The sequence below is a fragment of the Elaeis guineensis genome, chromosome 9 (assembly GCF_000442705.2).
Source record: "Elaeis guineensis isolate ETL-2024a chromosome 9, EG11, whole genome shotgun sequence".
NCBI lineage: Eukaryota > Viridiplantae > Streptophyta > Magnoliopsida > Arecales > Arecaceae > Elaeis > Elaeis guineensis.
The window spans coordinates 34,382,065-34,454,153 of record NC_026001.2 but is presented as its reverse complement, the minus strand read 5'-3'; positions in this window follow the sequence as shown (position 1 = coordinate 34,454,153).

Genomic DNA, 72,089 nt, shown 5'->3' with positions numbered 1-72,089 from the left:
GGATGCCTACCTTTGACATTGTAGATTAGGTCATATCAACAAGAACAGGATGAACAGGTTAGCTTAAGAAGAAATTTTTGATCAAGACGATTATGAATTGTTACCTACCTGTGAGTCTTGTTTGCTTGGAAAGATGATCAAGTCATCTTTTACTGAAAAAAGTGAACGAGCCAGTGATGTGCTGGGTCTAATACATACTGATGTATATGGATCCATGAGCACATATGCTAGAGTAGGGTATGCTACTTCATTATATTTGCAGATGATCTATCTAGGTATGGATAGGTCTACTTGATAAAATACAAGTCTGAATTATTTGAAATATTCAAACAGTTCCATAATGAAGTAGAGAAACAAATTGGAACAAGTATTAAAACTCTTCGATCTGATCGAGGAGGTGAATATCTTTCTTATGAATTTCTGACATATCTAGGAGAGAATGAGATTCTCTTCCAATGGATTCCTTCAGGGACACCATAGCATAATGGCATCTCAGAAAGAAGGAATCAAACCTTGTTAGATATGGTTTGATCCATGATGGGGTTTGCAACTCTGTCAATATCTTTTTGAAGATATGCACTTGAAACAGCCTATCTTGTGCTCAATAATATTTTAAGCAAGTCAGTTAGGAAGACACCATATGAGATATGGTTAGGACGTAGGCCAAATCTCTCTTACTTTAGGGTTTGGGGGTGTCCAGCTTATGTTAAATGATTACAAACTGACAAGCCTAGTCCTAGGTCCGATAAGTGTAATTTCATAGGATACCTCAAGAAAATGAGAGATATTACTTTTACCTGTCTGCTGAACAAAAGGTGTTTGTCAGCAGTAAGGCATATTTTTTGAAACAAAAATTTTTTAGTGAAGGAATAAGTGCCTCTAAAATCGAGCTTGATGAATTTTGATAGGTAGAAAAATTGACACCAATGATTGAATCTAAACTGGATTTGATGAGATCAAACCTGAAGCTCAATGAACAAACATCCTTAAGGCGATCTGGTAGAGTACTGTGTCAGTTGGATAGACACTTAGATTTTTGGGTCCGAGATGAGATCCTGTCGAACTCGATGAGAATGATGAGGATCCGATCACCTATATAGATACGATGCAGAGGTCTGACTCTGATAAATGGCTTGAAGCCATGAGATCCGAAATAGAGTCCATGAAGGTCAATGATGTATAGACATTAGTTGACCCACCTGAAGGGCTTAAACCCATAGGGTGTAAGTGGGTCTTCAAGAGGAAGAAGGTGCAGAGGAGAAGGTGGAGGCCTATAAAGTCTGTTTGGTTATCAAGGGTTATCGTCAGCATTATGGTATTGACTATGATGAGATATTTTCTCCTGTGGCAATGATCAAATCCATTCAGATCATGCTTGCGATAGCAGCATATTTGGACTATGAAGTCTGACAAATGGATGTGAAGATATCTTTCCTAAATAGAGAGCTGAACGAAGAAGTGTATATGATACAACCTGAAGAGTTCATATCCACAGATGAGTCCAAAATGTGCAAGCTTCAGAGATCCATTTATGGATTGAAGCAAGCATTTCGGAGTTGGAACATATATGTTAATAAGGTGATCAGAATGTATGGCTTCATTAGGAACGGAGAGGAATCCTGCATATATAAGTGGGCAAATGGTTCAATAATTATATTTCTTGTATTGTATGTGGATGACATTCTCTTAATTAAAAATTTTCCCTGCATTACAGGGAATAAAAATTTGGCTGTTATCACAATTCTCCATGAAGGATTTGGAGAAGCAGCCTACATCCTAGGGATGAAGATCTATAGAGATAGATCTAAGAGCTGCTCGGACTTTTCAATCTAAGTACATAGATACCATGCTGAAATGGTTCAGCATGGAGAATTTTAAGAAAGGCTATCTTTTGATAGGCTAAAAAATTTTTCTTTCGAAAGGAGATTGTCTGACAACTCCTCAAGAGAGAGAGGTATGAGTAGAGTTTCATATGCTTCAACAGTAAGTTCTATTATGTATGCTATGACATGTACGAGACCAGATGTGGCATACTCATTAGGATAGTGAGTAGATACCAGTCTGATCCAGGAGAAAATCACTGGAAGGTTGTGAGGACCATTCTTAAGTATTTACAAAATACTAAGGACCAGTGACTTGTGTATGGTGAAACTGACTTGAAACTTGTGGGTTCACCGACTCCAGCTTTTAGTCAGACTATGATGATAGTAAGAGTGTGTCGGATTATATTTTTATTCTAAATGGTGGAGCAATCTGCTGAAAAAGTTTCAAGCAGAATACTGTGGCAGACTCAATTTGCAAAGCAGAGTATATCGCGGCATCCGATGTTGCGAAAGAAGCTATATGGTTACAAAAGTTCATCGACGAGCTCGGAGTGGTACCCTCTATTGATGGTCCTATCTTGTTATACTATGACAATACTGGAGCCATTGCTCAAGCTGGAGCTGAGATTTCATTAGCGCACCAAACATATTCTGCGTTATTATTATCTTATCCGGAGATCGTGGATCGAGGTGATGTTAACCTTCAGAAGATTGACGGTAGGGAGAACCTGACCAACCCATTTACTAAAGCTCTCAAAATCAAGAAGTTCGATGACCACAAATCGAAGATGGGTATATAATACTATACCGATTGACTTTAATCCAAGTGAGAGTTGTTGGGAAATGTATCCCAAAGTCAATTGTTAGATGATTGTGCTCACTTTGTAAATTATATATAAATTTTTATTAATAAAAATTATTTAATATTTTTATTACAAATTGATCATATTTGAACTTCTATGTTGCAATAAAGTTCTTAGGACTATTATTAATCGACAAAGGAGGATTTGTTGTTAAGTTCTTAAAAATATTCGCAACCAAATGATACGCTATTACTAGACGATAACGATATAAAGTGTAGGTTGTTGTGTACCATATGAGTTAGTTATCTTCTTAATCAAAGAGTATGGAGATACTGTTATGGCATGCAGTTGGAATGTAGGAGTGTATTCGCATCGAACATGACCATGTGTCGAGCACTCTGCTGTCAAGAGTAGCTTGTGAAGGGTATGGATATAAGTATCCCTCCGACCTGAGACCACCACGGTGACTTGTAAGCAACTCACTATACTTTAGTACCAGACCATCTGAGTTTCTAACTTAGTGATGGAAGGATACTGGGTGCAGTCAAGTACTTATCAAGTTGATGTATGAGTCAAAATGTAATTGACCCCTTTGAATTGGTAGGATATATGCATCAGTGTAGTTTAATTTAGCAAAACCTTGGCCAGGGTAATCCATGAGATGGATTTGAAAGGTTGAAATACAATATGGTTGACTTAATTAGGGTTGACAGTTAAATCCTACATTACCTTGAGCATTTGGGTCAAAGGGATGAATTATACAGTAACCATATGCCAGTAGGTTCTAGAAGGTTGCTTTGTAACACTTCGACCTATCCGATCGTTGGGTCATCATTACTAGATGGTTACATCGATTGGTAAAAAAATTATTTCTATGCTATTGGCTTAGGGTTGAACCTATGGGGTCACACGTATTAGAAGATTTGGTCAGATCTAATGGCTGAAGAGTCCAATTGGATTGTGACTCTGATGAAGAGTCCTACTTGGACTAGGACTCTGTGCGAGAGTACCACTAGGACTGAGACTCTATAATTTATAAAGAATTAATTAGTAATTAGATTACTAATTGACTCAATTTATTGAGTAAAGAGCTTTGGAATAAGTCTAATTGAATTAGATTCAGTTCGACTCAGATTGGGATTGATATGATCAAATCTGATTACAAAGAAAATTTGATCCTGATTTGATCAGGATTTGGACTTGGCTAATTCCTAATTGGGTTAGAAATTTGATAAGATATTTATATTCTTAATTGGATTAGATTTATTTCTATTAATGATTTTAATCCAAATTTAATTTGGATAAGAATTGAATTAGAAATGAAGAGTCCAAGTCAGACTAGGACTCTATCCTTATCTTTTGTGCCACATCTGGATCCATGCCAATTTCTTCACATCTAATTGGATTTGGATTGTGATTTTTCATATCATGAGAGGAGATCCAATAAGAGTGGTTGGCTATAGCTAATGAGTCATAATATTATCTCTTGTCTAATTCGAATGTGATCCGAATTAGAGATAAGATGTAGATTAGGAAAGAGACTTTTCATATATAGTATATTGTTGGAGCCATATTATTTATTTATTTATTTTTCTTAAAGAATTTTTTGGTGTGTGAGACTTAAGATTTTTTATCCATATATTAATAATTTTTTTGAAATTTTTTGAGATGCCAAAAGGAGGTTTTGGCATTGATTCATGCACTTTTTTTTTGAAAAGTCCCAATTCCTAGTCTATAAAAAGAGGACCCCTCTCTTGGATGTCCCATAATCAATTCTCTTGTAAATTTTTTATTTTAGAGTCTCTTCTCCTCCTCCTCTCTTCCTTCTCCAGATCTTCTATCACTTTGGAGTATCCTAGGTGCTTGTAGAAGAAGGAAGAGATCAGCTGTCGATGTTGTTTGCAGACTAGCATCTCCGAGCCCCTGATCTGCATCAGTCTTCATATGAATTTTTTTATAGAGGCCAGATGACTTTGTATGGCTACGAGTAACCTGAAGAATACTCTCTCCAACCATTGGGGTAGAGGAGATCAAGATCAAAATTTTTTGGTAACGATCTCTAACTTGTTTTGATTCCTATGGTAGATCTAATAGTTGATCTAGAATTTCAGCATCGATGAGATCAATGTGATTTTTATTTTTAGATCTAAAATATATATTTTTTATATCAAAAATTTGATATGGTAGTCTAATATTAGATCATATACATATAATTAGGATTAAATTATCAAATCTATTATTTTCACTGCATAAAATTTTAAAATTGCATGTACTGCACTATCGAAAAATTTCTTCACATAGGAGAGAGTCCCTTCAGATTGCTCACAGTGGCATGAAGACGTTCAACCTCTACAAATCATCCATATAGAGATCGATGCAGAACAGGCTCCTTGGAAGTGCTAGCTTGCAAAGATTTTTGAAGGCTGAACTCTTCTTCTTCTTTTGATCTCTTGGACTCTCCAAAGGAGAAGAAGATCTAGAGGAGGAAGAAGAGATGGGAGAGAGCTTTTGGTAGAAAATAAAATCAGCAAAGAACCTAACATATGGCATCAACAATTGAAGCCACCCTTTATATAGATGGACATTAGGGTTTGGGTCAAGAGGAGGGGTGCCAATATCTCCACGCCAATCCCAATATTGGCATCCCAAAATTTCCAAGAGTGATGATGGCATGATGAAGGAGATCTTGTCTTTCTCACGCCCAAAAACACTTCAAAAAAATTTAGGAAAAAATCAATTGGCACCACCTTTCTTTTCAATCATAAAAAATCTCTTTCCTTCTTATCTCCTTATCTCTAATTCGGATTGCATTCAAATTAGGCAGAAGATAAGGCTATGACTCATCATGCTTTGCCATCCACCCTCATTGAGCCCTCTCTCTTCATGCCAAAAATCTCATGCCAAAATTATTTGGCATTGAGAATAAGAGGTGGGTCCAGGGTGGTGCAAGGATAAGGGATAGAGTCCCCGTTTGGCTTAGACTCCTCATTTTCGATTTGATTCTAAACCAAATCAAATCTGATTGGAACCCAATGATAGAAATAAATCTAATCTAATTAGAAGCCAAGCATCTTAATAAATTCATAACCCAATTAGGAATTAGTTGAGCTCAAGTTCTGATCAAATTATGATCAAAATTTTCTCATAATTAGGCTTAATCAAATCAAACCCAATCTAAGTCAAACTGAATCCAATTCACTTAGACTTGATCCAAAACTTTTTAATCAATCAAATTGAGTCAATTAGCAATCTAATTATTAATTAATTCTCCATTAATAATAGAGTCTCAGTCAAGTGGGACTCTCCTCCAGAGTTCCAATCTCAGTCAGACTCTACATTAGAGTCATAATCCAATTGGACTCTTCAGCCATCAGATGAGACCGTATCTTATAATGTGTGTGATCTTATAGGTTCGAACCTAAGCCAGTAGTATAGGAACAACTTTTTATACTAATCGATGTAACTATCTAGCAATGAAACCCGACGTCCGATAGGCCAAAAGATTGCAAAGCAACATCTAGAACCTACTGGCATATGGTTACCGTATAATTCATCTCTTTGACCCAAATGCTCAAGATGACCTAGGGTTTGACTATCAATCCTAATATAGTCATCACATTATATTTCAATCTTTCAAATCCATCACATGGATTATCCTGATCAAGGTTTTACTAAATTAAAATACACTGATGCATATCTCCTATTAATTAAGATCAATTTCATCTTGACTCATGCACCAATTGATAAGTATTTGACTACACCCAGTAACCTTTCATCACTGAATTATAAATTCAGATGGTCCGACATCAAATACAGTGAGTTGCTTACAAGTCATCATGGTGATCTCAAGTGGAGGAATATTTATATCCATACCCTTCATGAGCTACTCTTGACAGCATAGTACTCGACAAATGGTCACATTCGATGCGAATGTACTTCTACATTCCATCTGCATGCCATACCAGTATCTCCACACTCCTTGATTAAGAGGATAACTAACCTATTTGAACACAATAACCTATACTCGATATTGCTATCGTCCTATTAACGGCATATCATTTGATCGCGAACACGTTTTGAGGACTAAACGATAAATCCTTCTTTATCGATTAAATATAGTCCTAAGGACTTCATCACAACACAGGAGTTTAAATAAGATAGATAAAATATGATGAAAAAGTTAAATAATTTTTATTAATAAAAAATTATATATAAATTATAATTGTGAGCACAATCATCAACACACTGACGATTGACTTTGGGACATAATTTTCAATAACTTTCACTTAGACTAAAGTCAATTGGTATAGTATCGTATACCCATCTTTGACTTGTGATCATCGAACTTTTGATTTTGAGAGTTTTAATAAATGGGTCAGTTAGGTTTTCTTTTTCGTCGATCTTCTGAAAGTCGATGTCACCTTGATCCACGATCTCCCAGATAAGGTGGTAGCGGTACAGAATATATTTGGTGCACTGATGGGACTTCGGCTCTTTGCTTGAGCAATGGCTCCAATGCTGTCGTAGTATAACAGGATAGGACCATCGATGGAGGGTGCCACTTTAAGCTCGTCAATGAAATTTCACAGCCACACAGCTTCTTTCATAGCATCGGATGTGGTGATATACTTCACCTCACAAACAGCATCAGCCACGATTTGCTACTTGAAACTTTTCCAGCAGATTGCTCCACTGTTCAGAATAAAAATATAATCCAACATACTCTTGCTATCGTCATGGTCTGACTGAAAGCTAGAGTTGGTGAACCTCACTAGTTCAAGTCAGTCTTACCATAAATAAGCCACTGGTCCTTAGTATTTCTCAAATACTTAAGGATGGTCTTTATGACCTTCAAGTGGTTTTCTCTTAGATTAAACTGGTATCCACTCACTATCCCTAATGAGTATGCCATGTTTAGTCTTGTACATGTCATGGTGTATATTATAGAATCCACTATTGAAGTATATGGAACTCTACTCATACGCTCTCTCTCTTGAGGAGTTGTTGGACAATCCCTCTTCGAGAGAGAAATTCAATGGCCTATCGAAAGATAACTTTTTCTAGAATTCTCCATGATGAACTACTTCAGCACGGTGTTTATGTACGTGGACTGAGATAATCCAAGTAATTTTTTCGATCTATCTTTATAGATCTTCATCCCAAGGATGTAGGATGCTTCTCTCAAGTCCTTCATAGAGAACAGAGATGATAACCAGACTTTTATTTCTTATAATGTAGAGATGTCATTCTCGATTAAGAGAATATCATCCACATACAGTATAAAAAATACAACCACAGAGTTATTTATCCATTTATAAATACAGAGTTCTTCTCCATTCCTAATGAAGCCATACGTTTTGATAACTTTATCAAAATGCATGTTCCAACTCCTAGATGTCTGCTTCAATCCATAGATGGATCTCTAAAGCTTGCACACTTTGGACTCATCTGTGGATGTGAAACTTTCAGACTGTATCATATACATCTCTTCTTCTAACTCTCTATTTAGAAAAGCTATTTTCACATTCATTTATCAGATTTTATAGTCCATGTGTGCTACTATTGCAAACATAATTTGAATAGATTTGAGCATTGTCACAGAAGAAAATATTTCATCATAGTCAATACCATAATGCTAACGATAATCCTTGATAATTAAATGAGCTTTATAAGTCTCTACCTTTCTGTCTGCACCTCTCTTCTTTTTAAAGACCCACTTACACCCTATGGGTTTAACTCCTTTACGTGGATCAACTAATATCCATACATCATTGACTTTCATGGACTTCATTTCGAATTTCATGGCTTCAAGCCATTTATCAAAGTTGAATCTTTGCATTGCATCCATATCGATGATTGGGTCCTCATTATTTTCATCGAGTTCAACAAGATCTCCGTCTTAGATCAAGAAACCACAGTATCTGTCTGGTTGACGTGATATTCTATCGAATTTTCTTAACGGTGCCTCTACAACAGGTTTCGAATTTGACATCATCAAATCTAGTTCTGTAGGTTCACTAGGTTGTGTCGGTTCTACCTGTTGAACTTTTTCAAGTTCAACTTTAGAGGCATTAATCTCTTCCCCAGAGAAATTTTTTTCTAAAAAGACTGTCCTAAGGCTGACAAACACTTTTTGTTCATCAGCAAGATAGAAATAATATCTTTTAGTTTCTTTAGGATACCCTATAAAAATATATTGATCAGACCTGCCTCTAAGTTTGTCTATTTTTAAACATTTGACATAAGTCAGACACCTCCAAACCCTAAGATGAGAGAGCCTTGACTTACGTCCCATCCATATCTCATATGATATTTTACTTATAGATTTATTAGAAATTTTATTAAGTACATAACAAGTCGACTCGAGTGCATATCCTCAAAAGGATATCGACAGAGTAGAAAAACCCATCATGGATCGAATCATGTCCAACAGGATTCGATTTCTCCTTTCCGACACACCATTATGTTGCGGCATTCCAGGAGCTGTCCATTAAGAGAAAATTCTATTCTCCTTAAGATATGTCAAAATTCATCAGAAAGATATTCACCTTCTCGATCTGATCAAAGAGTTTTAATATTCTTTTCAGTTTATTTCTCTACCTCATTGCAGAATCGTTTGAACATTTCAAACGATCTGGACTTATGTTTCATCAAGTAGACATACCCATACCTAGATAGATCATCTGTGAACGTAATAAAATAGTGGTACCCTCCTTTGGCACTAGTGCTCATGGGTCCATATACATCAGTATGTACAAGATCCAGAATATGACTGGCTCATTCACCTTTTCTAGTAAAAGATGACTTGATCATCTTTCCAAGTAAGCAAGACTCACAGATAGGCAATGATTTATAATTATTATCATCAAGAATCTTTCTTGAGCTAACCTATTCATCCTGTTCTTATTGATATGACCTATCCTATAATGCCAAAGGTAGGCATCCGTGACATCAACTATTCTAGGACGTTTATTAGAGGTGTATATTACATTGGCTCATGATACAATATAAATACCATTGTTCGATTATCCATGCATTATAGTTCACAAAAGCTTTTCTTTATTGAAATTTCATAATTCATTTTCACCAAAAGGCCTACATAAATGATGTTTAAAAGAAAACTGAGACAGTAATGATAATCATTAAGAATAATAAAATGAGACTCGAATATAAGCTTGATAATTTTCAAAGCTAGAACTAGAACTGATCTTTTATCTCCTACTGACTTGAAGATCCTGCAATGAAGTGCAAATATTAATAAGGCTATCAGTATCTAATACCCAGATCATTGTATCAAAAATTGAGAAGTTACAAGGCATTATCATATAATTATCTTGTCCAGCAATCGATTGCTTCTTCTTCTTTGGCCTGTTCGGATCAAGAGAAGCTAAGTATTGAGGACAATTTCTCTTCTAGTGACCCTGCTTTTTACAATAGCACTCTGTCTGACTGTGGTCAGTCTTGAACTAGGCTTCTGGGTCTGACTCCCAGTACTTTGTACTTTCTTATTCTTCTTTTTCTTTTTTTTCTTAAAGGAATGATGTCCATCCGAAGAAGATCCTCCCACTACATTCACCATTTTCTCGTGAAGCTGGTGATCCTTCTCAAAAGTCTATAGCAACCCCAACAGATCATGATAGTTGACTATAGACTTCATCATTCTAAAATGATTGAGAAATGATAGGTAGGATTTGGGTAGGGAGTTCAGGATTGTATCCTTCTCTAGCTGTTCGTGCAAAGGAAAGCCGAGCTTGCTCAGTCATTCGATCTGTTTGATCATGTACAATACATGATCTCTGACCGATGCTCTCTCCCTCATCTGAGTATTGAAAATGGCACAACTAGTTATGTACCACTCAACATCGTCGGGAGTACCAAAAGACTCTCTCAACACTTTGAGCATGACTTCTGGTAGAGCCTCTTTAAACTTTTGGCTGAACTTGACATTTATTGTAGCCTGTATTATACAACGCACCATGGTGTGGTTGTTGAGCCACTTCAAGTAAGTATTTCGAACTACGCCACGAGCATTAGGAGTGAGCTCTTCAGGTGTTGGATTTGTAATAACATACAAGATCCACTCATGCTCCAGGATGATTTTTAATTTTTAATATCAATTATCAAAATTGGGTCCTGTCAACTTCTCACTATCCAATAGTGATCGGAGCAACAAGTTAGAGGCCATATCTACATAAAAAGAAAAACTAAAACTTAATCAATATGTAAATTAATTAAGCCTAAAGACATGGACTTTAGTCTAAAGGTTCTCCCATTATTTTATACGAATTGATAGCCTTTACTTTCAATTCGAGAAATTACCTTAATTTCTTAATGGGTACTAGAATCCACACAGACTGCACATGAGCTCGACTTTGGCCGGCTCACCCATGTGCATCCATGGGTAGGTTCATTAATCAATTGTTTCATCAAATAATTTTTAGTATTTGATTTAGTCCCAGGTAACTTTTCAGTTGACTTTGATCTTCTCTGCGAATTCTGGTTAGGTCCAATCATTAACATGATCATTCTTAGAAATCTAACTACCAAATGATCGACCTGACTTTGGCCGGCTAACCTGATCACTTGCTAGAGAGACTCGACTAAGTCATCATATTATGAATGATAATTCTAATAGTAGATGAGCACCAGATCTTTGGGACTCCAATGATCATCATACTAATGGATCCATTATCACCCAACTTAATGGGAGGCTATGATTTAGTTATCACCATAACTATCTCATTTTAAGAAACTTAATAATTTAGATGATTTAATTTGTGAATTAAGAGAAGAGAAGCAACCAGTAAACCACAATCCTCCCATTGACTTCACCAAGTCATTGAATCAGATTAGTATCATGCTGGTTGAAATAATACTTAAATCAGTCACATTGATCAACCTTAATGGTATGGGTCAACTTGAATCACTTAGCAATCTAATCAAAATATAATTTACCAAATTGGTCAAATAAGTGAGATCGATGGGAGGATATGCTAAGCTTGCCTTGGACACCATTGAAATGGCCAAGTAAACCGCTTCCAATTAAAAACTACTAGTCAAAATGCCAAACTTATCTTAGATACCAATTAGTTAATTAGTTTTGAATTGACCAGCTTAATGATTCAGGTTCAACCACTGAGCTACAATCAAGGTCTATTTGGTCTAATCAAAGACATGGACTTGACCATCTATAACTATTGTATTAGAGAACTTTGATTTAATTTAGTTCAATATTTAGTTATATTTAATCAATTTTTCTACATGATCAATTAATTATTTGATTCTAACTTTAGGTCTAACCTAATTTAGAAGACCTGATTTGAGCTAATCCATGCCCCCATGTCTTATGCAATGTCATTAGATCTTAAATCATAATTCTATATCTAATCGATTCTACACTTAATTTTTAAGTAAGTTTTAGCATCAATATGGATTTAGGTTAAGTTTTGAAACTTTTTCTCATATAAACTTTTTAGATCACATCTAAATTTTAATAATTTCAAATCAAAATAATTTTGATTATTAAGATTAAATGTAACTATTTTTCTTTACAACTTGCATCACATACAACAAATCCTAGGGTTTCAAGATCTAGGGTTTTGCAAGAAAGTAAGTTTTTCTTTTTACTTTCTTCTTCATGGAACCTCACAGTGGCACCTCTACATGCCATAAGAGCACCCCATTAAATGGAAGGAGAGGGTCATGTAACCCTACTTGTTCCTATGACTGGACGACCTGATGATTATCCAATCTGAGTACTTTGCTACTCAGATCATTTAACCTAACATGTACAGAACTAATCAAATATCAAATCTGAAATTAAAATATATTTAGATCTAATCTAAATAATATATAATTAGATCTAAAAGTATATTAAATCATATCATAAGGAACAAGGCTCTGATACCAATTGAAGAAAAAGTAAGGTAGTACTATGCATATAATTTTAAAGTTTTTCACAGCGAATTTATTAGATTAAATATTTTAATCTATTTTACATGCATAATATCTAATTTAGACTATCATGCCAAAAATTATGATATAATTTAACATGAACATAAGATCTGAAAATAAAAATCTGTATCAATCTAATCGATGCTGCAGACTAGATCTACCCTTTAGATTTATCAAAACTAGTCTAACAAGTTTAAAACTCGCTACCAGATTGTGGGTTGCTGATCTCCACAAGTATCTCGCATAGGAGAGAGTCCCTTCAAATTGCTTATAGCTGCATGAAGACATCCGGCCTCTACAGATCATCCACACGGAGATCGGTACAGATCAGGCTCCTTGGAAGTGCTAGCTTGCAAGGATTTTTGAAATCTGAACTCTTCATCTTCTTTTGATCTCTTGGATGCTCCAAAGGAGAAGAAGATTTAGAGGATGAAGAAAAGATGGGAGAGAGCTTCTGGTAGAAAATAAAATCAGCAAGGAACATAACATATGGCATCAACAATTGGAGCCACCCTTTATATAGGTGGACATTAGGGTTTGGGTCAAGAGGAGGGGCGCCAATATCTCCACGCCAATCCCAATATTGGCATCCCAAAATTTTCAAGAGTGAGTGATGGTGTGATGAAGGAGATCTAATCTTTCTCACACCCAAAAACACTTCAAAGAAATTTAGAAAAAAATCAATTGGCACCACCTTTCTTTCCAATCATAAAAAATCTTTTTCCTTCTTATCTTCTTATCTCTAATTCAGATTGTATTCAAATTAGACGGGAGATAAGGCTATGACTCATCATGCTTTGCCACCCACCCTTATCAAGCCCTCTCTCTTTGTGCAAAAGCACCAAAATCATTTTGGCATTGAGAATAAGAGGTGGGTCCAGGGTGGTGCAAGGATAAGAGATAGAGTCTCTATTTGGCTTGGACTCTTCATTTTTTATTTCATTCTAAACCAAATCAAATCTGGTTTGAACCTAATGATAGAAATGAACCAAATATAATTAGGAGCTTAATTATCTCAATAAATTCTAATCCAATTAGGAATTAGCTAAGCTCAAGTTCTGATCAAATTAGGATCAAATTTTTTTGCAATTAGGTTTGATCAAATCAAACCAAATCTACGTCAAACTGAATCCAATTCAATTAGACTTGATCCAAATCTCTTTGCTCAATTAAATTAAGTCAATTAGTAATCTAATTACTAATTAATTATCTATTAATAGCAGAGTCCCAGTCCAGTAGGACTCTCCTCCAGAGTTCCAATTCCAGTGAGACTCTATACCAGAGTCACAATCCAATTGGACTCTTCAGCCATCAGATCAGACTGTATCTTCTAATGTGTGTGATCCCATAGATTCGAATCTAAATTAGTAGCATAGAAATAACTTTTTATACTATTCAATGTAACCATCTAGCAATGAGACCTGACGTTCGGATAGGCCGAAAGATTACAAAGTAACATTCTAGAACCTACTGGTATATGATTACCATATAATTCATCTTTTGACCCAAATGCTCAAGGTGACCTAGAATTTGACTGTCAACCCTAATATAGTCAACCACATTATATTTCAACCTTTTAAATCCATCATATGGATTATCTTAGTCAAAGTTTTACTAAATTGAAATACACTGATGCATATCTCCTACTAATTTAGAGGGGTCAATTCTATCTTGACTCATGCACTGATCTTATAAGTACTTGACTGCACCCAGTAACCTTTCATCATTGAATTATAAATTTAGATGGTTCGGTACCAAAGTACAGTGAGTTGCTTAGAAGTCATCGTGATGATCTCAGGTCGAAGGGACACTTATACCTATATCTTTCACGAGCTACTCTTGACAGCATAGTACTCGACAAATGATCACATTCGATATGAATGTACTCCTACATTCTATCTGTATGCCATACCAGTATCTCCATATTTTTTGGTTAAAAAGATAATCAACCTATATGGCACACAATGATCTATACTCGATATTGCTATCATCCTATCAACAGCATATTATTCGATCGCAAACACGTTTTAAGGACTAAACGATAAATCTTTCTTTTTTATTAAATATCGTCCTAAGAATATCATCACAACACAAGAGTTCAAATAAGATGGATAAAATATGATGAAAAAGATAAATAATTTTTATTAATAAAAATTTATATACAAATTATAATTGTGAGCATAATCATCAACAGGCTAACGATTGACTTTGGGACATAATTCCCAACAGCTCTTGCACTCCTTGTTCCCAGGCTAGGATGGCCTCCTCCCCATCAACAACCCTCGTGATCGAAAGATAAAGCCACACCGACGACCAACGAGTCAGATCTGACGACTGACTATGACAATCGACAATGGAAAAAACCAAAACAAAACAAAAAAAATAAGAAACTCAAAAATAGTGATTTTCAAATGATTTTTTAGTAGAAAAATTTAGCAAATATTCAAGATTAAAATCAACAATAATTGAGAGAATAAGATGAAAAAGATTTACCTGATTTAGATGGGATTTGAGCTGATTTTTGGTGGCCAAGTTAAAAGCAAACTGTCAGAAAAATGGGAGGAGAAGAGGGAAGAAAACAATGATTAACAACGATCTTTGTGAGGAAAAACCCAAAAGATATGAGGTCTTTAAATAGTCCTCTAATATGGAGAAATTTGAGTTTAATTTGAACTTTGATTCCTAGTAATTTTAGGCTTTAGGTCGAAGAAGAACTCCTTCAGGAGTTCAACCGTGCATTTTCCTATGTGTTGGAAATTCATCGTGGAAGGGAGAACGCACGAAAGAACTCTCGAAGGAGTTCTTCAACCCAAAGCCTAAAATCACTAGGAATCAAAGTTCAAAATAAACTCAAATTTCTCCCTATTAGAGGTCTATTTAAAGGCCTCATATCTTTTGGGCTTTCCCTCATAAAGATCGCTGTTAATCATTGTTTTCTTCCCTCTACTCCTCTCTTTTTTTTTGGTGGTTTGCTTTTAATTTAACCATCAAAAATCAGCTCAACTCCCATCTAAATCAGGAAAATCTCTTCTATCTTATTCCCTAATCTTTCCTTGTTTTAATCTTGAATATTTGTTGAATTTTTCTACTAAAAAATCATTTAAAAATCACTATTTTTTGAGTTCCTTATTTTTCTATTTTGTTTTGATTTTTTCCATTTTTGGTTGTCATTGTCAGATGCCGGATCTGGCTCATCGATTATCGGTGTGGCCTAGTCTTCTGGTCATGACGGTTGCCGATGGAGAGGAGGCCATCCTAGCCTAGGAATAAGGGGAGCAAGAGCTCCCTTATTTCATGAAAGAAGAGAAGAGAAAAAGGACCGCGCAGGTCCTCTGTCCCATGAAAAAAAAAAGAAAAAAAGAAAAAGAAGAAGAAAAAAAATAAAATCTTTCTACTTTTTTCTCTCTCTTTTTTCTCTAGCTTTTTCTCTCTCGATTTTCTCTCTATAGACTCTCTCTCTAAGATTTATTTCTCTCTTTTCAATATTTTCTCTCTCTACCATCCTTGTTATCTTTCTCTCTTTTTTTGGATTTATAAAATTAGAAACCTATCTTTCATGATTAATTTGATCTTATTTTAGAAGTATTGATTTGAAAAAACACGCTCAATTTTCGGTCTGATCTTCAGTGGGGTTTTAGTTTGGGATTTTATTTTGATTTAGCTATAAATTAAAATTTGATGTAAAAATATAATTTTGAATAATGGATTCTAAAAAATTTTCTTAAGATTAGCTGATATGTGTGTTCAGTATTTTGGAAAAATTAAGTAATGAACCATCTTCTTGAGATATTTATAATTATTTTGAAATCAAATAAATAGTCTTTGAATTATACATGATTTATAAAATTATATTTTGAATAAAAAATAAATTTTAGAATACTATGGTTTGTTAATTTATTGTTATTATGCATATATTCTATGAAAATTATGAAATCTATATGTTATATTGAAAAAGTACTTTGATATGGATCGAATTTGTGCTCTCAACCTAACTATATTCTGAACCTTGTCAATGAGGGTTATATGTTAGTTTTTGGACCTTATTAATAAGAGTTATATATTGATTTTTGGATCTTATCAATAGAGGTTGTGCATTGATTTTTGGACCTTACCAATGGGATTTATATGTTGGTTTTTGGACCCTACCAATGAAGGTTATACGTTGGTTTTTGGACTCTGCTAATGGAGCTTGTGTATTGATTTTTGGACTCTACCAATGGGGTTATATGCTGGCACTCTATTTTAAGCCCTACCACAGGGATAAGTGTGGTCCTAATTATGACTGTTGAGTTACATGTATTTTATTTTGAATCGAATATATATTTTTGATTTGCATCAGTTAGCATGAAATATGTTCTTATATTTATTTATGATATTTATTTTTAAACATCATATTTTATATTATGAATATCAGATTGAGATATTCATTACTTATTGGACTATCAAGCTCGTACCCTTTATTCTTTATTTTTTTAGATTCAGATAATTAATTACAAGTGCAGATATCATTGGGAGAGAGTTGTTTTAGATGTGAGATTTGATATTATCAGCTTCATTGAACTTAGATTTATTTTTATCATTTTTAGAGAAACTTTATTTGATGTAAGATATTTAAATTTAGATACCATTTAGTTTGATTAATAATTTAAAATTTTAATTAATACTACTATAGTATTTTGATATCTATTTGAAATGCCTTGCATGCTTATGGGAAGAGTTTCTTACAAGTATGTGGTAGTTGTCATGACCCCTAAACTTATGATCTTGGATTAGAGGCATGACAACAACCATTTAAACATCTTTTCTATACATTAAAGGAGAGTTTAGAACTCTCCCACAGCATCATGTGTCACCTATTTATAGAGACATGTCACCATGTTAGAAATCCACTTATTTCAACAAAGGCTACATATTTTAGCAAATTAAAAAAGTCATGTATGCACTGAAAAAAATGAAACTTGCGATTTCTTTTTCATCATTAAATACATTATACAATAGCTGAGGGTTATGTTACATCGAGGTTTACTTAGGGTCAAAGGGTATAGTGATTTATGATTTTGTTACATCAGTTGGAATAAAATATTTACAGAATTGTAGGTAATGTTGTCTCTAAATACAACCAGCAATAGTATCGTAGTTGGCAGCCTACATATTGATTTCCATACATCACATCATTTATGCCATCCATATTAGCCTACTGAGTTGTTATGTTGTAGATGTGTGTTGAACCTAAGGGGTGAAGAGGGAAAAACAAAAAAAGCCAAACATGTGGTTTGGGAGTGGGTGGGGCAGAGGTTTGCCTTACCTTTTATTAAGGAAAACATTGATCATTTTAATGAGAAGTTTTAGGTTTGGTAAGATTAACAGGATGGAGAGTGAAGAGATTTAAAATGGAGGGGAAAAAGAAGTTCCATAGGTGATTTAGAAAAATAAAGGAAGAAATGCATGAGAGAGAAATGACTGGTCATGTCACAGTCATTCTCCCTCTTCGGTATGTTAAGAGAAGTTCTGTAGCTTAGAAGAACAGTGAAGTTAGAGGAATAAGGAGCTTTGTGGAGTCCGATGAAATAGGGTAGGTCTAGGGTTTTTGTTCTTCCTTTTGGTATGCTAATTTCTATGGAGAATTATTTCTTCTCTCATTAGTTTATTAAGATACAATATCATTTAAGAGAAGTTTGGGAGAGTTGCTGCTGTGGATGCAACATCCCTCCACTCCTTTTTATTTTTGAGTTAGACTAGATTAAGAGGATAATTAGAGAGCATGAGAAGTGCATTTAGGAGAGTTTGTTCATCATTCTAGGGATATTAAATATCACCTGAGGGAGTTTTGGAAGGGTTACTATTGTAGATGCAATAGCCGTCCACTTCCATTAAGAACTCTTTAGTGTATAGGAAAGTTAAGGTGGGTTAGGAGGGTATTGATGAAAGATGTTTGGTAAAATTTTTGTCTCTTTTTTTTCTCATTAGGTTTATGGGAGTTTGCTGCTTGCAAGATCACGGCCTTCTAATCCCAAATGTGACCATCATTTGAGGAGGTTGCTGTTTCGGATGCAACAGCCTTCCTTGATCATTTAAGAGAGATGGTGTAGGAAGATTATGGATGAAAGATAGAAAAGAATGAAAAAAAATGAGATTCAGGTTACTATTTTAATAGGTCTTGCTAATGGGTTTGGGTTTTTTTTTCTTAATAGATAGATGGGTTTGTTTCTCGGGTCTAGTTTGGTGGGTTTGGATAATGGGTTATTGGATTTTGGTGTTGGATGTCGGGTTAGTGGGTTAGCGGGTTGACCTATTCGATAATTGGGGGATGGGTTAATGGGTTGAATGGGTTATTAGGTTTTAGGCTATCGGGCTAATTGGTTGGCCCATTGAGCTATTGATTGTAGTCAAAAAGGTGGGGTTAGATTAAGTGTTAGGGTTAGGGTTAGATGTAGATTTAGGCATGGAGTTAGGTTTGGAATAGGGTTAAGATTTGGAACAGGGTTAGTATTGGGGTTGTGTTAGGGCTCGCACTGGGGTTAGGTTCTGAGGAAGGTGAGGGGTAGGGTTGGCATAGGATTGGATTATGGGTTAGGGTTAGAATCAGGCTAGGCTTCAGTTTGGTGTTAGGGTTAGAAAGAAATTCGGGTTAGAGTTTGGTTAGGGTTGGGGTTTCGACAAAGGTTAGAAGTAGGGTTGGGTTAGGGTCAGAATCGAGTTAGGTTTAGGGTTAGGTTTGGGGTTAGGATTAGAATAAAATTAGGGTTAAGGTTCATGGCTAGGATTAGGGATGTAGAGATTGTTTGAGGAGTTGAAGAAGAGTGAAATGGACTAAAAGGAAAAAAATGAAAAAAAGATTGAAAATATTATTTATGGGTAATGCGGAGGTGAGATTGATGCTTAGTTACCCTCACTGGTAGAAGACGAGAGAAAGGAGGTCAGAGGATGGAAGGAAGAAATGAGAAATTGAGAAAAATTGGAAGGAAGCAAATAAAAGAAAGAAAAAAAGGAAAAAAGAGTAGATAAATTTTACCAATTTGATGTAAGGGACTGCTCTCCATGGATGATAGCCACCGGTGGTGAATCATGCTATCATGGGTATGGAGAATTGGAGGGGAGGGGAAGACATGGATCTAGTGTCGATCTTTGTCTGATCTATGACTAGATAGGTAGAGGTGGAAAGGGATAGATAGAGAGGGATTGGAGAACTGAGGAAGTGAAGAGGGATTGAAGAACTAGAGAAAGAGAGAGTTGATGATGGTCTTTGCCGATCTTAGCTGGATTTGGGGTTAGAGAGGTAGTGGTAGAAGGGGATAAATGGTGAGGGAGTCGAAGGATGAAAGAAGCAAAGAGGGATTAGAGAACTGTTAGAGCGAAGAGAGATTGGAGAGAGAGGAGAGTGAATAGGGTTAGAGTAGAGAGTAAATGGAGAGGGAGAGAGGAATTAATGGGAAGGGGAGGTAGTTAGAGTATTTAGAATAGTGATTCCCATCAAATGGCCCTGATTATGACGCATGGCATGTGACAATGGTTGGGCTTAATTGGGTGCATAAAAAAATATAGGGTCAAATGCATAAAAGGTGTGTGGTTCATTCTATGAGGATATAGGCATAGATATTTCTATATGTAATAGTATGTATAGAAAAAATTATGGGTTCATCAGTATAGGGATTTATGGATCTTTTTATGTGGGTGTTCGCATAGAAATATTATGAGTGAATTGGTAAGTTTTTTTGTATTATGTTTTGGATAAAAAATTTTAGATTGGTTTTGGAATTATCATTGTTAGAATTATGCATTGGAAAATTATTCCCAATAATTGAATATTATTATAAATCCAAAATAAATATTATATATGTATATGTGTATGTATATGCATGTACATATTTATTCATCTTGCTAATTAATATAATGATTGATTTCTTATTTTATCTAATTTTTTTCAAAAAAAATTATTTTTATTAGTAGAAAAAGAAAGCAGCTGTCTTATTGATTTGTGCATCAACTTTCATCTACAGTATAGATTTATATTATTATTTATAGATTAATGAATATTTCACTTACAAATTATGTAGCTTGAGCTATGATTAAACTCATCATCATTGTGAAAATATTTGATAATAATGAACCTAATTTTGTTATCATTAAATAATATAAGTATAAGAATTTTAATTGTAGGTATAATTTTTTATTAGATTTTTCATTTTATGGTTAACTATAATTGCAGACATGAGTTTGATTAAAATTTCATTGAAAGTTATGCTACAAGAGATCACTACCAAATTAAGGATTATGACACTAGAATATGGCATAGAACTAAATGATAATTTATTGAGGGCTTATGTAGAAATTTGTTTAGAAGGTGTGGAACAAGATGATGATCTATTTCAACGTATTAGGGTCTGGGGCCATACAGGATTGGTACAGATTGAGTCTAAAGAAACAATTGCTGACATTGTCATAAACATCCTGAAAGATAAATTTAAGTTTGAGATTGAAGATTATAGTTATTTAGATAAAGAATATCATAAATGCATGCATGAAAGAATCAATATCCATCATAACAATCTTGAGTTACATCATAGGAATTTGCAATGGGACTATGTTCTATCTATTGAAAGATGCAGACAATTGAAGGTTGATGATAATGTATTGCAGGAGGAAATTGTTATATATAGAAGAATATTTCAGTCGGATGCTAAGTCGTCGGTGGATGAAAATACGATATCGTTATGTTCGATGTTTGCAACTTCGTAGTTAATGTATCAAAATTTGCTTGCCTATTAGTTCATGAAAAAAATTTAATTAGCTTTTTAAGTTTATGTGATATTTTTGGACAAATTAGACCTATCTTTTCTCCTTTTTTGATATAAATATCTAATTATGTATTTTGAAATACGTAGTGCAATGTTTGTTGTATTTTCCTTTTAATAAAATACTATGTTGCGACCACTTTTAATCTTTGATAGATCAAACTTTATTCTAAAAATAACAAAGATATAAAAAAATCAACATATAAAGTTTGTTATATAGATGATAACATTTTAGCTATAGGTGTTCTGATAAATACATGAATATTGAAATATCCTTCATAATTATAGTAACATCAAACTTACATTGACATATTAGCTATGTTGGTATTATGATCTTTTTTTTTGGGGATTCTATAGGTTGAGTTAGAATTTAAACATGTATTTTTCTTTCACATCGACTTCTTAAGGTATTAGCAAATTTTCAAAAATTATAATCTATTATTTATATATATTTGTAGAATTTTGTTTGTCTTTATACTTATAAATGAGTATAAAAAATAAAATTTTTAATTATTTTTGCATATATGTTATATTAGTATTGAAAATCAATTTAATATTAAATTTTTTAATATATTTTTAGCATGTTATTTCATATGTTATGCATTTTTTAATCTAGAAAATATAATAGATTTGGTAGATATATTTAAACAAAATGGAACAAAAAGGATGCATATCATTGCTAAAAAAAAGACCAAGAGAAAAGCAGAGGAAGATAATCATCCAAAGAATGTTGGAAAAGAGTGAAATCTTTATGTATAATTTTACATTCAGTTATTGATAATGAAATGTGAACATTGTTGGTTATGAAAATTTTATAGCCCTTGATTCAAATGAAGTGTTTGATACTAAAAAAAATCTAGTTGTAGTTATAGTGGTTCCAGATATAGTTCAACATTTTGCTGTCAAATACAGTAGTACAAATAAAGATATAATTTAACTAAATTTAGACTATATAATTTTTTTAAAATATTTTTTGTTCTTATAAAATATATGTGATTGTTTTTATTTTTTTTTGTGTGAGAAAATATAATGAACCATTAGATATTGAAAACTTGAACATGACTGTCAATATTGTAGAGCATTATTTTGGTATAAAGAGTATGTCAACAAATCACGTAACACAGCTAAACTAACATTTATTTCATGTTGTCAAGAAGAAGGATATACATTCCACTACTTAAAGATATTCCTATTTTTTTGGATAATTTACTACATTATGATGGAGAAAGAAGAGCTTCAACATTTCATGAAAATATTAGAATGTACAATTAATGTTTGCATTTACATCGATAGGAGCAAAAATAATAAAAAAATTAATACTAGATCTGAACCATATATTTTTTGAATCAATGATCAAAATCATTATAGAATGGATTCGCTATTACCAATCGGTGGAGGTCAACAAAAATTTGTATAATTATATATATGTGATATTGAGAATGAACTCAATAATAGAATTGGCGCATTAGGTTGTGATGACATCTCATCAGTCATTGACCATGAGATTATGCAAGGATTGATTAATATGTTTGATCAAGAAAATTAAATTATCAAAGCTTTTAGAATGATGAGAGATTGATTGAAACAATCAAAATTATTGTTAATACAACTAAAATTGATAGAAAGATGTCCAGAAGATACTGCACAATACTTTACACTTTCATTAACAAAAATATTTGGTTTAATTATTGGTGATTTGGGACAAATAGATCATTCATGTGATATTATTGTTGGATATAGAACTGAAAGATTAAAATGAATTAGTGATTTGCATTCTAGCTTTATGGCTATGCAATATCTAATTTTATTTTTCTTTGATGAAGAGGGCTATAGAATTGGTATAAAGTATAGAGCCGTTCAAATAAACATTTAACTTCAAGGCAATATGTTACTATAAGAAAATTTTATGCATATGGATTGCAACAAAAAAATAGGTGAAGGAAGAATGTTAACAAAGAGAGAGAGAGAGAGATTGTTTCAGTATTGTATAGTAGATGCATTTTCAAGTGTTAAAGAAGAAAGACTATACTATATTAGAAAAAATCAAAAAGATCTGAGATCAGAAATTTATAAGGATATTAAAGATACAGTTGTTAGAGGAGATGTTGATGGTAATATAGTTGAAAAAAGAATCATATTGCCATCAAGTTTTACTAATAGCTCAAAATATAAGGTATAAAATTATTAAGATACAATGGCTATTTGTAGATATTATGAACATCTTCATTTATTCATTACATTTACATACAATACATAATTTCTATAGATTCAAATAGCTTTGTATATTGTTTCTGATCAAAGATTAGAAGATAAATCAGATATTGTTAGTAGAGTGCTTAAGATAAAGCTTGAAGAACTAATGTTGGATATTACCAAAAAGCAATATTTCAAAAAATCATTTGTAGGTACAATATTATTATTATGAAAATTTAGGAAAGATCTATTTATAGCTAAATGTTTGGTATTTTCTTTTTTAATTTTTGCAGCTTTGTATATAATAGAGTTTCAAAAACATAGTTTACTATATGTCCATGTCTTACTTTGATTGAGTTCGGAGCATGGATATTTAAATTCTATAATTTCTTGGGAAATATCCCATAAAAATAGTGATCAAATAGGAGAAAAACCATTGCAAAATTTATGATGTATATACCATCTGGATTAGAAAATTCTAGATTACCATGCATGTTAAAGGGATATTATTTGAAATATTTTCCAAAAAAAATTCAGACAGAAACAATAATTGATAAAAATAGATTTACCATTTATAGAAGAAGAAATGATGGACATAAAAAATGATATTCAGCTTGATAATAAATATGTTGTACCTTATAATTTAGATTTAATTGTTCATTATCAAGCGTATAGCAATTTTGAATGGTGTAACAAATCAAGAATGATTAAATATTTATTTAAATATATGAATAAAGGTATAGATAGAATAAGAGCCATAATTATAGAAAATGTTCTAACCAATGATGACATTGGAGAACAGCAATATGAGTAAGTTGATGAAATAATAATATATTTTGATTATAAATATTTATCAATATATAAAACTATTTGGAGATTATTTTAATTTAATATACATTTTAGAGAATCAATGATGGAATGATTGGTTTTATATATCCCATTAATGAACATTGTGACTTATCATAGAAGTCAAAATTTGGTAAATATTTTGAATAAAAAAGATGTAGATAAGACAATGTTCACTGAATGGATATAGACAAATGAAATGTATAAAGATATTAGAGATTTGATATATGCTAAATTTTCTATAAAATGGGTATAAAACTTTAAAGATAAGATATGGATCAGAAGAAAGCAAAGAAAAATCGAATAGTTTATGTGCTTCCCAAATGAATTATACTATTTGAGAATGCTTTTGAATGCTGTTAAAGGATCAAGGAACTATAACAAAATCAGAACTAAAAAAAAGTTTACATTTAATGTACTGAGGCTATTAGGTGACAAAAAGGAATGGCATAAAGCATTAGATAAAGCTTCTTAGTAGGCAATAGCATTTAAATTAAGACAGCTTTTTATTATTTTGTTATTTACTATGGAATAGCTAATTCGGTTGAATTATTTGAAGTATATTGAAAACTTTTTATAGATGTTATAATCTGCAGATTATATAATATTTTGGAAATATCCAACTTGTAGATTCTGGAATGGCAGCTAAAAAATCATATTTTATTTGGATTGGATAAATTTTTAAACAAAAATTATTGTTCATTTTCATATCATAATTTACTGATATCGAATAGAACTATAATAGAAGAACTTAATAACAAGCTTTTTAGAGAAGAACTAAACTATGACATATAAGAAATACGAGAAGAACATTCAGTGTTATTTAAAGGGCTGAATAAGGAACACAAAATTATCTATGATATGGTCCTATAAGTTGTAAGTGATAAAAAAGTGGAGTTTTTTTTTTTAAATTTTTTTATATAGATATGGAGGTACAACTAAAACTTATCTTTGCAAAACAATGATCTTGAGAGTTCATTCTGAAGGAAAGATTGTTTTAACAGTTGCTTCTTCAGGAATTGATTGCTTTTACTTCCTGATGGCTGATAGCACATTCACGAGTCAAAATACCTATAAATGTTGATGATTATTTGACATGTAAAATAAAAAAGGGGTCTCCACTTTCAAAATTAATTAAGTTTACAAGTTTTAGAGTTTGGGATGGAATCTTATGAATCATAGAAATTATTTTGAAGTACTTGACAGATCTTTAAAAGATATTTTGAAAACAAATGATTTTGACATCGATGAAAAACCATTCGATGGCAAAACAATACTTCTTAAAGGAGATTTTAGGCAAACCTTTCTAGCAGTTGTTAGCGAAAGTAGAGCAAAAATAATTAATGCATCAATAAGTCATTCATACTTATGAAACTATTGTAGAATTTATACTTAAAAAAAAAATGCAATTATTGAATAATAATATGGATGAAGAGTATAGAAAATTGCTTATTGACTTTAATAGATGGGTTCTAGATATTGATCGATGATGGAAAAATACCAACTTCTAAATTTTAGAAAGACGAGGAAGAACTGAGTTAGATAAAAATTTTAGGCAATTTTCTTGCAAAGGCTAATAAAAATTATATTCAGAATTTTACCTTAGAAGCTTATGATCACTTTGAAAAAAATTATATGATATTGTATATTTGAAAGAACAAGCAATCATTACACCTATGAATGAGATAGTTGATGACATAAATATGTATTTCTTTCTTTGATTCCAATGAAGATTTTTTTTTTTTTTGACTTCTGACAGAGTTTTTAAGACATCTACTAATGGAGGTACTGAGGATATTCTTTATGTAGAGGAATTTCTAAACTCTTTGAAATTTAATGGGATCCCAAATCATGATTCATATTGAAAATAGGTGTTCCAATAATATTGCTATGACATATCAATCAAAATGCAGGACTTTGTAATGAGACTTAGACTTATAACAAGTAGATTAACACCAAAAGTAGTAGAAGTAGAGATCGCCGCTAGTAGTCATATTAATGAAAATATTTATATTGCTTGCATCATAATGCAGATGATAGAAATAAAATAGCTATTTATTTTTAAAAGAAGATAATTTCTAGTATGACTCTATTGTGCAATAATAATCAATAAACTTCAAATTTGGATATTAAAAAGAATTGGATTATATTTATCTAAATTGGTATTTTCACATGACCAACTGTATATTGCTCTTTCATGTGTCAGTTCACATGAATGCCTAAAAATTCTTATATAGAATGAGCATGACTACCTGATGGATTTATAAAAAAATATTATCTATAAAGAAATCCTTTTGGATTTAGTTTAAGGTAAATTTTACATACAAATAATGATATAGTACTTTTTTTTATTAATTTCAATATTTATACTTACATAATATATAACTATTTTTGAAAATAGATAAAAAAATGGAATATAATTTATTATTACAACTATCATTAGAAAAGCACAATTGGAGGATCAAAGTTAGGATCATGTGAATATGAGACTTGACACATTCAAATACTGATAACCAATTGATAAGTGTCGATTACATTTTACTTAATGAAAAGGTTAGTACAATTATTTCAGCATTTCTAATTAAATATGTCTTTGCAACATGCATAATATCCATGATTATCACATATTTTTATAATACAGGGCACCATGATCCAAGCATCAATCCAAAAAGAGGACTTGTTACAATTCAAGAATCTATTTGTAGAAGGGAATTTTTACTTTCTTAAAAAATTTAATATAGTCCAAATAAAAATATCTTTAGAGCTAGTACACATCAGCATATTATTTATTTTAATGGATAGACGAATATGTAGCAAATTAATGATGATAATTGTGCACAGCACTTCAAAAGTTTGATTTTGTCCTATTCTCAGAATCGCAGCCATGGAATTATAATGATCTTTATTTGACAAGTGTGTACTAGCATTTTACATAGTAATTTATAAAAAATAAAATATTACTATATTGACCTTATTCATTTTTTTTGCAAAAGTCATTGGCCATATTATAGTCGTGGGACCTCTTGAGCAAAGAAATATAAGACATAAAATGGTTTAAAAAAGAAATATCGAAATAGAAGATTTAAGTAAGTCATACAAATTTAATTTTTTATTGATATCTTTTATCCAAATATTTTATTTTTTTGCATAAATTTTAACATTATTGTACCACAAGTATGATCAATTTATCTAACATGTAACAAGCAAAAAGTATCTATCACTTTTTGGGAAAAATCTAAACAATTTTATAAAGATGTCATTCATTAACTGGAACAAACGGTTCTGGTTGTTATTATCCTAACGGGCATGACTGCTTGAACATATAAATATATGTTCTTTTTTGAAAATATCTTCATATGTATATTCAAAATAACTATACTAAAATATTTTAAATATTTATATATTCAGATAAATTATGTTTATCGACATCCTCTACAACAAGGTACTACATGGATATATGAAATTCTTGAAATACAAGAATATCGAACCAAGTTGTGAAACAAATGTTTTGACTTTTTATTGCAAAAATATTGACATTTGCATGTAACATAATCCAAAATATTTACAAATGAACATACAAAATGACAAAAAGCTGGTGCAAACATATTTCTAGAATAGAAAAAAAAAAATTTATAGATCCTATACAAGAAGCAACTACTAATAGAAAAATAATTAAAGAATATTTGGAGCTAGATCCCTATAATAATTAGGTACAATTAAAAAATTCATAATATTTAATAATATACATATACAAGTTAATCATGTACTTCTTTGCATTCATTTTTAGGGAGCAAAATTTACATGCAGACCAAATTTAGATGCAATCAATACATCTTATGGGTGGTGTTACAAAGCATGCTATAATTGTAGATTTGCAATCAAAACTTATAGTGACAATTTATGGTATAATCAATGTGGCAAGAATAACTAACCTCGAATACTATTGTAAAATAATAGTAAATTTTTCATCATGTTATTTATTTATCATAAACAAATATTATTTTTATTTTAACAAATATTATTTTTTAAATAACCATTTCTATTATATACTTAAATTTTGAAGGTACAAACTAAGTGTAATAGTTGAAGATGACACTGGCTCTATAATTTTCATTATATTTGGAAAGTTAGCCTAACATTAATCAATATATCGACATTCAATCTTGCGGCAGATTGAAAATATATTGGATTTATTTTTTTTAATAATTATTGAAAAAAATTTTAAACAGCACTAGGATTTTTCAAATCACATTTGGCTACAGAACTCTGGCACAAGAAATCATTGTTGGGTTTCGGTAGGTGAGGTGCATGCAAAATTTTCAAAATTTTTTCGAAAATGAAAGGATAGGTTAAAACAGCTTTTAATCTAAGCATATATAGATCTAACTGAACACTTATGAATCTAGTTTATATCATAAAAAACAAGATGAAAGCATGCATCTGATTTCAAAATAAAATAATCAAAAATTAAATTGATGATCGGATCACTTACCTAATGTGCTAGACTCCTTCTTTAGATCGGATTTGAAGATGTCCACAGGTTCTGTTGAAGCCACACACACGTCCGACCTCTACGAGTATCCACATAGGGCTGAAACAGATCAAAGTATCCAAGATCACCGAGGTGCTAGCTCTCTTGCAGATCTCGTTTCTTCAGATTTAGATCTAATCTCCTTCTTCGATTGTCATAGAAGAAGACCTGAAGATAGATCTACACATGAACTCCTTTTGCGCAGGGTTGGAGGAAACAGAAGGTGATAGGAGAACTCCTTCTCCTTCTCTATCGCTGATCTCTCTCTCTCTCTTTTTAGAGTGACTGACCAAAGGAGATGGGGTGTCTGAATCTAGGTGGGAGCAAGAGAAAGTGGGGCGGCAACACAAGATGAATAAGTGATCAATCTACTCACACACCCAAGACCTATCCCTTCTTATAATTGGCAGCCAAGGGGGTTAGAATAGAGTTTGGGATGAACTTGGACTCTTATCTGATAAGAGTTTAAGTTCAAAATCAGCCTTATCTTATCTCGAAAGAAAGAGGAGATAGAGGTTATCAGGAGGGGATGCTAACTTTGAATCTGTGCCCCCTCTCTCCCTCACTTTGCTTATCACACATGGTGGATGCCAATCTGAAATTGGTGCCTCATGTTGACATGGAGGAAGAGAGAGAGTCCCAGTCTATTTGGGCTCTGAGGTTTTGGTTCCCTTCGATCCAATTCGAAATCGATTCGAGTCCAACCTGATCCAGACTTAATCCTAATCTAATTAAGATTCAACCTTAAAACCATAAGCCCAATTAGACTCAATTAGGTCAAGCCCAAACTAATTAGATCATATTTAATTAATTAAGACTTGATTTCCAACTTGATTTCATCAAATTGGATTGCAACATTTGCAATTAGATCCTCCTAGCTAACAATTATCTGATCCAATGCTCGTAACTTTTACAAATTAATCCAAATTATCAATCATATTGATAATTTGATCATGATCCAACCATTTGATATGATCAAACCTCTTTTGTGTGTGACCCACAGGTTTTGTTCTGTCTGTTAGTGAATAAATCATGATCTCCATCATAGTATCATCGAAACATCTTTCGATGGATTAGAATATTTTCAACTCTCACCTATCAGGGATCATCGATCTAAAATGATCCAAGTGAGCTCTCACAATCCACTAATGATATCTAGCAGCATGTGGTGGCAATCCAGTAGAATAGGATGATTAAAATCCTATGTATAGTTACTGTGTGATTCAGTTCTTTTATCATGAGTCCCGATAAGATGGAGGTTATGAAAACTCATCAAACTACAACATCTATCATATGATAGATTTGATTAGCTTGAGTCCAAATTATGACACCGATGGAAACTTCTTTTTATCTATCATTTTGTTGTAGCCACAGACTTAAGGACTCAGTCTCTCAAACCCTATAGGACTACTCCTTATCTATTAAAGTCGATAGATCCATGTAGATGCACACTCTACTCCTACAATGAACTTACTATAGCTAACATATACTACAAGGATCTAAATAACTAAGGTATCATATTTATATGTAGTCAAACTATAGTAATCCCATTATGAATAGCTGAGGCATCATAGGTCAAAGTACTACTCACACTACTATAGCATCGAGACGATCACTGACAAGTGAGTAGACATCATGTGATCACTCATTTGATCATGCTCAGTACTGATGTTCTCTAACAACCATCCACACTCTCACTAAATATCCCTATATGTAGACTAGAACTCGTCTATCCTAAAGAAAGTGATCCATGCATTGATCTAATCGGATTAGTTACCATCTCCATGATGATCTATCGATCGAAAGTAATTTAGAAATTAATCGTATATGTCTTAAGTCTCAACTCTTGGAAACATGTATCTTTAATTTATTAATTTCTAAGATAATTTTTGGACACATTAAACAAGAATGAATAAAAATATTCATTTTATTGATAATTCAATATTTAAGTATAAATATATGTCTTAGAACTATTACAATGTCTTTTGCCATATAGATTTTTTAGGACATACATCTAACAATCTCCTACTTGTTCTAAAGCCAATTGGCCACTAATCTAAGTTCATCTTCTCAAAGTGAACTTCAGTCTTTTGCTGGCTTAATTGCTTTGTCAGTAGATTTGCCATATTATTCGCGAAGTCTACTCTTCGCACCTCGATGTACTTCTTCTCAAAATAGTCGCATATGATATGATACCACCGCTCGATGTGTTGGACTTTTAATGAGACTTAGACTTTTTAGTGAGTGCTATGGCACCATTGTTGTCATGGTATAGAGTGATGGCATCCAATGTCATTACACTAAGTTTTGCAATGAATTTCTTATACTAGAAGACCTCCTTTGCAGCATTCAGGTAGCGACATACTCAGCCTCTATCATCGAATCCACAATAATGGGCTGCTTGAAACTCTTCTAGTTGGTAGTGCCACCATTGCATATGAACACACACCTTGATGTAGACCTTCTATCATTAGGATCAGACATAAAGTTTGAATTAGTATATCTTCGATCCATAGTTTCGATCCTTTTCCAAAGATCAAAAATAAATTCTTAGTTCTTCTCAAGTACTTACAGATATTCTTTACAGCTATCCAGTGCTCTTCATCTGGATTCGACTGATACCTATTCGTGATACTCACAGTAAGGACAATATTAGGTCGAGTACATAATATGGCATATATGAGGCTCCCTACAGTCGAAGAATATGGGATCTTGCTCATGTGCTCAATTTTCTTAGACGTGCTTGGACACATCTTCTTGGAGAGAGTGATATCATGCCTAAAGGATAGGAGTCCCCTTTTAGAGTTCTCCATGTTGAAGCTATTCAACACTTTCTCTATGTACATTTTCTGTGAAAAGCCAAGCATCTTTTTCGGTCTATTCCTATAAATCTTTATTTCTAGAATATAGAATGTTTCTCTAGATCTTTTATGGAGAATTTCTTAGACAATCATCTTTTGATCGAGGTCAGCATGGGAATATCATTCCCAATAAGGAGGATGTCATCCATATATAGTATGATGAATGTGACAGCACTCCCATTGACCTTCTTGTAGATACAAGGCTCCTCATTTTTGATGAAATCAAATATTTTAATTGCATTGTTAAAATGAGTGTTCCAACTTCGAGAAGCTTTCTTTAATCCATATATGGATCTTTACAACTTGCAATTTTGTGATCTCCAGCATTGGATGTAAAACCCCTAGACTGCTCCATATAGATATCTTTCTTAAGATATCCATTCAGAAATACCATTTTCATGTCCATCTATCAGATTTCATAATCGTAAAATACTGCAATAGCAAGCAATATGTGGATCGATTTAAGTATAGCCACAAGCGAAAATGTATCCTGATAGTCAATACCTTTGTGCTGACTATAACATTTTGCCATGAGCCTAGCTTTATAGGTCTCTACCTTACCATCTGTATCTATTTTTTTTTTGTAGATCTATTTACACCCAATGGGTACTATATCTTCTAATGGATCCACTAAGATCTATACTTGGTTTGAATGCATCAAGTCAATCTCTGACTTCATAGCATTCAACTATTTCTCGGAGTCTATATCTGACATTGCTTGTCATAGGTTTTGGGATCATTTCTATGATCCTAATCTCCTACGAGGAATATTTTCTCTACATCTTCTATTTAAGTACTTTTTAAAAAAATGGGAGACCCTACTTGATCTATGAGGTGGAGGAGGAACTATTGGCTCAGTGTTAATGGGTTCATTTGGTTCAACAGCTTGTTGCTCTTCAAAGATTTTCTCTTCGAGCTCAATCAACCTTCCATTACTTCCCTTTTGGATAAACTATTTTTCTAAAAATATAGCATATCGAGTCATAATCATATTGTGATCATCTGAAAAGTAAAAGTAGTATCCTATTGATCCTTAGGATACCCTATGAAGTAAGTTTTCATAGACCTAATCTTTAACTTGTCAGCCATCTGTCTTTTGATATAGGCTGGATATCTCTAAATTTTGAGATGACTAAGATTTGATTTCTTATCATGCTATATGTCATACATTGTGGTAGGAATAGATTTAGAGAAAATTTTATTTATAAATAAATTACGGTTAATAGGACATGACCCCAAAGATACAAAGGTAAGTCAGTGAAGCTCATCATGAATCGGATCATATCTAATATGATCCTATTTCTCTTTTTGGATATCCCGTTAAGTTGAGATGTACCAGAGAAGTCTATTGTGAGACTATGCTATTGTTTCTAAGATAATCTAAAAATTTTTCACGAAGGTATTCTCCTCATCGATCTAATTGAAGAATCTTAAGGGATTTTCTTATTTGTTTTTCTACTTCACTTTTGAATTTCTTAAAATTTTCAAAGACTTTAGACTTGTGTCTTATTAGAAACACATACTCATATCGTGAGAAATCATCGATAAAGATAATGAAGTAGTGGTAACCATCCTTGGCTTGCACATCAAATGGGCCACGCATGTTAGTGTGTACTGGGACAAGTAATTCAGTGGCCCTTTCTCCATGTCCTACAAAGAATAGCTTGATCATTTTTTTCAAAGATAGGATTCATAAATTGGATATGACTCAGAATTGAATGAGCCAAGGATACCATCCTTTTTCAGTTTGCTAATCCGGTCCTCTCCTATATGGCCAAGTCTAAGGTGCCACATATACTTGTGGTTAACATCATCTCTAGGTCATTTATTACCTACGGCATTGACTAATTGCTCATTTACGTTTACACTCACATCGACATACATGTGATAAAAAGTATCAATTAAAAGACCTCATGCAACCAATTTATTTTGTAAATAAATTTAACAGAAGTCTTTATTAAAATTGAAAACAAAATCTTTTTGTGCTAGTATATATACGAAAATCAAGTCCGACTAGCTACAGGTATATAATAGCAGTCTTTTAAAACTAATCTAAAGTCTGACAGTAGTCAAAAAGGATAAGTTTCAATGGCTTCAGTAGTAACCCTTTCTCCATTATCGATTCGAAGGATCATCTCAACATGCCTCAACTTTCTACTGTCTACTAGATCCTATATAGAAGTACATATATGAGCACTTGAATCAGAGTCTAATACCCAAGTAGATGTAAAGAAAATCATTATGTTAGATTCAACAATGAGCATACATTCTGAAGGTTTATCATCCTTCTTGATCTTCAGGCTCTTCAAGTATAATGAACAATTTCTCTTCCAATGGCCATCTTTCTAATGGTAGAAATATTTTTCTTTATCTACTGCCTTCTGCGGAGTGTCCTTCTTCGGCCTCTTCTCCTTTTTTTGCTTCTTCACAGGATTATTCTTCTTCTTTTCAAAAGACTTTCTCTTCGAGAAAGGTGCCTGCTCTATAGTAAGAATGGAGCCTCTTAAACTCTTCAAGGTTGTCTCGGTAGTAACCAACATGTTGACAAGTTCAGTAGGATGCAGTCCAAGTTGTTCATATAGTAATTTACTATAAATTGATCATACAAACTAGTAAGGGATTGCAGGATCAGATCCAATTGTAATTCCTCCTGCATCGTCATGCCAAGCTTCTCAATCTTTTTAGGTTCTTGATCATAGTCATACAGTGATCGTGAACTGATTGTCCTTCACATATTTTGGAGTTGAAGAGTCCCTTCGATACTTCAAAATGTATAATATGGCTATTCTCACCATACAACTCTTATAGGTGAGTGATCATAGCTCTGGCAGTTGGCATATGCTCATACTGCTTTATAACTCATTCATCATAGAGGTCAGTAGTAGCATTTGATCTGATGGTCATCATCCATCCACTTTTTGTGTACTGCCCTCTGTTCAGCACTTGGATGGCTTGTCATAATAGGGGGGTCCTGGTCAAGCACATATCCTATGTTCTTCGAAATCATGACTATCTTGAGGTTTCTGAGCCAATCTTTGAAATTGATTTCGATCAGACGGTTAGACTCTAGGATGTGGGCTAAAGGATTCAGAGCTGACATAGTTAAACTGTGAAGAGTAAAGATTCTAGTTAGACATTTGTACTTAATTTTGTATTTATTCTAGAGATTTTAAGAAACAAATAGGCTCTCACTATTTTCTCAGATCTCTCATACTTTTCGAGTAGAGAAACAAAAACCCTAACATGACATAGATTTCTAGTGGATACTACGATCCCACTGATGTATGTGCACCTCATCTGATAGATATTGGTAACATGTTACACTAATGAGTGGACAACTCTTGTCCAATATTTTTCAAGTATGTTGCAGCGATTCATTCTTTAAGTCATGTAGGCTCACCTGAAAGATATTGGCTACACTCTTTATTTAAGTTAGATCCATCGTTCAATGTAAGAGTGAAGCCATCACTGGGTCCCTCATCTGATAGATATTGAGCCCAACCCCATCATCACCTTGCAATAATCCTTTGCTATAGAGTGGTTGCATGTTCTCAATGTAATTGAACCACTGTGGCCAGTTAAGAATAATTAACACCAGTAGCACGCCCGAATATCTACAATGGTGGAAGAACGCTAGACTTAATATGTGTGAGGAGATTTTGATTTAGGTCTCATCTAATCAGTCATCACTATGACTAGTCTAATTGGCATGGGCTAAACCAAACCACTAAACGACCACATTCAAAACCCAATCACTAAATTGGCCAGATAAGTGGAGATCGATGGGAGGCATGCCCTTGATAGAATCAAGGGTCATAATTAAATAGCCATCTTTCAAGAACTTGCCTTAGGCACTAATTGGTCAATTAGTTTCAAATAGGTTAGCTTAAGTGATTCAAGCTCGAGCTACTGAGCCAAATCAGGTTTTTGGGTTAATCGATTTAACTTATGGATGTCAATCGACTCGACCAACTACAACTATTGTTTTGATCTTGAGCACTCTTAATCTAATTCTAATCAATATTTGATTTGATTTGATCAACCGCTCAAATCGATTGGGTTCCATCATATTCAAATCAAAAACCTTAGGTGTAATCCAATTACTAGATCTAATTTGATTTACCCATGTCCATGCATTAAGTTAAATTTTAGATCTTAATTCTCAATTTTAGATCCAAATTACGTGCATGAAATTATATTTTATGATCTCGAAACAAATTTTTAGATCTAAATTAATCTTTCATATATCACATATATAATTATAGATTAGATCTAAAACTGTTCAACATCGATATAAGATAACCTTTGTAACATAAGGAGAAAACCTTATGCCAAGACAACCTTATAGTACATCAATGTTGAACTAATTAATATATCTCAGATCTAAACTAATATTCATATATCTCATACATGAATAAAATCAGATCTAATCATGAAAATATTTTTCACATATATTTATTTCAGACCTAATCATAATAAATTAGATCTAATCATATCAATCCAAATCTTATTATATAAATTTAGATTTATTCATATGACTTCAAATCTAATGAGAAATTAGATCTCATCTGATTGAAAATCAGATTTCAACTTATTTTTCAAGCATATGAATCCATGGCTCTGATACCACTATTAGATTTTGGTAGGTGAGGTGCATGTAGAATTTTTAAAACTTTTTTGAAAACCACAACAGAAGGATAGATTAAAATAGCTTTTAATCTAAACATGCATAGATCTAACCGAACACCTACGGATCTAGTTCATATCATGAAAATAAGATGAAAATATGCATCTGATTTCAAAATAAAATAATCAAAAATTAAACTGATGATTGGATCCTCTACCTGATGCACTAGACCCTTTCTTCAGATTAGATCTTAGGATGTCTGTAGGTTCTGTTGAAGTCACACACGCATCCGATCTCTATGGATATCCACACAGGGCTAAAACAGATCAAAACATTTGAGATCTCTAAGGTGCTAGCTCTCTTGTAGATCTCGCTCCTTTAGATTTAGATTTAGTCTCCTTTTTCGACCATCATAGAAGAAGATCCGAAGATAGATCTATGCGTGAACTCCTTTCGCACAGGATCGAAGAAAATAGAAGACGACAGGAGAACTCCTCCTTCTCTATTGCTGATCTCTCTCTCTCCCTTTTTAGAGTGGTCGACCAAGAAGAGATGGGGCGTGTGGATCTTGTTGGATTTATATCCTAGAAGTCAATTGTTGGCTGACACATTATATAATTCTAAGATTTTAACTTGTACTTGTAATCTTTTTATTATCAATAAAGGACTTTTTCATTCCAATTATGTTTATGTTGCAGTTAAGCATGGTGGATTTTGTGCATGCAATTTTAAAATTTTACAGCAGAACATACATAGATTAAATAATTTAATCTATAATGTATGCATAGATCAAATCTAAAATCATCATACAGAATTTATGACATGAACTAATATGTATATATCCAAAATTGAAATCTAAAATTCAGCAAGTATAGATCATATCTATGTGTAATTAGATCATATCTAATTCATATTAGATCACATCTAAATATTAATTGAGATCAAAATCTCATACCTGAGTGCGGATAGTAGATCACCGCATCCGAAATTTATGGTATTTAGTTTTTCATAATGCTTAGCAGCCACACATGCGTCCAGCCTCTATAGGTATCCACACGAAGCTCTTGTGCCGATCGATCTCCTAGAAAGTACTAGCTCACGAGGATACCATACTTTGACTGATCTAAGAAGAATTATGAAGAAGATGAAGAATAAGAAGACCCTCTCTTTTTCTTCCTAGATCCATGCATCAGATCTCTACAATAGAGATCATGAGAAGAATCCTTTCTTCTCAATTTTTTCATGCATAAGAGAGAACTTTTCTCTTTTCCTTTCATGCCCTTAAGAAGAACTTTTCTTCTCAAATTTTTTATGCTAAAAATTAAATCTAATCTAATTTCTCATGTTAAAAATTATATGGATTTCTGAGCTCTAAAAAAATCTAAAAAAGAGATCCAAGAGAAGAACCGTTCTTCTCTCTTCTTCTCTTTAATCTAAAACCTACGAAGCCCCAAACATGCAACCAAATTTTTTTGATATATTTTTTTTAAATTTTAATATTAAAAATTATATTCAATCTAATTTTTATCTTAAAAAATAATAAAAAAAATTTAATTTTTTTTTCTTTTTCAAGGCTGCGTACAAGAAAGAAGACCCATCTTTTCTTTCTCTTTCTCTTATTGGGAAGAATTTGTCTTCTCCACTTTTTTACTGTAAAACTAGCAGATAAATCTCTCTTTGATGTCTAAAAACTAGTAAGAAAACTCTCACAAAATCACATAAAGATAGAAGGAGAGGAGGGGTGGGTGTGTGAAGTTTGGGGCATCCAACTCTTGGATGCCCCAACCCTCTTTTCTTTTTTGCAACAAGAAAGAAGGGAGAATGCCTCTTTTTCATGAAAAGAAGAGAGGGGGCGTGGCTCTTAATGGGGCATGGGATTTCTCAACGTGAAGAGGGAGTAGGGCGTGAGGAATAAATAGCACATGGGTTGAATTGGTTGAGTCCTATTCCAAATAGGATTCATAAATCTTGATCAAACTCTAGCTAATTCTTGGATCCAATCCTAACCAATTTTAAAATTAGTTATAACAAACTAACTAATTGGATCCTAGCCCAATTATGAAATCAATTAGGCCCTAATTTAATTAAAAATTAGTTAGATTAAAATCTCATTGATCCAGGAATAGAATCTTAATGGATATCAGAAAAGTTATTTGATAATAGGATTTGATCCAATCAAGCCTATTATCCAATAGAGTTTGATCCAATTCAAGCCTATATAAAATTAATTGAATCATATTTAATTTAAAATTTGATTTGCATCTCTGAGATCAATTGGAACAAGTCCTGTTATTCAATAGGGATGCATCCAATCAATCCAAAGTCAATCTAATTGAATCCAATTCAATTAGATCTGATCCAATCCCCATTGCTCAATCAAATTGAGCCAATTAATAATTATATTATCAATTAATTATTTTTTTTATTTATCAATCATTAGTAAATAATTTATTACAATCTTTGTATAGGATTAATCATCAATTAAATTGATAATTAAATCCTTCAATGATTTATAATCATCGATCAGTCACTTGATCAGACAGGTACTTCTATGTGTGTGATCTTATAGGTTTGAACCTAAACTGATAGCACAAGAAAATTTCTGTACTAATCGATGTAATCATCTAGCAATGAGATCCAACATTCGGATAGGTCGAATATATGTCCAGCAATACTCTAGAACCTATATGGATATAGTTACCGTATAATTCATCTTTTTGACACTTGATGCTGAAGGATGACTAAGGGTTAAACTGTCAACCCAAGATGAGTGGTCCACATTATGTCTCAATATTAAAAATTCTATGACTCCTCACTAGAACTACTTTGGCCAAAGTTTTGCTAAATTGAAATACAGTGATACATCATCTCCAATTTTACTTGGAGCAGTCAATCCCATCTTGACTCGCACTCAGACTTCACAAGTACTTAACTGTACCCAAAAATTTTTATCATTAAATTAAAAATTTGGATAGTCCGACATCAAAATACAGTGAGTTGCTTGCAAGTCACTGAGATAGCCTTAGACCAGACAGACACATATACCCATATCCTATCAGAGCAACCCTTGACAGCAGAGTGCTCCGAAAGTGGTCATGCTCAATGAAATGTACTCTTACAAATCACCCATATGCCATACCCGTGTTACCACACGTCTTGGTTAATAGGACAACCAACCAATATGACATACAATGATCTACACTCGATACAATTATCGTTCTTGTAATAATTGTATCATTTGATCATGAGGAGGATTTAAGAACTATACAATAAATATTTTTTGATCATTTTGAAAATAGCTCTAAGGACTTCATTATAACATATGAGTTTTATTTTGGAAGATGTGTTCCTTATGATGAATCTGTCAGATAATATTTATCATTTTATAATTCATATACTTGTATGGAACACAATCATCTAAAATCTAGATGATTAACTTTAGGACATATTTCTCAATAACTCCCACTTGGACTAAAGCCAATCAGATCGGTATCAAATACCCATTTTTCATTTTAGATCATCGAACTCATTAGATCCGATTGCTCTAGTCAATGGGTTGGTCAAGTTCTCCTTTCAATCGATCTTTCTAAGGTTGATTTTATTTCGATCTTATCGAACAAGTTAATTGTAATGCAGAAAGTGTTTGGTTCTTAAATGGAACATCAATTCTTCAGCTTGAGCTATGGCTCCAGTACTACTATCAATACAGAAAGACTGGACCATCAATGGAGGATGCCACTCCATGCTCGCTGATGAACTTCCATAACCAAACAACTTCTTTACCAGTATCAAATACCGCAAAGAACTCTGTATCGCAAATAAAATTGACTACTGACTATTGCATGAAATCTTTCCAGCATGTCGCTCCTCTTTTAGGATAAAAACATAATCTGACATAACTTTATCATTTCGATCCGACTAAAAATTGAAATCAATATTCCATAAGTTTTAAGTCAGACTCTCTATAAACGAGCCATTGGTCTTTAGTACTTCACAAATACTTAAGGATGATTCTAATTACCTTCCAAACCTTTATGGAGAATAGAGATGACAACCAAGTTTTTATTCCCTGTAATGTAGGCATGTCATTCTCAATTAAGAGAGTTTTATTCAAATAATACAAAGAATACTTTTACAGAACTATTAGCCCATTTGTACATACAGAATTCTGCTTTATTCTCAACAAAGCCATATGTTCAAAATATATGTTCCAACTCTGAATAGCTTGATTCAATCCGAATGGACTTGAAGATTGTCACAAGAAAACCATCTCGTCATAGACAACACTATAATTTTGATGAAATCTTTTGACAACTGGATAGAATTAATATATCTACACCTTTCCATCTATACCTCTTATCCATTTTAAAATTTACTTACACCTTATGGGTCTTATTCTTTCAGGTGAATTAACGAATATTTATACATCGTCGATCTTCATGGATTTTATTTCAGATTTAATAGCTCCAAGTCACTTCTCAAAGTTAGAACTCTGTATTGTATCCGTATGAGAGATCAAATCTCCATCCCAAATCTAAAAATCGAAGTATCTGTTTAGGTGATATGGTACTCTACCATATATACTCAAGGATGCCTTTACATCAAGCTCTGGATTTGATCTAATCAACTATGATTCTATTGGTTTGTGTCAGAGTCAGTTCCTCTACCTATCAAGCTTCATCAGACTTGGTCTTAACAGCATCAGTTCCTTCATTAAGGAACTTCTTTTTCAAAAAGAATGCCTTAAGATTCATGAACATCTCATGTCTATTTGGAAGGTAGAAAAAATATTTTTAATATAATATTTATCAGATGAAGATCCAAGTTAGTCGATTTGTGAATATTTCACATTAGCTCGACACCCCAAACATTAAAGTAAAGGAGTATCGAATTATCCAAGTCCATATCTCATATAAAGTTTTTGGTGATTGATTTGCTCAGAACATTCTCGAGCACATATCTAGTAGTCTCTAAAATATAACCTCAGGGAGACCAACAAACCCCACAGTGGATCAAACAATATCTAACAAGATTCAATTCCTCCTTTCAGACATCTTTTTTACATAGTGATGTCGCAGGAGAGGTCCATTAAGAGAGAATCTAATTTTCTTTAAGATATGTCAAAACTTGCTATAAAGATATTCACTTCATCAGTCAAATTGATGAATGCTAATACTTCTTGTAGTTTGTTTTTCTATCTCATTATGGAATCATTCAAATATTTCAATCAATTCAGATTTATACTTCATAAGCAAGATGCACCCATTGAAGTGAATTTTAGTGCAGGGGTAAAATGATAAATTTAAATTTTTTTCAAAATCACTATTTTACAGTAAAAATTATTAATTAATCTAATTAATTAATATATATAAATCCTACACAAGGATCTAAATATGATATATACATAGCATGCATTTAAATTTGAAATTCAAACTTCTACAGTAAATAAATTATTGTTATATGTTCAGAACACATTATCTTTGTGCGGGTAGTCGATCGCCACAATCTGATCACCGTCGAAAGGGTCTAATCATCGCAATGCAGCCACAAAATATGTCTGACCTTTGCGGATCATCCACACGAAGCTCTCGGTCTGATTGGCTCCTCACGAATGCTAGTTCGTGACTGAATCTTTTTGATGACCGATGTTTATCGAACTCCTTCGATCTTGATCTGTCGACTCCTCAGATGCTCTAGATCATCAGTAGATGTACTTGAGAGATTGATAATATTCTTCCTAAAGTTTGGTGGGCTCATGACACTCGTAGCTCACGTTCTCACTTCCCGAACCCTAAGCCAAAACCCTGGGTACACTCTGAAGAAACTTGCGCCCACTTGTTTCTTTCTTTTCTCTTCTTTTCTTTTCTTTTCTTTTCTCACGCAAGAAAGCTCTCTCATGCCACCCTTTTTTCACTGATATCTTCTGTGCATGCCCTATCTTATCTCCTTTTTAAAATGATGCAAGATCGCATCTTTGCAGTATTTTTACCGCGTGAGTTGAATTCAAATACCAACCAACTCATTCCTATCCACTCTAGGAATGAGAAGAGAGGGGTGTGGGCTCTCTTGTGTGTGGAGAGTTTACACGAGAAACTCTTTCTCGTGTAAAGTAAATGGCACACAAAAGGATAAGACTAGGTGGTGCATGGATTAGTTGCCCATTCAAATTCAAACTTCATTTGAATTTGAATGGCCAACCAACCATCTTTATCCACCCAAATGGGCAACAAATGGAGGGGCATGGAAGGCTTCTGCATGGGAGAAAATTCACGAGAAGTTGTTTCTCGTGAATTCAAATGGGCGCAGATAAAGTGAGATGGCGCAGGGAGAAAAGTCAAGGTGGTTTGAAATCCAATTGAACCAACCTTATTAAAATAGGTTAGTCACAATTAGACTAAATTAAACCCAACTAAATTAGGCTTAATTAGTCTCAATAAAATCTTAATCAAATCAAGAATTGACTAAGCCCAACCCCTGATCAAATCAGGGACCAAACCACTTCGACGATTAGGTCAACTCTTAACCTAATCGGGTCAAACCCAACTGAATCTAATTCAATTGGACTTGATCCAAAATTAATTACTCAATCAAATTGAGTTAATTAGTGATCAAATCACTAATTAAATCTCTCATAAATACTGAGTCCAAATTCAATGGGCAATCGGGTATCAAAGTCCATCGATATGAAATCTTGATTGAAGAGTCCCAAACCAATGGGACTCTTGACTCCGGTACCCAAAATGTGTCGTACTCGTGATCAGAGAATCTTGATTCTTGATCACAGAGTCCAGACACATAGGACTCATAGTCCACGAGCATTAGGACTCTTTATCAACCATCAGATCAAATAGGAACCTCTAATGTGTGTGACCCCGCAGGTTCGAACCTAAGCCGGTAGCACAGGAACCAATTCCTGTACTAATCGAAGTGACCATCTAGCAATGATACCCGACATCCGGATAGATCGAATAGTCGCAATCGCAACACTCAAAACCTACGTGAATATGGTTACTCCTCACTAGGACTACCCTGGCCAAGGTTTTGCTAAATTGAAATACGACTGTACACAGCTCCTAAATTGGAGTGGTCAATCCCATCTTGACACACGCACTGACAAGTCAAGTACTTAACTACACCCAGCATCCTTCCATCACTGAATTAAAAATTTAGGTAGTCCAGTGCCTAAGTGTAGTGAGTTGCTTGCAAGTCACCATGGTGGTCTCAGGTCGGAGGGACAGTTATACCCATATCCCATCGGAGCAAATCTTGACAGCAGAAATAGCTCCAGAGTCGGTCACATTCAGTGTAGATGTACCCTTACATCTCACCTGTATGCCATACCAGTGTCTCCACACTCCTTGGTTAAGAGGACAACCAACCCATATGGCACACAACGACCTGTGCTTGATAAATATTGTCATCTTTGGTAACAACGTATCATTTGGTCGCGAACAGGTTTAAGGACTAAACGACAAATCCTCCTTTGTCGAGTCTAAATAGTCCTAAGGACTTCACCACAACATAGGAGTTCATTAGAAGATGAAATATTTTATGATGAAAAATATCAAAATAATTTTTATTTATTTATAATTTATATACTAATACAAAAAGGAGCACAACCGTCAACAGGCTGACGATTGGCTTTGGGACACTATTCCCAACACCCATGTCAAGATAGGTCATCAGAGATTTTAATGAAGTAGTAAGCCTTTTTTTGGCACTAATGTTCATGAGTGTAAATACATCAATATGTACCAAACTTAGAACATTACTAGATCATTCACTCTTTTCAATAAAAGATGACTAAGTCAATTATGCCAAAGGTAGGCTTCAGTGATATTATATAATCTAGGGTGCTAGTTAGAAATATACTTTACACTAACAGGCTATGATATTGAGTTTATGCCATTTTCAATTATCCACTCATTATTGTAGTATCATTTACAATGATATTACAACAATCATTCTTATTGACACCATCAATAAGATTAGATAATAGTGACAATCACATAAATGACATGGTCATAATTGAAAATAAGCTTAACGATTCCTAATGTTAAGACTGAAACAGACTTCTATGTCTTACATTCAGGAGTCTCTTGCCATTTTTAAATCTTCTATTATCCTGAAGTCTTTTATAATTATTTGCAAACATGATTTGTACTATCAGTATCCTATACCTAGATAGTAGTATTACTAATAGAGAAACTTCAAGGAGTTATCATATAACTATCTTGACCAGCAACCATTTGTTGATTTATCTTTTAAGCTTGTTTGGGTTAGCCTGAGACTTCTTAATTAATTTGCCCAAAAATTATACTCAACTTCAGATACTTGCTATCAAAGTTAGGTCTGATAACCTTTTCACTATCTAACAGTGAAGAGAGCGATAATTTTCTAGCTATTTTTGAAAAGAGAACAATTGACCTATAAGTATATAAACTATTTTAAGCCTAAAGACTTGAACTTTAGTCTAAAATTTTTTTCACTATTTTATATGAATTGATAGCTTCCACCTCCAATTCGAAGAATTACCTTAATTCCTTAGTGGGTATTAAAATCCACACAGACAACATATAAGCCCGAGGATGACTCGATCAACCCATATGCATCCATCGGTAGGTTCTCAACCAATTATTTCTTCAAACAACTTCTAGTATTTAATTTTGTCCTAGATTTCATTTCAATAGGTGATAGGCCTCCACTGAAAGTCCCGATTAGATCCAACCATTAACATGAACCTACTCAGTGATTCTAGCCAAAGAATGATTAGGCTCGAGGATGGCTCGGTCAACCTGACCACCATCAGATAGTTCAATAGAGTCATCATATGATGAATGATAATTTCATCATTAAAAGAGAACACCAGACGGATGGCACCTGTAATGTCAATTTGAAATAATGGATCCATTTCCATTTACCTTAATGGGAGGCTATGATCTAGTTATCCCTATAACTAGCTCATTTTATGGATTTAATAATTTAAAAAATTTGATTAAATCTTTTACAAGATATCAATCGACCAACAAGTTATAAATTCTTTCACTAACTTCATCAAGTCATGAAAAAGATTAGTGACTAGCGGATCCAACTGATATGTTGTAAATCCTCTCACTGACTTCATCAAATCATGAGAAGGACTAGAAACAAGTCAGTCCAGGATACCTAAATCAGTCATACTGATTAATCTTAACAATATGGGTCAACTCGAGTCACCTAACGATCTAATTAGCCTAATGACTCGGGCTCAATTTTGAGCCTCAATCAGGGTCCATTTGGTTTAATCAAAGATATGGACTCGATCAATTATAACTATTATTTTTGATCTAGAGTATCTTTGATCTAATCTAAATCAATTATTGGTTAGATTGGATCACCTACTCTTTTAGTCCATTAAGTTTTTGATTCTAACTTTAAGTCTAACCTAATTAAAAGGACATGATTTGAGTTATCCTATGCCCCATGTTTTATGTAATATCGTTAGATCTTTAATCATAATTCTAGATTAAAGTATATTTCTTAATTCTTAATTTAGTATAGTATTAACATGGATTAAGATTATTAATTAAAATCATTTTAATTTTATAAAATAATTTTACATCATTTTATGCAAAATTTTCTACTCCGAAAACTAGATCGGCTCACCCTTGAACTGAGTTGGCTCACTTCAGTGGATCGACTAAGTCTGATACTTGATCGACTAACTAATCATGAAAAGTAATCATTATTGTTTGTCTTGAGACAATTGGGTCGGGGGGTCAGTCAATACTGAACTGATTAAAATAGGAGACTGGGTCGACTCAGTTCAAAACTAATCGGCTCAGTTGGCATGTCAATAGGTATCATATAGTTTCAGATCTGAAAATTTTCACATAAACTGAAATAAAATAATCATAATAAATTTTAGATTATATCTAAATATTTTATAATTTTAAATTTTATTTCTATAATTAAAATAATTTTAATCATATAGATTAGATATTTTACTTTTCATACAACTTATGCTTTGTATCACATACAACAAATCCTAGGGTTTCAACATCTAGGATTTTGTAGAAAAATAAGTTTTCTCCTTTCATTTTCTTCTTCATGGGACCACATAGTGGCACCCCTACATGCCATAAAGAGCACCCCATTAAATGAAAAGAGAAGGTCATGTAACCCTACTTGCTCCTATGACCGGACGGCCTGGTGATCATCCAATCCGAGTACTTTACTATTCAGAACATCTAATCTATTTCACATATCATATATGTAAAAATTTAGATCAAATCTAAATTATATTAGATCTAATTTTATATTAGATCATATCTAAAATCAGATCATAACACATCTCATGCATTGCTAAATTTAGATTTCAACTCTACATGTATATATGTTCATGTCATAATGAACTTTGCTGTGATACCATTTGCAGTTAAGCATGGTGGATTTTGTTCATATATTTTTAAAATTTTATATAAATTAAATAATTTAATTTATAATACATGCATAGATCAAATCTAAAATTACCATACAGGATCTATGACAAGAACTAATATGCATGTATCTAAAATTTAGTAAGTATAGATTATATCTATATGTAATTAGATCATATCTACTTAATATTTAGATCACATCTAAATATTAATTGAGATCAAAATCTCATACCTGAGCATGGATAGTAGATCACCGTATCTAAAATCTGTGATACTTAGTTCTTCATGATGCTTGACAGCCATACATGCATCCGATTTCTACGGATATCCACACGAAGTCCTTGTGCTGATCGATCTTCTTGAGAGTACAAGCTTGCGAGGATACCATATTTTGGCTGATCTAAGAGAAATCACAAAGAAGATGAAGCATAAGGAGATCCTCTCATTTTCTTTCTAGATTCACGCATTAAATCTCTACAATAGAGATCATGAAAAGAATCCTTTCTTCTCAATTTTCTCACGCATAAGAGAGAGTTTTTCTCTCTTCCTTTCACGTCCTTAAAAAAAATTTTTCTTCTTTAATTTTTTATGATAAAAATTAGATCTAATCTGATTTTTTATACTAAAATTTATATGGATTTTGAGCCCTAAAAAAATTTAAAAAAGAGACCCAAGAGAAGAACCATTCTTCTCTCTTCTTCTCTTTTTTTCTCCTTGATCTAGAACTCTAGGAAGTCCCAAACATCCAATCAAATTTTTTTAATATTTTTTCTCTAAATTTTTATATTAAAAATTAGATCCAATCTAATTTTTATCTTAAAAAAATAAAAAAAAAATAGAAGAAGAACTCTTTCTTCTTTAATGCAGCGCACAAGAAAGAAGACCCATCTTCTTTCTTCTCTTTCTCTTATTGGGAAAAACTTTTTTTCTTCAATTTTTACTGTAAAACCAGTAGATAAATCTCTTATTGATGCCCAAAAATCCGTAAAGAAACTCTCATAAAATCACATAAAGATGGAAGGAGAGGAGGGCTGGGCGTGTGGAGTTTGGGGTGTCCAACTCTTGGACGCCCCAACCTTCTTTTCTTTTTTGCGACAAGAGAGAAGGGAGAATGCCTCTTTTTCATGGAAGGAAGAGAGGGGGTGCGGCTCTTAGTGGGGTGTGGGATTTCTCAATGTGAAGAGGGAGTAGGGCATGAGGAATAAATAGCACATGGGTTGAATTGGTTGAGTCCTATTCAAAATAGGATTCAAGAATCTTGGTTAAACTTTAACTAATTCTTGGACCCAATCCTAACCAATTTAGGAATTAGTTATAACAATCTAACTAATTGGGTCCTAGCCTAATTATGAAACTAATTAGGCCTCAATCCAATTAAGAATTAGTTAGATTCAAACCCCATTGATCCAGGGATAGAATCTTAATGGATATCAGAGAAGCTATTTGATAATAGGGCTTGATCCAATCAAGCCTATTATCCAATAGGGTTTAATCTAATCCATGCTTATATATACTAATTGAATCATATTCAATTTAGAATTTGATTTGCATCCCTGAGATCAATTGGAACAAGTTCTGTTATTCAATAGGGATGCATCCAATCAATCTAAAGCCAATATAATTGAATCCAATTAATTAGATCTGATCCAATCCCCATTACTCAATCAAATTGAGTCAATTAATAATCATATTATTAATTAATTATTTTTTTAATTTATTAATTATTAATAAATAATTTATTACAATCTTTATATAGGATTAATCATCAATCAAATTGATAATTATACCCTTCAACAATTCATAATCATCGATTAGCCACTTGATCAAATAGGTACTTCTATGTGTGTGACCCCATAGGTTCGAACCTAAGTCAGTAACACAAGAATAATTTTTGTACTAATCGATGTAACCATCTAGCAATGAACCCAACATCCAGATATGTCGAATGTATGCCTAGCAATACTCTAGAATCTATGTGGATATAGTTACCGTATAATTCATCTCTTTAACACTTGATGCTCAAGGATGACTAAGGGTTAAACTGTCAATCAAAGATGAGTGGTCTATATTATGTCTCAACCTTAAAAATTTTGTGACTCCTCACTAGGACTACTTTGATCAAATTTTGCTAAATTGAAATACAGTGATGCATCATCTTCAATTTTACTTGGAGCAGTTAATCTCATCTTGACTCACACTCAGACTTCACAAGTATTTGACTGTACCCAAAAATCTTCCATCATCAAATTAGAAATTCGGATAGTCTGACATCAAAGCACAGTGAGTTGCTTGTAAGTCACCGAGGTAGCCTCAGGTCAGAGGGACACATATATCCATATCTCATCAGAGTAATTTTTGATAGCAAAGTGCTCCGAAAGTGGTCATGTTCAGTGAAATGTACTCCTACATATCATCTGTATGCCATATCTATGTCACCACATATCTTGGATAAGAGGACAACCAACTAAGATGGCATACAACAACCTACACTCGATACAATTATCATCCTTGTAACAATTGTATCATTTGATCATGAGCAGAATTTAAGAACTACATGATAAATCCTCCTTTATCGTTTTGGAAGTAGCTCTAAGGACTTCATCATAATATATGAATTCTATTTTGGAAGATGTATTTCTTATGATAAATCTACCAGATAACATTTATCATTTTATAATTCATATACTTGTATGAAATACAATCATCTGAAACCTAGATGATTAGCTTTAGGACATATTTTCCAACATATGTATCCATGATTTATCTTAAAAATTAACAAAGATGATTTTTATATATTCTTAAAGAGTTAAGAATTTGAGATATACATTAATTAATGGTTAATTTTTAAATACTCCCGATCAATGGATCATCATGGAGGATAGTGATTAATCATTTGAGATCGGTGCACAGTTCACCTTTCTTGTGGACAGATGAGTCTTAGGTCTGCAGTGTAGGGACACGGGTGAAGATGCAGGTAGTTGTTAAAGAGTAACTTACATTAAGCATGACCAACATGAGAACCACATGGATGTCTACTCACTCATCAGTGATCTTCTCGATATAGTAGTGGTGTGACTGGTCTTTTGATCTACGATGTCATTGACTATTTGTAGGGAGGCTACTGGATTTGACTGTATATTTTCTTGGTTCCTAGCTATTCGGGTCCTTCCTGTGTATGTTGGCTTTAGTAGATTCAGGTTCGTTATTTGGAATAGGATGCACTTAGATGGAATCTATCGATCTTGACAGAAAAAGAGAAGTCCTATGAGATTTGTGAGACTGAGTTCAGAAAGTTTTTGACCAAAATAAGTATGAATATTAAAAAAAATTTCTACAGAATTCACAAATGAACTCGAGTCGAGTCAATCTAGCATATGTCTGATGATGGGTCTGACGAGTTCTCCATGGCCTCTATCAAGTCGGGACTTATAATAGAAGGACTGAATCATATGATAATTGCACCTTGAGATTCATTCTTTCATTCTACTGGATTGTCACTACATACTGTTAGGTGTCACTGGTAGATTGTGAGACTTATCAGGCATCATCTTGATGATCAATGGCCCTCAAAGGGTAGAATTAAAAATATTTCAATCCATCGAAAAAGTTTCGATGATATTGTGATGGAGATTATAATATATCTCACTACCAGATAGAATGAAACCTATGAGGTCACATATTAAGGGATTTAATCTCAAATTTGCCAATTAGACTTATGAAGTCCTAATTAGGTTAGGGTTTATTGAAATCCTATTAGGTTTATGAGAACCATGCTAGCATATGGTTAAACCTAATTCTTTTCAAGACTTCGATTTGATCAAGTCCATATCTTTGAATCTAACTTAATCCATTTAGATTTTAATTGGACTCTTAATAGTGAGCCCAAGAGGATTGGACTATGTCAATGAGTTGGCATAAATTATCCTAATATTATCTCTTCATTATCTCCTAATTATCTCTAAGAGTGCATGTAGAATAGATGGAAAGATGGGAGACACCTGTTTCTCTTTTTGGCAAGACCAGGGGGTGCCAATCCTTTGGATATGGCAAGAGCGGCCTGCACTCTTCTTAAGGATTGGCATGGAGGAGAGAGAGAGGGGCCACGCCCCCTCTCATATGTCAAGAAACCCTAATGTGGGGCCCAAGAGTTGGCACCCCAACTACCTGACTTATATTCCATGAGTGCCCCTTGTACCTACCTAAAGGGGCTGATAATATGCCAAATATATCTGGTTATATTGAAAAAAAATTAGATTAAAAAGATAGAGTATTTTTATGAGATAAGGATGTATCTTTTTAAGATAATTAGATTCCTATTATGAGTCAAGGTAGAGCTTATATAAAGAGAAGGTCTCTAGGGTTTCTAAGAAGAATTTTTGGTGAAATAAAAAGGTCTCTCTCTCCCTTCTCTATGCCTCCCCTCCTCCCTCTCTCTTCTCTTCCATGCCCAAGGGTTGGGCATCCCACTTGCAAAAAGTCTGAGGTGATTTCTTCAAGAGCGAAGAACGAGAGAAGAAGAAGAAGAAGGCTGTAGATCAAGGAGTTGATTCCGTAGTCTAGATCAAAGGGTTGATCTAAGTTCTAAGACTGAGATTTTACTTGGAGAAGAAGAATCTACTATGAGAAGATCAGTTCGAGATTGATTCCAATGGATATCTGTAGAGATCGGACATATGTGCGGCTCAAGTATCTATGAATCCGTGATCATCGATAGCGGTGAATATCTATCAATGCTAAGGTATTGAGATTCGATCTCATATTTATTTTTAAATTTCAATTATATGTTTGTTTTTCTCCTAGACTTGGATAGGATTAGATTTGATCTTATACATATGGGGTTAAAGGGTTTAACCCGTTTGTTTTCCATTGCATTCAAAAAGAGTTTTGAAATATACACATGCTGCCTATCCGATTTTCTAACAAATCTAGGTGGAAGCAAGAGGAAGCAGGCGGTAACACAAGATGAATGAGTGATCAATCTACTCACACGCCTAAGACCCATCCCTTCTTATAATTGGTGGCCAAGGGGGTTAGGCTAGAGTTTGGGATGAACTGTACTCTTATCTGATAAGAGTTTAAGTTCAAAATCAGCCTTATCTTATCTTGAAAAAAAGAGGAGATAGAGGTTATCAGGACAGGGTGTTAACTTTGAATCTGCACCCCCTCTCTCCCTCACTTTTCTTATCGCACATGGTGGATGCCAATCTGAAATAAAAACCCCATGTTGATGTGGAGGAAGAGAGAGAGTTCCAGTCTATTTGGGCTCTGAGGTTTGGGTTCAATTTGGATTCAATTCAAATTCAATTTGAAATCGATTCGAGCCCAACCTGATCTAGACTTAATCTTGATCTAATTAGGATTCAACCTTGAAACCATAAGCCCAATTAGACTCAATTAGGTCAAGCTCAAACTAATTAAATTAGATTTAATTAATTAGGACTTGATTCCCAACTTGATTTCATCAAATTGGATTGTAGCATTTGCAATTAGGTCCTACTAGCTAACAATTAGCTGATCTAGTGCTTGTAGTTTTTACAAGTTGATCCAAATTATCAATCATATTGATAATTGATCATGATCTAATCATTTGCTCGATCAAACCTCTTTTGTGTGTGTCCCATAAGTTTTGTTATATCTTGTAGTGAGATATACCATGATCTCCATCATAGTATCATTGAAATACCTTTTGATGGTTGGAATATTTTCAACTCTCATGCATCAAGGATTATCGATTCAGAATGATCCAAGTAAGCTCTCACAATCCACTAGTGACGTCTAGCAGCATGTGGTTGTAACTCACTAGAATAGAATGATTAGAACCCCTAGGTGTAGTACCGTGTGATTCAGTTCTTCTATCGTGAGTTCTGACAAGATGAAAATTATAAAACCTCATCACATTGCAACATCGAACATATGATAGATTCGATTAGCTCGAGTCCGAACCATGATATCGATGAAACTTTTTTTCATCTATCACCTTGCTGTGACCACAAACTTAAGGATGCAACCTCTAAACCCCATAGGACTATTTCTTATCTACTAAGATCGATAAATTCCATCTAGATGTGCACCCTACTCTTACAATGAACCTACTATAGCCAACATACACTACAAAGATCCAAATGACTAAGGGATCATGTTTATATTGAACTTTTACGATTTCATGTATGCATGATTTTACAAAATAAATATGCAACAGACTTTAAAATTTTTTAAATTAAATTTAATTTAATCTAAGTATGCATAAGATTATATCTTCAAATCATAAATAGAATTATCATATGTGAGATAAAATTCAGATACAAAAATTAAATAAAAATAAATAAATAAAAATATATCTGAACTTGGATCAATCTTCAATACCAACAGATGATCATGGATATCCTTCGAAGGTGCCTTCTAGCCGCACAAGTATCCACCTTTACGGGTATCCACACGAGACTCTGATTTGATCAGAAGCCTTTTGATCTCACCGGGATGCTAGCTCCCTTACAGAGATCGCATCTTGATGGTTGAAATTTTTTTTTCTTCTAAGACACTCTTAGAGAATAAGAAGATGTAGGAGGATCTTGATCTCTACGCTAGAGATCATGAGAAGAACCCTTTCTTCTCTTTTCTTCCTAAAATTCATGCACCAAATCTCTACAATAGAGATGTAAGAATTTTATCCAACTTTTGGATAAAGGGAGGAGGAGACAACCATGTCTAAACATGAATAAAGGGGAGAGGAGAAGATGTCCAAAACAACTAACCTTTGGTTGTGTAAGAAAGAAGAGATAGGGAGATCAACTCACCTCACGCCAAAACCATGGACGCCGCCCCTTCTTCCCTTATTTTTCTCATGCCAATACCTCTGATTTTTAGGCATCAAACCTGGTCTAAAATTCTCACCTCAACCATCCCATGTGGTGGGGTTTTTATAGGCATTAAAAGAGTCCTAGATTGGGTAGAAGATGGAGTCCAAATATACATGGACTCTAACTAACATTGGACGCCGCCTATAATGATTCCATGCCCAGCCTTTTACATGGGAATAATGGGATTTCTCTACTCTCTTACACGTTCAAAAGGAGGAGGAAAGTGGGCGTTAAAGAGGTTTGGGGCGTGGGTCTATTAGGTGCACAAAAACAAGTTGGTGTTGGACTCCTATTTGCACATGGAAAGAAAGAGTTATAAATCACATGGGACTTAAATTTAAATGGCTGTTTTAATCCAATTAAAAGCACCAATAGGTCCTAATCATATTAAAACAGATTAGACTCAAATAAATAAGAATCCAAATCTGATTTAGAGTCCAATTAATTTAGATTAGATGTCTCCTAATTAGAGGAGGAATCTTAGTTCTATTGGATTCTTTCTTGGTGCTGAATTTTAATCCTAATCCTATTAGGATTTGGTGCAGTATGAAAATGAAGATTTTAATCCAATTAGAAATATATATATCCTAGTCTAATTAAAAATTAGGTCAAACCCAAATCTTAATTCAACTGGGACTAATCATCCAATCCTTTTGGGATTATCCTATAACCCTATAGGGTTGATCAAATCAACTCCAAAATAAGTCAAATAAAATCCAATCAAATTGGACTTGATACAAGCCACAATGCTCAATCAAATTATGCCAATTAGCAATCCTATTACTAATTAATCTCTTATAACTCACTAACTTTTTAGTAAGTTACATAGTGCAATATTTGTATTGGATCAATTATCAATCAAATTGATAATCAAATCCTGTTACGATTCATAATCATAATTCAACCATCTGATCAGTCAAAAGTCTCTTTTGTGTATGACCTCATAGGTTCTATTCTATCTGTAGTGAGATATATTATGATCTCTATCACAATATCATTGAAACTCTTTTCAATAGATTGGAACAATTCTAATTCAGCCCATTAAGGATCATTGACCATCAAGATGATCCTCGTGAGTCTCACAATCCACCAGTGACATCTAGCAGTATGTAGTGACAATCCAGTAGAATAAAAGATGAACCTCTAGGTGAAGTTAACGTATGATACAGTCCCTCTATCGTGAGTCCCGATCAGATGGTAGGTCATAGATGAATCGTCAAACCTCAACATCGGTCATATGATAGATTCAATCAGCTTGAGTCCATATGTGATTCTATGAAAACTCTTTTCATCAATCACACTGCTATGATCATAGACTTAAGACTCAGCCTCTTAAATATCATAGGACTACTCTCTTTTGCTAGGGTCAATAGATCTCATCTTGATGCATACCCCACTCCTATAATAGATCAACTATCGCCAACATCCACTACAAGGGCTCATTGAGACCCATATTATGTGTCAGTCAAACTCTAGCAGCCTCACTATGAGCAGTAATGTCATCTCAGGTCAAAGGATTAGTCATGCAACTGAACATCGAAAAAGTCATTAACGAGTGAGCAGACATCCATGTGACTTTTCGTGTTGGTCACGCTCAGTGCTAGTTGTTCTCTAACAACCACCTGCACTCACGCTCTAGTATCTCTACACTGTAGACTTGAGACCCATCTGTCCGAAGAAAGTGATCTGTGCATTGGTCTATCCGGATCAATCACCATCTCCATGATGATCCTATGACCAGGAGCAATTTAGGAATCAATCATTAATGACACATATCTCAAATTCTCAACTCTTTGAGAATATATGTCATTATCTTATTGATCCCTTGGATGATTCATGGATACATAAACATGAATGGTACTATAACTCCAATAAGTAAAAATTATTCCTAGAATATGAAATTATCAGTCAAGATTGACTTCTAGGGCATATATCCAACAGTTTATGTATAGTCAAACTACAGTAACCCTGCTGTAGCAGTCAAGGCACCGCAGATCAAAGAACTACTCATATCACTATAGCATCGAGACGATCACTGATGAGTGAGTAGACATCCATGTGATCTCTCATTTGATCATGCTTAGTACCGATGTTCTTTAACAACCATTCGTACTCTCGCTCAGTTTTTCCACACTATAGACTAGAGACTCGTCTACCCTGAAGAAAGTGATCTGTGCGTCGATCTAACCAGATCAGTTACCATCTCCACAGTGATCCATCAATCGAGAATAATTTAAAAATTAATCATACATATCTTTAAGTCTCAACTTTTGAAAATATATATCGTTAATTTATTAATTTCTAAGATGATTCTTAGATACATTAAATAAGAATGGATAAAAATACCCACTTTATTGATAATTCAATGTTTAAGTACAAATATATGTCCTAAAACTATTACAATGTGTCTTGCCATATTGGCTTTTCAGGACATACATCTAATAATCATAATTTCAAGGTAACCAAATTTTTTTTGAGAAAATCAATTTCAACTAGAAAATGTACATTAAATATCCATTATTGGATCATCTTCATTGCTAATTCTAGAAGAAAGATTGGTTGAAAATCTTGAGAAATTGATTTAATCAAAACTTTTCAAACAAGCTACTCCAAAAATGTCACTTGACAAAATTTGGCATGATATTTTTTTGAAAATATTTAGTTCTCTGTTTATAATTTTTGTAGGAGGGAAAATGATTGTACATCACCTGTACTGAGAGTTGCTTATAGCACCTCCAGTAAAAGGACAGCATATTGGATAATATAATTTTATTTTCTTACTACACTATGGTATATCAATAATTGTAAAATATACTAATGTGGTGTTTATTTTGGGGGGTGTTTGGTTCGCAACTGAAATTAAAATAAAATTATTGGGTATAACATACCCCAGCGAAGTTCATAAGAGGCCAACTCTCCCGAGATCCCTCCGACTTTGTGCGGCATCTTTTTGATTTCTCCGGCAGCTAATTTTCGACCTGGTGCGACGCTTTTCTAAACTCCCCTAACTGTCTGAGCTATGATAACGCCCTTCCAGACTTCTCCCACGATGAACTTCTTCAGTCGTCCATCGGGCTGCTTCAAATACTCTTGGGCTTCACTATCTACCGACCTTCTACAATGATCGACCGTTCTCTGGACCTCTTCCAGATCTCTTCCAGCCATGATAGATTCTAATCCGAACTTCCCAGACTTCATCCACGGCGAACTTCCCTAAGGACAGATTTCTACAGCAACCCGACTCTACCCATATCTCTATGGCGGTCAACCGCCTTTTTGATTTCATCCGAGCTCCTACGGGAGCCACACCTCTGCCCCAATTCCTATTGCAGGTAGACTTCATCCGGACTCCTGCTACAAATGGTCTACTCCGAGCTCCTATTACAACGACCTACTCCAAATTTCTACTACGAGCGGTCCACGTGGATCTCTACTGTAAGCCTCTATCCGAGCTTCTATTGTGAACGAATCCCTTCCGGACTCCTGTTGCAGGCGGCTTCAGCGAGCTTCTTCAATAAACGATCCCATCCAGACTTCTACGGGAATCAGACTCCGATCGAACTTCTGTAGCGGATAGATGTCGGATGAACTTCTACGACAGACGGGTTCCAGCAGCGGGGCTCCCCAAAGCCAATCGCCCCGGCATCTGCCGTACCTCCCCAGCCATCGGCCTCAAATAATGTCAGTCGGACTTCAACAGCCCGATCGGATTTCCTCAGAACTCTCCAGACCCCCCCCCAGCGGGTGACCCTCTCCAACGCCATCCAAATCCACTGTCGGTTGACCTACTGTCGGGTTCCGTATAAACCGAAGTTCACCAACAGAAAGCTTTCGTCGAGCTCCTACAGCAGATGACTTTCGCCTGAAACTCAGCGACCTCGAACATCAGGCCTCTCCAGAAGATGATGTGAAGAGCCGCTCAGCTTCATCAGGCATCCTAGCGAGCTTTGACCGAAGATCTGAACCCTCTGACAAGCCACGACAAGAGCCGCCACCCTGCTCCACTCCCTGCAACGGATTCCACGCGGCTCCACCACTCTCTGGCAAGTCACGACAATAGATACCACTCCACTCCCCGCGACAAGCTCCACGTGGCTCTGAGCAGCCCCTGACGCCACTACTCTCCGCAACAAACTTCTTATGACCCTGGATGGCCCACTACCAGGCAGTTTACAAACGTCCTATCAATCTGTTATGCCCTCCACCTATAAAAAGGAGATCCTAGATACGTTATTCTCTAAGCTCTAATCTCTATCTCAAAACTCTGCTAAAATTCTCATTCGAGCACTCCATTCTTGTTGAGGCAGAGAATGACTTGAGCTCGGAGGGTGTTGCCGGAGCACCCCCAACTCGGTTTAGACTTTCTTTGCAGTCCCGATGGCGGCCCGGTCATCCCAGCTCCAGCTTCTCCGACGTCGGTGAATTTTTGCACCAACAGAATTGGCACTAGAGGAAGGAGGCTGTGTCTTCGCGGTACCCTTGTTCTTTAAGGAGTGCTCAACGGGACTGATTCGATCATCTTCTCCGACATCCTCTTCTCCTTCCTCTACTAGATCTTCGCCTGATGCCTCCCGCAAAGCATCCACAGGTGATCCACGCCTCCATGGCCAGATCCCAAGCTCGACCTCACCCCGATTTTCCAGGCCCCTCCTCTTCTCCGGCAACAGTGGTCGACAGATCCATCGATGCCGCCCTAAAGGTAGGGAGAATCGGTCGAGGACCCTACCGCGATCGGTGCCATCGGGGAGGGAAGAACAACTTGAAAATCGGCCTCTGATCGGATCGTCTACACCATCTCTGGAGAGCCCGAAAGGGAGCGGCCAACGGATCGACCGGACCGCCCAAGTGGCAAAGGACTGAAGGACCCATAACCTTTACTGAAGAAGATGTCCGAGAGGTCCAGTTCCCCCATGACGATGCGGTTGTAGTTTCTTTAAATATTGCTGATTATGATGTACGCCGCATTCTTGTTGATAGTGGAAGCTCGGCTGATATTTTATTTTACGATGCCTTCTCAAAAATATCCATCCCTGACGGTCGTTTGGGACCGATTAGCTCTCCTTTAGTAGGGTTTACCGACGATGCTATCCTGATGGAGGGAGTAATAACTTTGACTGTAGTTGCAGGTCGATATCCAAGACAATCCAGGGCTCTGGTGGATTTTCTGATGGTGAAGGCACCGTCAGCCTACAACGCAATCTTCGACCGACCTGGCCTCAACGCCCTCCGGGCTGTGGTGTCAACCTACCATCTGAAATTGAAATTCTCTACTAACCAGGGGTCGAGAAGTCAGGGGAGATCAAGCCCTGGCAAGGCACTGCTACAATATAGCCCTGCAAAGAAGTGGTCAGCCTGACCCCTGTCCGGTTGATGGATTAGACACCCGTGATGACCTGACAGAAGAGCGGGCGGGCCAATGGAAGATCTTGTCTCAATTCCTTTGAATGATGGGAAGAGGAACACATGGTGAAGATCGGCTCCAACTTGGGGAAAGAGGTGTGGACACAGCTTATTAATTTTCTGCGAAAGAACGCAGACGTTTTTGCTTGGATTCCGACGGACATGCCAGGGATCGACGCTGAAGTTATGCAGCACCATCTGACCGTCGATCCCAAGCACTGACCGACAAAGAAAAAAGTTCGAAGTCATGCCCGGAGAGACAGGTGGCAATAGCCGAGGAGGTTGATAAACTCCTAAAGGCAGGGTTTATCAGAGAGGTCAACTATCCGACCTGGGTTTCCAATGTGGTCTTGGTTAAGAAGGCGAACGACAAATGGAGAATGTGTATAGACTTCAAAAAATTGAATAAAGCCTGCCCGAAGGACAGTTACTCTCTGCCCAGAATCGACCAACTAGTAGATGCAATCTCGGCCATGAGCTTCTCACCTTCATGGATGCGTTCTCCGGCTACAATCAGATTAGGATGGCGCCAGAAGACGAAGAGAAAACCGCTTTTATAACTAACCATGGCCTTTATTGTTACAGGGTCATGCCTTTTGGCCTCAAAAATGCAGGGGCGACATATCAGTGGCTAGTGAATAAGATCTTCAAAGAGTAGATCGGCCGCAACATGGAGGTCTACGTGGACGACATGCTCATAAAGAGCAGATCCTCGGTGAACCACGTCGCCGACCTTGAGGAGACCTTCAACGCCCTTCAAAAATACAAGATGAAGCTGAACCCAGCCAAATGCACTTTTGGAGTAACCTCAAGAAAATTCCTGGGCTTCATGGTTTTGGGGCGCGGGATCGAGGCAAACCCAAAAAAGATTGCACCATCCAGGAGATGACCGCCCCGAGGTCGATAAAGGAGGTTCAGGCCTCACTAGGAGAGTAGCGGCTCTAAATCGCTTCATCTCGAGATCGGCCGAGCGATGCTTACCTTTCTTTCAGACCCTCAAGCAGCCCAAGAACTTCTATTGGACCATTGGATGTCAGCAGGCATTCGAGGAGCTGAAGACCTACCTCAGCTCATGACCATTATTGGCAAAGCCTGAGCCTGGAGAAGAATTGTTCCTATACCTGGTGGTTTCCCCTGTGGCCCTTGCTGCAGTTCTGATTAAGGAAGAAGCGAAAGTTCAACGGTCGATCTACTACATAAGCCGAGTATTGAGAGATGCCGAAACCAGGTATACTAAGTTAGAGAAACTAATTATGCCTTGTTGATTGCAGCCTGAAGGCTCCGACCTTACTTTCAAGGACACACCATAACGCTGCTCACCGACCAGTCGATCAAGCGGTCCTGCATCGAGCGGATGCCTCCGCAAGAATCACGAAATGGGCGGTTGAGCTCACGGAGTTCGACATCAACTATCGACCTCGGCCAGCAATCAAAGCCCAGATATTAGCGGACTTCGTGGTGGAATGCACTATCCCAGAGGAGGCTGAACTTGGACAAGATGAAGTCATAATCCCGGACTCTGGCCGAACTTCCCGAGGAAAGAGCGATCTCCCTGATGGTTCTTGGGCCCTCTACGTGGATGGTTCCTCCAACATGTCAGGTGTAGGGGCGGGCCTGATTTTGGTCAATCCAGATGGGATTGTCGCGGAGTATGCACTGCGCTTCGAGTTCCCCCAACAAATAACGGAGCAGAATATGAAGCTCTGATTGCAGGACTAAAGATTGCCAAAGAATTAGAAGTAGATCGGCTTCAAGCCTACAGTGATTCTCAATTAGTGGTAGGACAGGTCAGTGGAAATTACGAGGCTCGGGAGGACAGTATGGCTAGATATCTCGAGAGGGTAAGGGAGATTATCCCTACCTTCGGCCGCTTCGACATCAAGCAGATCTCGAGATCAAAAAATACCAGGGCCGACCTTCTCTCCAAGTTGGCTACGCTGGCTCGGCCGAACTGCCTAAGAAAGTCTTCTTCAAGGTTCTGAAGTGCCCAAGCATGGAAGAATCGCGGTTTATGATGGAGATCAGCTATGAACCCAACTGGATCGACCTGCTAGTTGTGTACCTTAAGGATGGGGTTCTTCCTCCTGATGCAAAAGAGGCTCGAAAGCTTAAGAACCAGACCTCCCGATATATCCTCTACAAGGCAGGCTATACAAGAGGTCGTACTCTTTGCCCCTCTTGAAATATCTCCGGCCTTTCGAAGCTGACTTTGCCTTAGGGAGGTGCATGAGGGAGTCTGTAAAAATCACCTGGGGGCCAGGTTTTATCTCATAAGCTGCTCCAACAAGGTTATTACTGGCCTACCATGTACCACGACTCCGTTGAATATGTCCGAAGATGTGACCGGTGTCAGAGATTGCCAATGTACAAAGACAACCTGCCTCCGAACTTACACCATTGAGTGCCCCATGGCCGTTCACGCAATGGGGGATGGATATCCTCGGACCTTTCCCCATGGCATCGGGGCAGCGGAAGTTCTCCTGGTGGCAATAGACTATTTCACCAAGTGGGTCGAAGCTGAACCTTTGCAAAAATCACGGAAGCTAAAGTGCAGGACTTCGTCTGGAAGTCGATTGTCTGTAGGTTTGGCTTATCCAGAACCCTTATTACTGATAATGGGCGACAATTTACTGGAGCAAAGTTTGTCAATTTTGTGAGGGCCTAAACATCTCCCACAACTTCACCTCGGTGGTCCATCCTCAAGCAAACGGTGAGGCCGAGGTGACTAACCGGACTCTGTTGCAAGGCATCAAAGCGAGACTTGAAAAGGCAAAAGGAACTTGGGCTGACGAGCTCTATCATGTGTTATGGGCGTACCGGACTACTCAGAGATTGCCCACCGAGGAGACCCCCTTTGCCCTAGCCTTCAGGACAGAAGCCGTGATCTCAATAGAACTCAAGCTTCCGTCTGCACGAGTTGTGGCATTCGATGAACAGCGCAACCCATAGGACCTCAAGGCCAATCTCGACCTGTTAGAAGAAAATGGGAGACGGCTCAAGTTCGAATGGCGGCTTACAAACAGAAAGTAGCCCGCTACTACAACTTCCGGGTCAAAAGCAAGGTCTTTCAGGCGGGGGACCTGGTGCTACGGCGAGCCGCTGCCTCACAACCTCAGAATCAAGAAAAACTTGCCCCGAACTGGGAAGGCCCGTATGAAGTCAAGGAGGTAGTCCGACCCAGAATGTACTATTTGAAAGAGCTTGGAGGAGCAGAGCTTCCGCGACCATGGAACTCGAAAAATCTACGGATGTATTACCAATAACTATGCCTTAAATAAAAGTTTCATGCTTGCATATTTTTCTTTTAGCACGAGTTTATAACGACAGGAAATAATTCTCCCACGCAATTGAAATTAAGCTTGTTAGGAATAAGAGGAGAACCTCGTCCTAACATGAGCAAAGTCAAAGGCTTGGTTTCTTAAAGACCGGATGGGGGGAGAGGCCCTTACAACGGCCCTTATGTGCCCCCACAGTCTTGTTAGGAACAGGAGGAGAACCTTATCCTAACATGAGCAAAGTCGAAGGCCCGATTTCTTAAAGACCGGATGGGGAGAGAGGTCCCTACAACGGCCCTTATGTGCCCCCACAGCCTTGTTAGGAACAGAAGGAGAACCTCGTCCTAACATGAGCAAAGTCGAAGGTCCGATTTCTTAAATACCGGATGGGGAGAGAGGCCCTTACAACGGCCCTTATGTGCCCCCACAGCCTTGTTAGAAATAGGAGCAGAACCTCATCCTAACATGAGCAAAGTCGAAGGCCCGATTTTTTAAAGATCGGATGAGGGGAGAGGCCCTTACAACGACCCTTATGTGCCCCCACAGCCTTGTTAGGAACAGGAGGAGAACCTCGTCCTAACATGAGCAAAGTCGAAGGCCCGGCTTCTTAAAGATCGGATGGGGGGAGAGGCCCTTACAACGCCCTTATGTGCCTCCGCAGCCTTATTAGGAACAGGAGGAGAACCTTGTCCTAACGCGAGCTGAAGCGACTGTCGGGAACAAGGTGAGGACCTCATCCTGATGCAAGCAAAGACTCGGTTGATCGACAAGGAGGAAAGCTTCCCCAATGATTCCTCTACACTCTCACGACCCTGTCAAGAGCTTAGGGAAACCCCCACCCAAACACAGGAGGAAGGGGGAAGCGAAAAGAAAAGTAACGAACTACACCAGCGATAAATGAAAAATGAGCTACAGGGAACCTCATCTCAACGAGGAAGGAGATTCCTACCAAAAACCCCCAGTCTCTAAGAGGGAAGTCAACACAAGTCAAAGATAAACCGACCTCCTCGAGATAATGAAAAGTTCGGATTCCTGAGCTCGAACCTAAGGCAACAAACCAAAAGGGCAAATCGACATGGCGACAATCAGGAACCACTAAACAACAACGACATCGAACAAGACAAAAGGCAAGAGGAATTCGGTAAACGATAACTTAATGCAAAATGAATAAGGTAACGGAGAATCTCCTTTTCATTTCATTATCAAAGTATACATTATCAAGCTCCGGAGGCCAAAAAAGAAAAACTACAAGAAAGGAAAAAGAATACATAGAAGGATAAAAGTTAAGAAGAGCTCTCAAGGAGCTCGACTTCTTCCGACTTCGAGCTCTCGGTTGCAGGTCCTTATTGGAGACTGCTTCAAGTCTTCGACTTCCCCTTCTAGCTTATCTTTCTCAGCAACATCTTTCGGTACACCCGGTGAAACCGCCGACTTTCGCTCTTCGCCCCGTTCCGCTCCGTTTCCAAAATCCTAACCTTAAGAAGAAGAATACAGGATAAAGCCCGGGGAACGGCAGTGGCGGCGATGACGACCCACTTCAAGAAGAACCAGAAGCACCCCGATGGCCGCTGTAACACCGGAGGCATGCACCACCACCGCATCCTCTCCGACAAGTACCATCCTGGGTACTTCGGCAAGGTCGGCATGCGCTACTTCCACCGCCTCCGCAACAAGTTCTACCATCTCGCCGTCAATGTCGACGCCTTCGGTCCCTCATCCCCAACGATGTCAAGAAGTCCACCGTTGCTCGTGGCGACAACTCCACTCCCTCGATCGGTGTCACCCAATTCGGCTACTTCAAGATCCTCGGGCGAGACGCACCTGCCTACCAACTTCTTTATTAAATCTCTGTTGTTGAAGAAATTCTTCCTCGGGCCCTCTTCAAAGCCGAAGGAGTCTTCAATGGCAGCTCGGCGGCCACTGAACTTTCTCCTCCCTTTGGCCCAGGCGCCCCCTCGGGATGAACCTCCGCAATGGGACCCTCGACGGGGGGCTCTGTAAAGGGTTCGGGGGACTTCAGGTTCGGTGTCAGAGGGGACTTCGACGGTGATGGGCGTCGGAGCAGGCACGATCGAGCTTGTCCCTCTGTCCTGGCTTTCTTCACCGACCTTGAAGTTGAGGCATCCTTTCTCTTGTGGGTCTTGAGATCTTGGGCCAACCTCCGAGCCACGCTTGCATCCATGTCTGCGATAAAAGAAGATCAGCATGGCTTCGAGATGGAACAAGAAGACAAGGGGGAGAGGTCAAAAAAGAAAAAAAAAAAAGAAGAAAGAAGAGAAAAGGGGGGAGAGAGAGAAGGAGAAGAAAATCCCAAAAAATCAGGGGAAGACTGCCGATAAACTCTTGGAAGCTACACAGACGGAGCAAGAAGAAGAAGGAACCACAAAATGATGAGAGAGCAAAGAAGTTTTGGGACCAACTTGGATTGGCTCGAGGGAAGCAGGAAGGCGGCAAAAATGATGGGAGTTGGCTCAAAGAACACCTAAGGCCGAAAAGGACGATGGAGAGGAGCGGAGCTCTCAGGAAGAAGAAGAGCACCAACTAAACTTTCAGGCGAAGTGAAGTCCCTGGAGGAGAGGAGTGGGCTTAAATAGACAACAGGGCCTGACGCAGTAATGATGGCGGATGTCCCCAGGCCGACCACTGCTCGCCATGTGTCCCACTCACCATGGCGAGCGGTTGATTGCTGACGGGGCCATTATTAGGAGGTACATAGGGGGGCGCTCCAGCGGGAATTCTGAAAAGCCTCTTCGGATCGCCTAGGGCAGCGCTCCAACGGAGGTTTCCGAAAAGCCTCTTCAGATCGCCCAAGGCAACGCGCCAGTGGGGATTCTGAAAATTTCTTTCGGATCGCTTCGATCCAAAAAGACTCCAGCACACGCGCGCAAAATGCCAAAATATCTAAGAACGGTCGTGCACGAAAATCGAGGGGGCAACTTCGGCTGTGAAAATTTTTCTGTACTTCCTTCATTCAAAACTCGAACTCGAAAGTAGGGGGACTGGTGTTGGATATAAAATACCCCCAGTCGAAGTTCATAAGAGGCCAACTCTCTTGAGATCTCTCTGACTTTGTGCGGCATCTTTTCCGGATTTCTCTGGCAGCTGAATTTTCAACCTGGTGCGACGCTTTTCTAAACTCCCCAACTATCTGAGCTATGATAATGTCCTTCCAGACTTCTCCCACGACGAACTTCTTCAGTCATCCACCGGGCTGCTTCAAATGCTCTCCGAGCTTCACTATCTACCGACCTTCTACAATGATCGACCGTTCTCCGGACCTCTTCCAGATCTCTTCCAGCCATGACAGATTCTAATCCGAACTTCCCAGACTTCGTCCATGGCCAAACTTTCCCAAGGACAGATTTCTACAGCAACCCGACTCCACCCATATCTCTACGGTGGTCGACCGCCTTTTTGATTTCATCCGAGCTCCTAAGGGAGCCGGACCTCTGCCCCGAATTCCTATTGCAGGTAAACTTCATCTGGACTCCCGCTACAAATGGTCTACTCCGAGCTCCTATTACAAGCGACCTACTCTGAATTTCTACTACGAGCGGTCCACGTCGGATCTCTACTGTAAGCCTCTATCCGAGCTTCTATTGTGAACGAATCCCTTCCGGACTCCTGTTGCAGGCGGACTTCAGCCGAGCTTCTTCAATAAACGATCTCCATCCGGACTTCTATAGAAATCAGACTCCGACCGAACTTCTGTAGCGGATAGATGTCGAACGAACTTCTACGACAGACGGGTTCCAGCAGCCGGGGCTCCCCCAACAGCCAATCACCCCCGGCGTCTGCCGTACCTCCCTAGCCATCGGCCTCAAATAATGTCAGCCGGACTTCAACAGCGCCAACCGGATTTCCTCAAACTCTCCAGACCCCCCCATCGGGTGACCCTCTCCAATGCCATCCAAAATCCACTGCCGGTCGACCTACTGTCGGGTTCCGTATAAAACCAGACTTCACCAACAGAAAGCTTTCGTCTGAGCTCCTACAGTAGATGACTTTCACCTGAAACGTCAGTGACCTCAGAACATCTGGGCCTCTCCCAGAACGACGATGTGAAGAGCCGCTCTGCTTCATCAGGCATCCTAGCCGAGCTTCAACCGACGGATCCGAACTCTCTGACAAGCCACGACAAGAGCCGCCACCCTGCTCCACTCCCTGCAATGGATTCTATGCGGCTCCACCACTCTCTGGCAAGTCACAACAACAGACACCACTCCACTCCCCACGACAAGCTCCATGTGGCTCTAAGCAGCCCCTGACGCCACTACTCTCGCAACAAACTCCTTATGATCCTGGACAGCCCACTACCAGGTGGTTACAAACATCGCTATCAATCTGTCACGCCCTCCGCCTATAAAAAGGAAACCCTAGATACGTTATTCTCTAAGCTCTAATCTTTATCTCAAAACTCTGCTAAAATTTCCATTCGAGCACTCCATTCTTGTTGAGGCAGAGAACTGACTTGAGCATCGGAGGATCTTGTCGGAGCACCCCCAACTCCGATTTAGACTTTCTTTGCAGGTCCCGATGGCGGCCGCGGTCATCCCAGCTCCAGCTTCTCCGACGCCGGTGGATTTTTACACCAATAGAAATGAAAATCAGAATGGTTTGGACGGAATCAAAATGGCCAAATCCTCCGAAGCATTTGGTTTGTGACCGGAATCAAAATCAAAATCGAAATCAAAATAGAAAATTGAATACATAGAAGAGAGTAGGGATTGAGTTCTATATAGATTGAGCCATTCCCATTCTACTCCGAAGTCGGAATTGGAATGGGACTCCTCCCAACCAAACGGTTGGAATGGGAGTTACCCATTTTGATTTCGATTCTAGACCCCCACTCTCTCCAACCAAACATCCCCTTGATGTTTGCAGTTGAAGTAGAGAAAGCACACCATATATGATAGAGACTAGTAATTATGTAAATTTCTAAAACATAATAATATTATATATACTATTTCATAAATAAAAAAATATAATATCGAAGATATTTTTATTATATTTTAATATATCCACTGCGATGGGTGGGCCCATCACTGGTAGTAATCTAAAGTGTAACTAACAACCTCCAAGTGAAGATATTGGAAATTCAAAAGACAACAACTAGCAAACAAGCATGTATTTCGGCTAAATATATTATAGGGGCGTTTGGTTCGTAACTGAAATCGAAATGGAAATGAGAATCGGAATGGCTTGGAATCGGAATCAGAATGACTAAATCTTCTGAAGTGTTTGGTTCGTAACTGAAATCGGAATCGAAATCAGAATCGGAATCGGAATTGGAATGGAAAATTGAATCCATAGAGGAGAGTAGGGATTGAGTTCTATATAGATTGATCTATTCCCATTCCATCCCGGAATCGAAATCGGAATGGGACTCCTCCCAACCAAACGGTTGGAATGGGAGTCATCCATTCCGATTCCGATTCTAGATCCCCACTCCCTTCAACCAAACACCCCCCATGTGAGGTGAGATTGAATAAAACTTATTCAACATTGTCAAAAGGAATCACAATAGAAATGTGAGGAATCACAATAGAAATGTGAAGACTCATGAAATAAAAGGTAATGAAAATCCCAAACAATCAAAGCAGACATCTCCTATACCAATTTAGAAGAGACAAATTCTCAAAAATTCCAAGTTCTGAAATTATTGGCTTCAATACTCTGCAAGAAAATTTGAAAGCAGACATCTCCCATAACTGTTAAATAATTGTATCAGTTAGAAGAGTTAACATGTACCCTGCATAACAGCAAAGAATGGCTCCATGGCCTGTTGCTTACTATATAAATTTTCCTCACACTAAACCATGATGAAACCACTAAAATAAAAACAAATAAAAGGACCAAATAAGAGCTTACAGAAGAACATGAAACAGAAGCAACAGAGGAAGGTTTCAAACAGACGCATTAATCCTAAAACAACTAGAAAAATGAATGATGAATACATTGAACCTACCTCCTTATCCTGATCTGCCGCATGATCTGTCCAAGGAACGCGAGTAGCCCAGGCTCTCTTTGGACAACATCGCAGTTCATCGGAGACAAGGCGGCAGATCTGCAAAGAGGCGGTCATTGTGGTGGTCGGGGGGAAGGCGGAAGGCAGCCTCGCGACGGTGGATGCGGTAGTGGAGGGAAGAAGAAATCCCTCGAGAACCACGCGACCCGCATTATTTTTGGAAACACCGATACAATTATTTTTTTCCATCTCTGTGTGTTCCAATTGGAGAAGGAAATCTTAATTAAGCTGCTTTCGCAAGGAAGGTTCACAAAGAATAAATCTCTTCAGAATCCCAAAACCTGCATCATTTTTTTGGAAATACTAAAACGTTTTCTAGTTGTTTATATTCTCTACGGGTTGCTCTCACAAGGAAGGAAATCTTATGTTGCTCTCACAAGGAAAGTTTAAAAAGAACAAAAACTCAACCTGGGTGAGTTTTGGAAATACTAATAATACGCTTTCCAGTTGTTTATATTCTCTGCGGCTTGCTTTCTCAACCTTGAACAAGCTTAGAGAGGAGAGAAAAGGGAAGCGTCTCGCAGAGGAAGAGAAGCGCAAAGCAGCCATCACCATGGAATCAGAGCTCTCGAGTTTATCCGGTCCTTTACACAATCTTCTTTGCTCTCCATACATCGAGCTCGACGAGAGTTGCTTTGATAAGGTGAGGGCCAAACACCTGCTAACGCTCGTTGGCTGCTGCGTTGATACTGATCTTGTTGCCTGTATGGAGAGAGGAGGGAGAGCTGCCTTCATTGCTTATGCTAGATGGTTTATGGATCACTACCATGGACAAAAGGTCACTCATCTTCGTCTTCATCTTAGCCTCTCGGACCCTTCCCAATATAATGATGATGTCAAGAACTTGATCTATTGGGCTGTTTCTAGAGGTGCTGAAGAGCTCGATCTCGACTTTGCCAACGTGGGTCACCGTTACACGGGCTTTGCTGAATTACCATGCGATTTCTTATACCGTCACAAGTCACCCCACATATTGAGGATATCAGGCTGCAATTTTGAGCCTGCAGGTTTCAGGTTCACGGAATTGAGAAAGCTGTCCATCGAAAATGTCCAAGTCAATCCCAACACATGCGTCGAGCTCCTAACTTGCGAGAGCCTAGAGGATCTCGCACTTAAGGTGGTGGATGATCCTACTTCTTTCCATATAGTTGATCCTAATCGAATGCTTAAGAGGGTGACCATTGAAGGATGCTTAAGCGGTCGAACAGGTACAGCATCAATTAGAATTGAAGCACCATGTCTTAAATATTTCAAGTACTCTGGCTTTGTCATGCCCATTATTGTTGAGGGCTGTCCTCCACTTGATGAAGCGGAACTTGATTTTAATCTTGAATATGCATTCTATCGTCATGGCAATCTTATCTCAGAGATACTCTTTCACCTTCAGAATACTAGGGTGCTTACTGTATGCAGCTATGTAACTCAGGTATGGACCTTAATCAACATATATTTTTTATAGAGAGTTGTTATGTTGGATTTTATACAATATGTGATATATAACATATGTATGCATGTGTGCGTGCGTGCGTGTGTGTATCTATATATATATATATATATATATATATATATATATATATATATATATATATATATATGACTACATTACTGTACATTACATTAGCATATTTTCATGATATTGATTTAAAATTATATATATATATATATATATATATATATATATATATATATATATGATTACGATTACTGGTACATTACATTAGCATATTTTCATGATATTGATTTAAAATTATCTTTTTCAGTGATGCCATGGTATCCATAGAATTCATATAAGGGTTATACTTACAAGTTAATTAGTAATATAGTTTACTATTTTATTATGATTATACTTACAAGGAGTGTACATATTTTTTGGTTTTCTTATCGATTTATAGTTAATTTTAAAAAAATTATCAAAATAATATCCTCCTAAAATTTTTTACCAAAATACTGTCCAGATGAAAGCACCATTTGATAGGACGATTTTCTATGCCAGCTCATCAGCCTGATCGCCAGCTGGGGACAGATGAACCATTAAATGAGTCGCCATTTGATAGGATGATTTTATAAGTCGCCTTACGATAGGACGACTCTACAAGTCATCCTATCATAGGACGACTTTATATATTATCTAACATTATATATTATTATATTATCATAATATAATATAATATAATATATAATATATATAATATATAAAAATATATTATATTATTATAATATATTATTTAACTATTATATTTTATTATTCTATATTACATCATTATTATATATATTAACATATTTTATATTGTTATATTATTATTTATAATATTATATTATAAAATATTTGTATATTATATTATTTTATTGTTATACATTATTATAATATTATCTAATAAATATTATATTATTATATATTATAATATATTATAAATATTAATATATAATATATTATAATATATTATACTCTATTATTATATTATTATAGTATTTTATCAATATATAATATAATATATTTTATTATTATATATTATATTATTATATATATATATATTATATTATATTATATTATTTATAATATTATATTATAAAATATTAGTATATTATATTATTTTATTGTTATACATTATTATAATATTATCTATAAATATTATATTATTATATATTATAATATATTATAAATATTAATATATAATATATTATAATATATTATAATCTATTATTATATTATTATAGTATTATATCAATATGTAATATAATATATTTTATTATTATATATTATTATATTTATTATACATATTATATTATATTATATATAAAATAATAATATATGATATTATTTTACGGTTATACATTGTTATAATATAATGTATATGATATTATAGTATTATATTATATCAATATCTTATATTAATATAATATAATATATATTATATAATATAATTATATATAATAATATAGTATAATATATTATATTATTATATATTATTATATTATTATAATATATTAGATAAATATTATATTATATTGTATTATGATCAAGGGTATATTAGGAATCAACTAGTTATCTTAGAAATGATGGATAATCCTAAACTCCAACCATATAACCTGTATCAAGATCAATAATTAATTTTTTTTTGCAACTAGCAAAAATTATAACATATCTTTCAGATAAAAAAAATTTATAATATTAATTTCAAAATAATATAATCCAATAGTTGATTATAAATTTTTTTAGCAAAAAAAAAATGTACAAATATCACTACTATGAGAGGCGTATATATCAAGATACTGGAGCCTCCTCTTCGTCTGTCTCTCGTAAACGCGTGCCATCTCTGGCCGCTGGCATGATGTCTCAAGCATGATGTCAACCATTGGGAAGGGAGGTGGGGGTGTGCTCGACCTATCAACATATGCCTAGCATCTATCTCGAGAAACTCTCAGTCGACCCCTGCCTCTAGCCCTCCCATATTGATTGACATGCTGCTCATCGGATCGGTATGACGTGTCTCCCGGCTCATTCATCCTCTATGATATAGACGCATCATCTACGGAGAGGTCAAAGTCTGAGAAGCCAGGATATGAGGTGTGCTGGACATATAAAGAGGACTCAGATCATCCACCAATGGCATAGTTTGAAGTCGTTTATCCTCTGAGATGACTCGCATAGTATCGATAAGGCTATCCATAATATCGGCAAGT